Source organism: Lissotriton helveticus, chromosome 5_1, assembly GCF_964261635.1.
Source record: "Lissotriton helveticus chromosome 5_1, aLisHel1.1, whole genome shotgun sequence".
Taxonomy (NCBI): Eukaryota; Metazoa; Chordata; class Amphibia; order Caudata; family Salamandridae; genus Lissotriton; species Lissotriton helveticus.
Genome location: NC_136065.1, coordinates 463,128,695 through 463,200,783, shown reverse-complemented (window position 1 = coordinate 463,200,783; position 72,089 = coordinate 463,128,695). Strand labels below are relative to the sequence as shown.

Here is a 72,089-nt window from a genome sequence, read left to right as displayed (position 1 = left end):
TGACTTGGACTGTCATCTTCCCTCTTACCGGCAGTGGTGTTGTGCTTCCATAGGTGAGGATTCGCGCCCTCGACGGCACCAGCCGAGGTTTTGGTCTCAGTGCATTGTAATGCTGGATGCCCATGACATTAATTGTGGCTCCAGTGTCTATGACCCCTGTCACCGTCGATCCATCGATTTGGATCTGACACTTTGGTTGAGGTCTACGCCGCCTTTTTAGCTCATTCACAAAGGACACATAGTAGCATTCGTCTTCATCGTCAGTTGACGAGTCATCCAGGCGGTTCGGGTGGCGAGATGATGTCCTGTTTCCTTTTACCGAGTACGTATCACGTGTGTCGTCTAGTGCTAGCTGCCGGACCGCTTTAGTTGGTGGCTTCTTTCCTTCGTTTCTCTGCCCTCAAGCTGACCCTCTGCCTCCGCCTCTGCATACACTCGCAAAATGATTGCTTCCTCCACACTTGTCACACGTTTTGCCACGTGCTGGGCAGTTGTCTCGACTGTGCTCTTCATATCCACAGGACCCACATTGTGCCCTCCTCTGGGTCCTGGTCGGCCATCTTCCTCTGCTTCCCCGGTTAGAACTCCGCACCGCATCCACTCTCTCTGTCTTGACTGCTGCTTCGGAGTTTGCTGCCGGGTTGATGGCTGACTCCATTGCCGCTGCCCGTGCATCCGACAGTTCGTGTGACCGTGCCAACATTAGTATTTCGTCTAGTGTTATGCGAGGTTGTCTTAAAATTAATGTCCTTAGGTGTTTGTTCTTGCACCCCTGTATTAATTGCGCAGTTACCTCTTTGTCTTGGTCATCATCCGGGCATGTACTTACTAACTCTCGTAGTCGGGCATAGAACATATCCATGGTTTCTCCTTCCCTTTGCCGGGACTGCCTGAACTTGAACCTTTCGTAATGGGGATTCAACTGCGGATCGAAATGCGCATTCAGCGCTTGTACCGCACCATCCTAGTCTGTCGCTGCTCCAGTGTTAGGTAGGTGTAGGAACAACTTGTACAGCTCATCGCCACCAAAATGCAATAACAGGGACCTTTTTACCTCATTGTCTTTCTCCCTCGTTGCCTTGAAGTAGTTGTTCAGGCGACTTAGCCACACCCCCCAGCGTGGTGCTGCCGTGCCAGGGTCTGCCAGCGCACTAAATGGAGGAATTGGGTTGATTTGGGCATACTGCTGTATCACCGCTCCCACAGGCTGTTGTCCTACTGCTTGTGCTGGGGCTACTGCTTGCTGTGCCCCACCCCCATTGGCTGCATCCTGTTGCACCGACATGCATGTGAATTGCTAGGCCTCTGTCTTTCCTCGTGGTTAGATACCACGTGGCCCTTGATGAGGAAAATGGCGCCTTGTTGCTGACCCCCTTTTATCCTTTCCCAGTGTCACTGCACTGTCCCTTTGTGTGTTCTTGGGATTAATGACAGGCAATCACCTCTCAGACCCCCATCCAGACACGTGTCTAATAAAGCAAATCCTCCGAGATCATCTCACATAAGTGTCTCTTGTTAAATTGCTTCTGTCTCTTTTTATTTTGTTTCTTTTTTTTTTTTTTCGCGTACAAAATGTCCGCCGCCAATGCTTGTTGGCTCACCCTTTCCGCCGACTGGGTAGACACGGCACCCCTCGCCGTCACACAGAGCCGCTCTCCCCTCAGGGCTCCACCCCAGCACCTCGGCGATCACAACGCCGTCTCACTCGCGTCAGGGCCTCCAGCGCCCGCTTCCGCCACAGAGTTAGGCCGCGAGAGCACTGCGCATGCGCACACCTTTCCTTGCAGTCGCCAGGCCTTCTCCCCGACTGCACGGCCTCTCCGAGCACTCCGGTCCTCACGCAGCTCTGGACACGCTGCTTACCGGAAGACCACGTCCGACGATCACCCTCTGACGGCACCACAGCGGACACCATGCGGTGCCGGGAACACCAGGCTGGACGGGATTGATCCGCTCCGCAGACAGGGTCCAGGAACCTTCGGTCCACGCACCACCCTGGTCGCCAGTTGTAAGGGAGCAGGTACACTGTGGGGGCTGATACAATCAATGAACACGTGGTGGAACAAGGTAATGACTGAGACACACACACTTTGCTAGTCAGTCGGACCGGAAGCCACGAGCGACTACCGTCCGTTTATTTATAGCCCTCTGGCCACGCCTGGCCAGAAGGTGATACAATGTGTTGAGGTGTTTCCGGGTCTAAGCCGAGACCCGTGAAACACTAGACAGTTACACCTATCTGTGTGCAGTCGGGGTCAAAGCTCATCGGACACCCAAAGAAAGTAGGAGAACCCTCTGTGTTTCCAACCCCCTCCCGTGTGTAGACTTCCAAGTACCTACAGTAGGAACTTTTTTCTATTTGGTTCTCTTACAAACGTATTTTATTTATATATTAGTGATAACAATACATTTTTGTCGGAACTCGCCTGCTCACAGCATCTCTACGAATCTTGACCTCGGCTGGACCTATAGCGGGTTGCAGGCTCGTAGAAGCTCGACTCCCCATGCCTGGGGGTGCTTGCGGTAATTTGTTCCAGCCAGGCCAGAGCTGCTCTGAGGTCGTGCGTCAGCTAACATCCCATGGGCTGAATTAAAATGGACCCAGTCCACGCTAGATATCGGACATCTAATTTGCCTTCCGGCCGGCTGGAGTTTGGCATGCCATGGTTCTACATGGAATGTAAGCGGCACACGTTCATGTGGCGGTGTTCCAATGAGTACATTGTGTTCATTAACTTCACCATAGGCTTAAGCTTAAGGGGGAGTTATAATATCGGGGTACAGCAGCCTAGTACGTAAATATGGAAAGTTACTCCGGCTTAATTTGGCTATATCAAATTCGGGGGTGGCTAGTTAACGATGTTTGGCGAACATGAGCCCTACAAGTTAGATAAAACGAAGTACTTTAAGATGAGAGAGCGGTACACAGTAAAAATATCGAGTTGAAAATTTCGACCTACCAAAATAACGTGTTTAAAATTTCGAAGGTACAGAATATCGATGTCAAGAATATCGTAGGACAGAATATCGACCCTGAGGTAAGTAATATCGAATTCATTTATATCGATGTAAGTAATATCGAAGTTAGTAATATCGATAGCATATATATCGATGTAACTAATTTCGATGTTAATATTATCGATATTTGTATTATTTTTTAGATTTTTATTATGTATGTGTTGTATGTTTTTGTAAAGTATTTAAATTAATTTATATTATATGTGTATTATTTTTATATATTAATAAATTAATTTTTAAGTAAATTATATGTTTTAGTACTGGAGCGGGTTGTGGGTTTATAGGGGAATAGGGTGGGAAGTAATTTAATTGTAATAATTAATTGGTAATTAATTATTTTAATTGATAAATTAATTATTTAATTGGTAATTAATGTTAATTTTTATTAAATGTTATGTTTTAGTACCAGAGCGGGTTGTGGGTTTATAGGGGAATAGGGTGGGAAGTAAATTAATTGTAATTAATAATTGGCAATTAATTATTTTATTTGATAAATTAATTATTTAATTGGTAATTAATGTTAATTTTTATTAAATGTTATGTTTCCGTACCAGAGCGGGTTGTGGGTTTATAGGGGAATAGGGTGGGAAGTAATTTAATAGTAATTAATTCGTTTTTTTATTTATTTATTAATTGGCAATTAATTATTTTTATTGATAAATTAATTATTTAATTGGTAATTAATGTTAAGTATTATTAAATGTTATGTTTTAGTACAAGAGTGGGTTGTGGGTTTATAGGGGAATAGAGTGGGAAGTAATTTAATAGTAATTAATTTGTTTTTTTATTTAATTATCAATTGGCAATTAATTATTTTAATTGATAAATTAATTATTTAATTGGTAATTAATGTTAAGTATTATTAAATGTTATGTTTTAGTACAAGAGTGGGTTGTGGGTTTATAGGGGAATAGGGTGGGAACTAATTTAATAGTAATTATTAATTGGCAATTATTTATTTTATTTGATAAATTAATTATCTAATTGGTAATTAATGTTAATTTTTATTAAATGTTATGTTTAAGTACCAGAGCGGGTTGTGGGTTTATAGAGGAATAGTGTGGGAAGTAGTTTAATTGTAAATAATTACAAATTTTTATGTGTAATATTTTTTGTAAATATTTATTAATTGGCATTCCCTACTGTTGAACCCTTTTGAGTTGGAATAGTAATTTTTCTCCCTACGCTATCCAACGCTTTCCCTACTGTTGCACCCTCTGGAGTTGGAATAGTAATTTTTACCCATATGCTATCCAACGCTTTCCCTACTGTTCCACTCACTGGAGTTGGAATAGTAATTTTTACCCATAAGCTATCCAACGCTTTCCCTACTGTTCCACTAACTGGAGTGGGAATAGTAATTTTTACCCACCCGTTATCCAACGTTTTCCCTACTGTTGCACTCTCTGGAGTGGGAATAGTAATTGTTACTCTTACGCTATCAAATGTTTTCCCTAATGTTGCACTCATTGGAGTGGGAATAGTCATTTTTACATACCCGCTATCCAACGCTTTCCCTACTGTTCCACTCACTGGAGTTGGAATAGTAATTTTTACCCACCCGCTATCCAACGTTTTCTCTACTGTTGCACTCTCTGGAGTGGGAATAGTAATTTTTACTTTTACGCTATCCAACGCTTTCCTAATGTTGCACTCTCTGGAGTGGAAATAGTAATTTTTCCCCCTATGCTATCCAATGTTTTCCCTACTGTTGCACCCTCTGGAGTTGGAATAGTAATTTTCCCACCTATGCTATCCAACGCTTTCAATACTGTTGCACCCTTTGGAGTTGGAATATTAATTTTTAGCCATACGCTATCCAATGCTTTCCCTACTTTTCCACTCACTGGAGTTGGAATAGTAATTTTTACCCTTACGCTATCCAACGCTTTCCCTAATGTTGCACTCTCTGGAGTGGGAATAGTAATTTTTCCCCCTACGCTATCCAATGTTTTCCCTACTGTTGCACCCTCTGGAGTTGGAATAGTAATTTTCACACCTACGCTATCCAACGCTTTCAATACTGTTGCACCCTTTGAAGTTGGAATATTATTTTTTACCCATACGCTATCCAATGCTTTCCCTACTGTTCCACTCACTGGAGTTGGAATAGTAATTTTTACCCTTACGCTATCCAACACTTTCCCTAATGTTGCACTCATTGGAGTGGGGATAGTAATTTTTCTCCCTACGCTATCCAACACTTTCCCTACTGTTGCACTCTCTGGAGTGGGAATAGTAATTTTTCCCCCTACGCTATTCAAGGTTTTCCCTACTGTTGCACCCTCTGGAGTTGGAATAGTAATAAACCAATCTATGCTATCCAACGCGTTCCATACTGTTGCACCCTTTGGAGTTGGCATAGTAATTTTTACTCTTACGCTATCCAATGTTTTCCCTAATGTTGCACTCATTGGAGTGGGAATAGTCATTTGTAAATACCCGCTATCCAACGCTTTCCCTACTGTTCCACTCACTGGAGTTGGATTAGTAATTTTTACCCACCCGCTATCAAACGTTTTCCCTACTGTTGCACTCTCTGGAGTGGGAATAGTAATTTTTACTCTTACACTATCCAACGCTTTCCCTAATGTTGCACTCATTGGAGTGGAATTAGTCATTTTTACATACCCGCTATCCAATGCTTTCTCTACTGTTCCACTCACTTGAGTTGGAATAGTAATTTTTACCCACCCGCTATCCAATGCTTTCCCTACTGTTGCACTCTCTGGAGTGGGAATAGTAATTTTTACTCTTACGCTATCCAACGCTTTCACTAATGTTGTACTCATTGGAGTGGGAATAGTCATTTTTACATACCCGCGATCCAACGCTTTCCCTACTGTTGCACTCACTGGAGTTGGAATAGTAATTTTTACACTTACGCTATCCAACGCTTTATCTACTGTTGCACCCTCTGGAGTTTGAATAGTAATTTTTACCCTTATGCTATTCAATATTATTTATATTTATTTATGTATTTAAGATGTTACATAATGTTGTATTTAATAAATTTTAAAAATATTGAAAGTATAGTTAATTGTTGTTATTTATTAAATATAATTATTTATTATTATTTATGTTACTATTTTATGAGTGTTGATGTATTTTTAAATTGTAGTATTTGTTAATATTTTATAATTATTTAAGAAACAATGTATATATTATAATTATTTAAGTATATATTATATATTTAATTATTATTTTTAATTAAATGTTTAATAGTAAATATGTATTATTTATTCATTTTAAACATTATAACACATTTTAACATAAGTTTAAAATATATATAAGTACTATTTACTTAATTTTACCTTTGTTTTAAAAAACAATATTTTTAATTACGATATTTTTAACATCGATATTTTTGTTTCGATATTTTTGTACTTACAATGTTGTAGATAGGGTGTCGATATACTTGCCTTCGATATTCCAACGTCGATATTTTGTCTGTCGATATTTTCAGCCTCGATATTCTTTCAGAGATCCGAGAGAGCACCTTTCCAGAGCCGGAGTTAGGGAACAATAGCGACACCTGCGGGCGGGTCAAATGGATGCAATTACTCATACCTGTATGTCTCCCTCATCTTCAGTGTTTGATTTTGCTTGCAAGAAAGTGCCAATCAGTCTAGGTCACTCATAATGCACAGAAATTATAGAAATGTCAGACATGGCAATTGAAACCTGGCAGCTATGTAGGGGGCGGCCAACTCTCGGTGGGCTATGCAACAAAGCGATAATTGTGGTTTAGTTGTCGTATGCAACTAATGAGCATTGACTAAGCCAAGAGATGGGCTTTTCGTAGAGGTAGTGCTCCGTTGGCAGTAAATGTAGGGATGCACGGTCATAGTGGCCAAATACCAGGCTAGGCACTGCATTACCCAACACGCGTGGGGGGCACTGACGCGTTCCAAAACACGTCATCCTGGGGCTTTGATGTCAGGTGTGCAGTTACTTGTAAGCAACAGCATTGCAGCAGTACTAACAGCTGCCCTGGGCCAAATCATTGGGGGCCCTGGTTTGGAACAGCTTTAAGTGACACAGTGCATTTCTTTAACCACTTGGATGCTAAGCCTATTTGTTGTCCTTCATGTAATTTCCATTGAAACCAATGGAAACTCCATGACGAGCTGGGCTCGTCATGAGCGTCGAAGGGGTTAATGCCCACTGTGAAGGTTTCTGACTGCACTTAATTGCACTAAGGCTTTAGACCTCCATCGATCCTACTGGTCCTAGTAGCACTCCTACCAGGTCCGATGCTGGGGAGAAATTGGAAACACAGCGATAACATCCTTTCACTAGATTGCTGCAAAGTCCGCCGTCGGGGGCTGCAAAGTGGGGTTTGTGTATTTCTTGCCAGAAGCCGCATGTTAGAACTGGCTATTTCTGGTAGGCTAAGGCTGATGCCAAAGCCAGGCAAAAACCATCATTCTAGTCAGCGCAAGGGAGTCACACGCCAAGATAACCCCTGCTCATCCCCTTGGTAGCTTGGCACGAGCAGTGAGGCTAAACTCGGAGGCAATGTGTAAAGCATTTGCACCAGCACACAACAGCAACAATCATACTAGGCACACCACAAAAGGAACTCCACACAAGGTTATATAAACATAACTTCTGTATTGTCAAAATCACATCAGATAGAAATCACACATGTACATTGTGCCAACTGGCACGGGCAATATTCACAAGGGAATATTTACAGGACAGGGCCACATGGGACACTGTCAGAATCAACACTTTTAGAAATAGAAATACTGTCAGAAATTAGAATAAAAGGATATAAAATCACTGTAGCACAAATTAGCAAAAATAGCACACAACCAGTAACTATTGGTAACAGGTGAGTACCACCTACGCAACCCTAACCACCTTAGGAGAATGTCACACAGGGGACCAGGACCTCACTAGGACCACCTGTACTGGAAAGAACAACCACCTAAGAATAAAATACATTTAGGGGTGTAAGCAAGAACACATTACACATGATGCATAACAAACATTCAGAGGTGCAACACAGGAAGAACACATGATGCCTAAAAACACATTCAGAGGTGCAAGGAAAGAAAACACATGATGCATAAAAATACATTCAGCGGTGTAAGAACAAGGGAGACACATGATGCATAAAAACATTCAGAGGTGCCAGAACACAACTCAATAGCGCAAAAACACATGATGCCTGAAAACACATTCAGAGGTGAAATAAAACCACACAATTGTGCAAACTCACATTAGGCAATTACCATCACATAGATAATCACATTGCGCCTAAATAAAATCACATACCAGCCCCCATCTAATAAAGGGACTAAAGAGCCCTTTGTCCAGAATGTCAGGGCGCGCTGCCAATGCAGCACCAATCAGGGGTGCGCCACCGGCGCAAAACCTAAACGTTGCAGGTGCCCACTACTTGCTGGGCACCTGGGAACAATCACAAGACCTAAACGGTGCAGCTGCCCACTAATTGCTGGGCAGCTGGTGTAAAAATGGTGGGGACAACATTGGAGCCTTTCAGGCTCTGCACAAAGCACTAGTGTCCCCCAAGAGCCTCTCTAGAACAAAAGAACTGCCCCTCGAGCCTCTCAGGGCTCGTAAATACACAAGATGGGGGCGTGGAGCCTTGTGGGCTCAAGAACAGTGAAATGCCCCTCTGAGCCTCGCAGGCTCGTAAACACAACTGTGGCACTGCGGAGCCACTCTGGACTTTAAACAAACAAAATGGCCCCCTGAGCCTCTCTAGGCTCGAGCACAAGTATGCGGCATCGTTGGAGTCCCTCCTCGGGGGACTCGGCTACTGGGAATGCCCCCGGAGCCTCACTGGCTCATTTTTCCAAAAGGGGGCGCCTCGAGCCCCTCTGGGCCCTCAGTAGATCAGCACGAATGCCCCCGGGACCCTTGTTGGTCACACCAGAATGCGGCCTCGCTGGGGGATGATCTGCGCGACTCCCTCGTGCAGGCTGGCAGTCCCGCGGCTCTTCTCCTCTCCTAGGACGTGCTCCTCCGGCGGCGGCTCCGCTAAGAACGAGACGCCGTGGCTGGTCCAATCGGGGCGCGACTTGCACGGCGAGCCCCTCGTGATGCTGCAGCTCTTCCAGGAGTCAGCCAATCCTAGCGCGGCTCCTGGACGAGCCCCGCTCGACGCCACAGCCTCTTCTGGAGAATCCACCAATCGGAGCGCGGCGCCCTGAGACAAGCCTCCACCAGCTGCCCAATCACTTCGCGGCCTCACAGGGCGAGCCTCCCAGGCCCGCCAATGACAGCGCGGCGCCTCCGGTTCTCCGTCCACGGCCCCGGGCTGAGGACTGCAACCTTTGCGGACAACATCGAGGGGTAGGCTCCCTTTAAATCAACGAAGCGAGGTAGGCACTCGCTAGATAATTCAATAACCGGGGTGGCACCCGTCCACAAGGAAAATCCAATACCCATCAAGACGCAGGGTGGCACCTGCGCACTCGGCACACAAAGGGCAGGAGTGCTTCCCACACGGGATAACCACAGCGCTCTGCCAGAAAATTAAAAGTAAAGCGCTCCCAAGCGCTATAAGCAAAAATAAAGGGCTCTTAAGCGCTAAGGGTCAAGATGCAGCGCTTCCAGACACTGGAAGCCAGCACAATCCAGGCAAAGTCATTCAGGGGATGCAGCAAAGTCCTGGGGGGATAGGAAGAAGGTCCAAAGGATCCCAGGGCAAAGCAAAGTCTCCCAATCAGCCCAGGCAAGGCAGAGGGGTCCCCCCAGAAGTCCTCCAGGCATCCATCAGGTATCCAGGGGCTGGGCAGGGCTCAGGGAGGCACGCCTTCCCCTGAGCCCAAGCTGCAGCACGCCCCTGGCAGGATTCAAGTCAGAAACAAGAACATTTTTAGAGTGTCACAGCACCCTTTTTATACCCAAAAAAGTCTTTGAAGTCTTTGTGCAAGTGGGCCCTGAGCCCGGTCTAAACCAGTTCTTGGGTGTTGCTGGAGCCCTTGGGCTTCCTGGCTTCCTTCTTTCTTTCAGTATCAGGGACAGTGGTAACAGTCGCCCAGCGGGAGGTGGAGCCAGCATTGTGGTCAGGCAGGCACAGCCCTATTCACTCCCAGGTGCTATCTCCTCCCACTTCCCTGGCAGCAGATGCAGCCTTTCATCCACGGGCTGACTCAGACAACCTCCTGGGGGCTCTGCAGCCCCTGTCACCCTCAAACCAGACAGTCAATCCACAAGCAGGCCCGGGCTCACTCCTGGGGCCAGGCTCCAGCCAATCACACGCCATCCACAGACTACACAAATATGTCAACTTCTAAAAGTGGCACTTCTACACTAGACACAATCATGCTGCATATACCATTGCGCAGCATTCAATCTCACGAGTTCGTACATACCAAACTCGACCCTGCACTCCCCACACATCAGGAACTACCATGGGCATACATATTCCCCATTCATTCCTATGGGAGGGCAGGTCACTCACCACACATACACAGAGAGCTCACGCACTTTACACTGTACCACAGTGAAAAAGTGCGCAAAGGCCTAAAATCACCAACAGCAGGATCCAGAAACAGGCTAGGAAAAAGCAAAAAGTTTCGGGGTGAACCTACCAAAAGGGCCAGGTCCAACACAACCCCCTTCCAGCCAAAACGCAGGATAGACCAATCACTCCACTGATGGGCTTCCCTGCTTTGGGCGACAAAACACGGACACGGGCCCGCAAGGCAGGGACACCCTCCGGTTTGACGCCACTCTGAACCCACATAGATTTCTCTCAACAAAAGCTCTCTGGCACAACTAGAATACCCCACTGGTACTCTCTAGTCATCCACGGTCAGGACCAATCCACAGAGTGGGGGGCAGTAACCCCTGGCACACAATAGCCAATCTCCACTCTCCCTCTCAGTGTATCCACAACTACCACTGATCCTTCAACCTAGGGACCACACCCTCAGGCTGACCAGAGGTCACGGGCAAGAATGCCCCACCCTACCTCTACTTCTGGGGTTTCTGCACCCTCACAGGGAAGCACCCACCAGAACACAACTCTCCTACCAGATCAGGACCTCACTCCATCACTGGTCGACCACCTGGAAACTATTTCACTTCTGAGGTACAAAGCACACAGCACAGTCCCTCTTCAAGCAGGTGGGTGGACACAGCACACAGCAAAGCCCCCTTTCCTCTACCTTAGTGGAACCAACAAACTGCACGTGGGCCCCAGAACACACAGCAAGGGCAGCCCCCTCAATCTCTTCAGCTGATCTACTTTGGCAGAGATTCCTTCTTGACCTGGAAGTTTCCTAATCTCCCAACCTAGGATCTAAACCCTCAGGTTGCACCGGGGTCAGAAGTACACCGTCCCTCTGCACCTCCTTCCAGAGTTCTGCACTCTCCCACCTTGGAGCGGTACCCCTCAACACTAGGACTGCCGGAGTCCTGGTTACAGACACTCCCCGTCCTCTAGACACAGGAAGATCCTCCTCAAATGACCTGTAGGTAAAGCCTAGGCCACTGACCTGGCGCTCCCTTAGGGAACCCTCCAGGCCCTGAGACAGGGTTTCGGGCCAACGTGGTACACACTGTCCCACACTCACTCTGCCTCCACTGAGACAGGATGTGAGCCCCTACACCCCTACCATCCTACTGGGACCTAGCTGGGCTACACATGAACCTCTTCACCTACACAGGATCATCAGATACACAAGCCACTACTTTTAGAATCACTCCCTAATGCCTCTGCAAGACATCTAGGACACCACCAGACATCCACCTTCTTGTCCAGTGCCTCTGCAGGACCTCCTGCACACCACCAGAGGTACACCTCCTATGCAAGCTCCTTTAAAAAAAACTCACACCAACTCCTCCAGTTCAACACAACCACTCAGCCACACACTCCCCCTCCAGACTAGTGAGACAGTTCCTCACTGCCCCTGACTCTCAACCTGTACCCCTCTTACTGAGCACCAGGCACCATACTCTTGGAACTGGGAATGGGACTTCACGCACTGGACATATTTTAACTGCCACCACTGGACCCTACCATACTGGGGAATCCAGACACACACACACTACACTCAAGGGATAACCACCCTCCCAAGCAAGCCATTTCTCCTCCACACTCCCTCTCTTCCATCTACCAACACAGGGACAGGAACAGGGATTGGGCACTGGACCCAGCAAGGGATTCCTAATCTATGGGAACCTCCCCCTCTACTGGCGTCCCGCCCTGTCATTTCTCTCATCTGCCACTAAACATAAAAGCGCAGGAAACACCATTTGAAAATGACACTCTTGAGGGAAAACAAAATCATAAACAATAATCCCAAACATGTGACTATCTAAAAAAATGCAGAGTTTTGTATTGTAGCCAGCTGTCGCTGTGGTACTGCGCAAACACAAGTCCTAATCCGCACCGCTGACCAACAATGTTAGAACTGGCTATTTCTGGTAGGCTAAGGCTGACGCCAAAGCCAGGCAGAAACCACCATTCTAGTCAGGGCAAGGGAGTCACACGCCAAGATAACCCCTGCTCACCCCCTTGGTAGCTTGGCACGAGCAGTGAGGCTAAACTCGGAGGCAATGTGTAAAGCATTTGCGCCAGCACACAACAGCAACAATCATACTAGGCACACCACAAAAGGAACTCCACACAAGGTTATATAAAAATAACTTCTGTATTGTCAAAATCACATCAGATAGAAATCACACATGTACATTGTGCCAACTGGCACGGGCAATATTCACAAGGGATTATTTACAGGACAGGGCCACACGGGCCACTGTCCGAATCAACACTTTTAGAAATAGAAATACTGTCAGAAATTAGAATAAAAGGATATAAAATCACTCTAGCACAAATTAGCAAGAATAGCACACAACCAGTAACTACTGGTAACAGGTAAGTACCACCTACGCAACCCTAACCACCTTAGGAGAATGTCACGCAGGGGACCAGGACCTCACTAGGACCACCTGTACTGGAAAGAACAACCACCTAAGAATAAAATACATTTAGGGGTGTAAGCAAGAACACATTACACATGATGCATAAAAAACATTCAGAGGTGCAACACAGGAAGAACACATGATGCCTAAAAACACATTCAGAGGTGCAAGGAAAGAAAACACATGATGCATAAAAATACATTCAGCGGTGTAAGAACAAGGGAGACACATGATGCATAAAAACATTCAGAGGTGCCAGAACACAACTCAATAGCGCAAAAACACATGATGCCTGAAAACACATTCAGAGGTGAAATAAAACCACACAATTGTGCAAACTCACATTAGGCAATTACCATCACATAGATAATCACATTGCGCCTAAATAAAATCACATACCAGCCCCCATCTAATAAAGGGACTAAAGAGCCCTGTGTCCAGAATGTCAGGGCGCGCTGCCAATGCAGCGGGAGTCAGGGGTGCGCCACCGGCGCAAAACCTAAACGTTGCAGGTGCCCACTACTTGCTGGGCACCTGGGTACAATCACAAGACCTAAACGGTGCAGCTGCCCACTAATTGCTGGGCAGCTGGTGTAAAAATGGTGGGGACAACGTTGGAGACTTCCAGGCACTGCACAAAGCACTAGTGTCCCCCAAGAGCCTCTCTAGAACAAACGAACTGGCCCTCGAGCCTCTCAGGGCTCGTAAATACACAAGATGGGGGCGTGGAGCCTCGTGGGCTCAAGAACAGTGAAATGCCCCTCTGAGCCTCGCAGGCTCGTAAACACAACTGTGGCACTGGCTCATTTTTCCAAAAGGGGGCGCTTCGAGCCCCTCTGGGCCCTCAGTAGATCAGCACGAATGCCCCCGGGACCCTTGTTGGTCACACCAGAATGCGGCCTCGCACGGGGATGATCTGCGCGACTCCCTCGTGCAGTCTGGCAGTCCCGCGGCTCTTCTCCTCACCTCGGACGTGCTCCTCCGGCGGCGGCTCCGCTAAGAACGAGACGCCGTGGCTGGTCCAATCGGGGCGCGACTTGCACGGCGAGCCCCTCGTGACGCTGCAGCTCTTCCAGGAGTCAGCCAATCCTAGCGCGGCTCCTGGACAAGCCCCTTTCGACGCCACAGCCTCTTCAAGAGAATCCACCAATCGGAGCGCAGCGCGCCGAGACAAGCCTCCACCAGCAGACCAATCACTTGGCGGCCTCACAGGGTGAGCCTCCCAGGCCCGCCAATGACAGCGCGGCGCCTCCGGTTCCCCGTCCACGGCCCTGGGCTGAGGACTGCAACCTTTGCGGACAACATCGAGGGGTAGGCTCCCTTTAAATCAACAAAGCGAGGTAGGCACTCGCTAGATAATTCAATAACCGGGGTGGCACTCGTCCACAAGGAAAATCCAATACCGATCAAGACGCAGGGTGGCACCTGCGCACTCGGCACACAAAGGGCAGGAGCGCTTCCCACACGGGATAACCACGGCGCTCTGCCAGAAAATTAAAAGATATGCGCTCCCAAGCGCTATAAGCAAAAATAAAGCACTCTTAAGCGCTAAGGGTCAAGATGCAGCGCTTCCAGGCACTGGAAGCCAGCACAATCCAGGCAAAGTCATTCAGGGGATGCAGCAAAGTCCTGGGGGGATAGAAAGAAGGTCCAAAGGATCCCAGGGCAAAGCAAAGTCCCCCAATCAGCCCAGGGAAGGCAGAGGGGTCCCCCAGAAGTCCTCCAGGCATCCATCAGGTAATCAGGGGCTGGGCAGGGCTCAGGGAGGCAAGCCTTCCCCTGAGCCCAAGCAGCAGCACGCCCCTGGCAGGATTCAAGTCAGAAATAAGAACATTTTTAGAGTGTCACAGCACCCTTTTTATACCCAAAAAAGTCTTTGAAGTCTTTGTGCAAGTGGGCCCTGAGCCCGGTCTAAACCAGTTCTTGGGTGTTCCTGGAGCCCTTGGGTTTCCTGGCTTCCTTCTGTCTTTCAGTATCAGGGACAGAGGTGACAGTAGCCCAGCGGGAGGTGGAGCCAGCATTGTGGTCAGGCAGGCACAGCCCTATTCACTCCCAGGTGCTATCTCCTCCCACTTCCCTGGCAGCAGATGCAGCCTTTCATCCACGGGCTGACTCAGACAACCTCCTGGGGGCTCTGCAGCCCCTGTCACCCTCAAACCAGACAGTCAATCCACAAGCAGGCCCAGGCTCACTCCTGGGGCCAGGCTCCAGCCAATCACACGCCAGCCACAGACTACACAAATATGCCAACTTCTAAAAGTGGCACTTCTACACTAGACACAATCATGCCGCATATACCGTTGCGCAGCATTCAATCTCACGAGTTTGTACATACCAAACTCGACCCTGCACTCCCCACACATCAGGAACTACCATGGGCATACATATTCCCCATTCATTCCTATGGGAGGGCAGGTCACTCACCACACATACACAGAGAGCTCACGAACTTTACACTGTACCACAGTGAAAAAGTGCGCAAAGACCTAAAATCACCAACACCAGGTTCCAGAAACAGGCTAGGAAAAAGCAAAAAGTTTCAGGGTGAACCTGCCAAAAGGGCCAGGTCCAACACCGAACCTGTGGAGAGCCCTCCTCTGGGTAATTGAGTGAAGGTTAGGTGCCTGGTTTTACCACGTTGGGCCTTGGAGCTCCAGGGTTGTAACTTCTGCATCACGGGTACTGAGCTGTGTGGTGCCGGGGAGAATTGCCAGGTTAAGGATAGTGGCAGCTTCCTCCATGACTTTCCAGTTTACTGGAAGAGGGCAGTTCACCGAAGCACCTTGGTTAAATAAAATATATAGCCCAGTGTGGGGCGGAGGCCGGCACAAGCTAATTTTGTCTCCGATGCGAGGATTGTGCACGGCCATTACATTTTCAAAACGGCTGCCGCAGTTTGGTTTCAGCACCTGGCGTTATGGGAGTCACCTTGCGAATTTCAACAAAGCAGTTGAGGAAATGGGCCTGTCAGCATTGACTCTTGAGGACAGAGTGCAGGCTTTTGTTGTTTGGGCGAAGAAGCAGGGAAAATCACACTCCTGGGCCTGTGGCCACCTGGCTGCTATCAGCCATGATGCCAGATTGAGAGGGGCACGGGATCCGGCTAAGTCCTTTGTAATCAGGGCGGCTCTGAAGGGCTGGGCAAGGGACGATCCGAGAGTCCCCGACAAAAGGTCACCCATTGATTTCCCCACCTTACAATCCATGCTAGATGTCCTTCAAGCAGTGGCACACTCGCAGTTCGAGGCTTCCCTGTTTGCGGCGGCCTTTTGCCTAGCCTTCTTTGGAGCTTTCCGGAGCAGCGAGATAGTGGCGCGCTCCTGGAGCGACAGCTCAGGGGACGCCCTGGGGGTGGCGGACATTAGCGTAGACAGGAACCTGACCATCACCCTCAGGAGGTCTAAGACAGACCAAGTAGGAAAAGGGGTAGTTATTGTGCTGGCCCCTCTCGGGGACCGTAGATACTGTCCAGCTTCAGTTATACAGGCCTATCTCGCCCAGCGTCCAGCAGCGCAAGGATACCTCGTGATACATGCAGACCTAAGCCCACTAACTAAGTACCAAATGGACAAAATCATGTTGGCATGCCTCGCCAGAGCAGGACTGTTGGGTCAGGAGAAGAAGTTTTCTAGCCACTCTTTTAGAATAGGGGCGGCTACTGCGGCCTTCAAAGCTGGCATGCAGCCAGCAAGTGTTCAAAAAGTGGGACGCTGGGAGTCCCTTTGCTACAAGCGGTACATCCGCCCATGAGGGGCTAGCGGTTGCCGCAATTTGCTGTGTCATTTTCAGTTTTAAATATTGGTGTGCAGTGTCTAGTGTGTTGTGCAAACTTTTAGTCAATAAGGGAAAGAAAGTGAATTGTGTCTTTTCTTTTGACAGGGTCAAGAGTGTGGGTCTTGGGGCATTCGACCGTCACCAGGTTGGGTCGGTGGGCAGCGATCAGGAACTGGACGCAGGGTTTCTCGAACACGGAATGTGTGTGGTTGGGTTTCCCTGGCATGCGCTGGAACAGCCTATTGTATAGATTAAAGGAAGCGCTAACAGCAGTGGGGTCCCCTCCTCATATCTTGGTCATACACCTAGGGGGTAATGACCTCACGAACCTGGGAAGGTCTACACTATTGCAGAAGATGAAAATTGACCTGGGGGAAATCTGCAGACTAGTGGGGGAGTGTGAAGTCTGGTGGTCAGAAATTGTGCAACGCAGGGTGTGGCAGGGCGCTAATTCATGTGAAGCAATAGACAGGTCTAGGAGAAGAATCAACAGCGCTATGAGAAAATTCACCCAACAGAGGGGTATTGGTTTCATCAGGCATGAAATGATTCAGGACAGGTTCAAGGGTTACTTTGAGGTTGATGGGGTTCACCTTTCACCAGTCGGTTTGGACTTGTTCCTCTTGGACGTACGAGAAGCTCTGCAGAGCAAGGGTTGCAGGTAATCTAGGTAGCGAAGTGGTGGGGGGCCCGGACGTCGACGGTGGCCGCCGGCCGGGCTGTGGCGGAGTTACAGCACAGAGAGGTGCAGCACTGTACTTCAGCAGGCACATAGGGGTGCCAGAGCCTAAAACCTGGAACCTCAAGGGAGGTCCGGGAACCCGTGTCGTCGCCCCAGAAGTCCTTCGGGTGGTTGTGGGCCTGTGCAACCGGGGGCTTGCCTAGATACGCCCCGCAAGGGGCGTGGGTATATTTATTACCATAATGGTGCAGCATATGGGTGGTTCGCCACGGTGCTGCTTGGCTCATCAGGCGGGCAGGTGGTGAGAATGCGGCCTGCCCTTGGATCGCCCGTAAGATAACCCACCATGATTACATAACTTTGTATGTAATAAACCTGCAGCAACTTTCCCCAATCTAACACTGGTGTCTTGTGTGTTATTTGCGGGATGTTTGGGTATGTTGCGGGGCGGGGGGTCCTGGTGCCATGATGTGACTATGCGGCTGCCCGAGGTCACCTGGTGGCCATCAGGAGGGCGGCCCCGTAGTCACATAGGGCCTCCCCCCGCCCCCCTGCCTTTCGGTCATCCACTCCTCCCCGGGCAGGTGGAGTCCCGGCGGGAGGGTGGGCGGGCCAGTGACGCACGTCCGGGGCGGCAGGCAGGGCGAGGGGTATTTAACTTCCCCTCGCCATCTTAGAAGCCTCTTTGCCGCTCCGGACGCCGCGCGACGTGCACCAGGGACACTCTTTTCCCTCCCTACCTCTTACCCTGTGTGTCAGCTAGGGGGGACAACTGTTGGAACTTTTAATGTGTACTTTTTCCGTTGCAGGCGGAGTTACAGGGCGATCCAGAAGCAGAGAGGTGCAGCACTGTAGTTCAGCGGGCACATAGGGGTGCCAGAGCCTAAAACCTGGAACCTCAAGGGAGGTCCGGGAACCCGTGTCGGCGCCCCAGTAGTCCTTCGGGCGGTTGTGGGTAAGCATGGGCGGATTTTGAGAATTGGCAATCCGCGAAATTGCGTATTTACGGATTCGCAATCCGCAAAATCCGTGAACTCTCGCGAATTTTGCGGATTCCTTTTTTTTTGTGTTCGCAAGAGTTTCTGCCATTTCTCAAGGGTTTTTTACCAGTTCGCAAACGCGAACTTAATTGTCGGGTAGGAACGGTCGCGACTACGTCTTTTTCATCACAGCACCCTCTGTTTCACCACTGCCACCCTCTGTTTCACCACTGCCACCCTCTGGCTCACCCATGCCACCCTCTGGCTCACCCATGCCACCCTCTAGTTCATCACTGTAGATTATGGGGGGAAAAGCACACCTGCCCTGCCTCAACTGACATGAATGAATTAGGGGCTGATTAATGTGTCACTGAATTTGAACTTCCAGGCTGGCACCTGCTTCCTTATCTGTAATAGCTTTTTGTTGCAGTGTAATTTTAACAGGACCTTTGTTGTATACTTGTAGCTATTCTCTGAGCCTGCTGTGAGGGTCAGAGCAGGGTCATAGAATAGTTGCAAGTAGGCAACTGAACTCTGAAGGGGCCCCTCAGGAAGCACTACAGGGAATGGTTACTAATGATAAGATTGAACTTTTGCACCTGCTGAGTGCTTTCAGTTTTGCAAAAATCCAAATATCCAGCAGCATCCACAAAAAGTAATCCTTCCAGGCACCACAGGGAATGGTTACTAATGATAAGATTGAACTTTTGCACCTGCTGAGTGCTTTCAGTTTTGCAAAAATCCAAATATCCAGCAGCATCCACAAAAAGTAATCCTTCCAGGTCAAGATCCAAATCAAAGTGACCAGCACATGAAGAAAGCACTGGGAGGAGCCTGCTGGACAGGAACAGGAAGTTGGAGACTGTGGGGCACTTCCTTCCTCCCCCCCCCCCAAAATGGACTCCTTGCAAAAAAAAAGTGCAGGCAAATGTCAACCTGAGGAGTTATTCTGATAAAAATCATAATTTTCAAGGTTTATGCTGCCTGCTGGTGGATTTCTTGTGCGAAATTGTAAATTTTGCAATCTCGCAATTGCGAGATTGTCGCTGCCCGCCACATCTACGTGTTCGCAAGTGTTTACTCCCGCAAAATTGTATAGTATTCTAGTTGGCAAGTGCGACCAAGCAAAAAATCCGCTTCGCACAGATTTACGAATTTTCGGCAAGTTCGCAGATTGCGAATTTGCCGAAAATCCGCAAAATCCGCGAGCGGAACGGATTTTACGCCCATGCTTAGTTGTGGGCCTGTGCAACCGGGGGTTTGCCTAGATACGCCCCGCACGGGGCGTGAGTATATTTATTACCATAATGGTGCAGCATATGGGTGGTTCGCCACGGTGCTGCTTGGCTCATCAGGCGGGCAGGTGGCAAGAATGCGGCCTGCCCTTGGATCGCCCGTAAGATAACCCACCATGATTACATACCGTTGTATGTAATAAACCTGCAGCAACTTTCCCCAATCTAACACTGATGTCTTGTGTGTTTTTTGCGGGATGTTTGGGTATGTTGCGGGGCGGGGGGTCCTGTTGCCATGATGTGACTAAGCTTGGTGCATGCCGGGGTGCCTATCTGTGTGCAGTCGGGGTCAAAGCTCACTGGACACCCAAAGAAAGTAGGAGAACCCTCTGTGTTTACAAACCCCCTCCCGTGTGCAGGCTTCCAATGTACCTACAGTAGGAACTTTTTTTCTATTTGGTTCTCTTACAAACGTATTTTATTTATATATTAGTGATAACAATACATTTTAGTGTATGATTTAAAACAGTGTACAATACGTGCAATTATAAACACGCGTCTTTTAGAAATACCCTGCACCGAATATTCTTACACAAGAGTGTTTAACAATACCTCCGCCCTGTATCAGTGATGCTCCAGCCCTTGTGGTGAGCAGAATTGTCCAGGAAGGGAAAGGGGACTTTAACAAAAAGAAGGGTGTTGCATTTGACAACAGTTGTCCGATTATACGATGGATGTTTTCACTGGGTACATCTTACAAACCCACATTCTTTATTTCTAGGCACTATTTTTCATTAATTATTCACCTCTTCGCCCCATTATGCAGCTCTTTGCATTAGAATGAACACATTTCTTTGTATATCTTAGTTATCATCACATTGGTAGTTGTATTACACAACTAACTGGTGCTCATTATAAAAACCTCATGTGGATGAAATGATAACTTATACTAGCTTAACAGAATCAGCTATCAGTCTTCAAACCTGAGGCCTACAAGATGCGAATCTCTGCAGTAAATGCGTCAACCATCTGCACTATCTTTTTTAAACTCTTTTTCTGTGAACAATACGTGCAGAAGAGGAACACAACTCCCAATAGAGTAATGGTTGCAATCAATCAATCAATCAGTCAATTTGTAAAGCGCGCTACTCACCCGTGAGGGTCTGGGGGGAGGAGGGGGCGCTACTGCTCGAATAGCCAGGTCTTGAGGTGTTTCCTGAAGGTGAGATGGTCCTGGGTTAGTCGTAGGTGTGCGGGGAGGGAGTTCCATGTCTTGGCTGCCAGGTAGGAGAACGATCTTCCTCCGGTGGTTGTTCTGCGAATCCGAGGGACGGTGGCGAGGGTGAGGCTGGTGGAGTGGAGCTGGCAGGTGGGACTGTAGAACGAGAGGCGGTTGTTGAGGTATTCGGGGCCCGTGTTGTGGAGCGCTTTGTGTGCGTGGGTGAGCATCCTGAACTGAGAGGTCTTATAATTCCAGTAGTTGGGACTGAGTTAAGATCGCAAACGGTGCTTATACGGCCTAGTGTTCAACAGAGGACAATCCTTACTTTCAATACAACAGCAATACAACACTCTGCCCAGTTTCCCCCTACCCCGGTCATGGATCAGTGCCCCTAAATTCTAACCTGGCCCCCCATACCTTCCCCCTTCTGTTGGGACAGCCACAGCTCCAACAGATGAGCTCCTCTGCCCTTTGGCACCAGTCAAGGTCTGAATCCCATCATGCAATACTGGATGGGGGATGGGGGAGAGTTGCACCCCAGTCCTAGCTATGTATTGCTCAGCCACTCCAGCCACCATCGTCATCCATATTTTATGATATCTGTGCCAGTTATACTCCCCTACCCCTGCACCATCAGTATCAACCATTTTGTATCTAGGGGCACCCTCAGGGAGACAACCCGGGACATCACCTCTGTTAACTTGTGCTAGAACACTTGCATCCCTGGGCAAGCCCAGAGTATATGAAAGATTGTGCCCTCTTGGCTACATCTTTACAAAGATTGCCGTGCTGTTCCTAGAGAAGGAGGTGGGAATGGTACAGACCGTGATGCGGATGATTAAGGCAGGGTGACGGAAAGGTAACCCTGGGAATCCATTTTGTTGGATTTAATGCCCTCACACACCCTTTCAGGTGTCATGCTTCATCATTTGGGCCTGCTCCTCGTTGGGTCGGCGGTGCAATACCCAACAGGCAACACCTCAAATAGGGGCTCTTTGGCGGAGATCTTTTTCCAACAGCCGTATGGATGAAGTGCGGGTATGGGGCAGAAATAGAGGGTAGACGTGGGGTAGTGAGTTAAAATAAAGCTAGTGGTACCGGGAATTGTTTATTCAGAAGGGCCACTGCTCTAGTTAAAAACCATTTTCTAGAGGAGAGTGATGGAAAATAATGTTTCCAGCTAACATCTAGAATTTATTATAGTCTGGTCAACATGTTTCTCCCTACTGTAAGGTTAACTAGCGATTCTTCAGGACCCAGGTGACTATTTAGCAAGTATCTAACGGTGCAAAGAACTGTCTACACTAATACCCTAGAGTGTGGTGTATGTATGCTCATGTGGCTACCACACTAATGGGTGAAGGGAGAACAACACTATATTACCCTTCTTCTAGTTGTGACTGTCAATACCTGTTAAAGAAAGAGGGAGAGCATATCACAAAAAAATTGAAAACAAATGCATCAGTGACTGTAATCCTTGTGCGGTTTGCATGCCAGTGGGAATCAGGCGTGTCACAACACCATTGCACAAGTGTAACATGCACTCTCAAATGTGAAAACTCAGTGAGAGTGGCACGCGAATATCTAAAAATTGAGGGATTAAAATTACCAAATTGGTACAGGTAGCTCACAGATCTTCAAAACTCACCTAAAGTTAAAAACAGTCAAACAACGACAGTGTCCAGCGGGTAAAGCTTCAGGTAGATCTTCCACCGCAAGGCTATGTATAGGGAAAGATCTTAGTGCCTGGCGAACAATATATACAGTGACTGGGTGATACTAAACGTCTCATTTCCACGGTGTTTACTTCAATAGTAATATATATCAATTGTATGGATATAGTACTACTGGTTACCAAGATTTTATAATATACTGAGGACCCCACGTGGTAGGGTGTGTAGAGGTGTATGCGAACTTTATGGCCCAGACCACACATTTTGATCTATCTAGTTATTGGAATAGCATAACAAGGCTAGGTGAGCATATTATGAGTTCAGTGTCAACCTAGGGTGGTCACCGTAATATAGACAATCCCTGTTACTCATGTGTCAGTGTACTGCATCGGTCCATATCGGGTTAGGGACTGGAAGGCTTGGTGAATGCAAAAGATAGACCCTGCTAGGGTATATAGGTCTGTATATGATCGATATGTGGTACCATGTTATGCGCGCTTTTAAGACGCCTTGAATGGCTTTCTGTCTGCGGAGATACAATTTAACTATTGTTAACGCTAATGTGTATAGCCCGGAAATGTCAGACTAGTAGTAGTCTGGAGGTGCCAGGTAAGCACAGCTGATCATGCTGAGGCTGTCAATAGGGGAACCACGTATCACAGTGAGGCCCAATCGGTATGTGTTTTGCGAGCTCCCAGAATGCCAAAATTACCAAAATGTGATGCCAAATTAAATTCATGCGTGGGAACATTGGGACTTGGTCTCACATCGTGTCATTCATTGCTGTGAGGTATCGTACCTTGTGCGCTGATTTGCCGTCAGGGCTAACGACAGATTTAGTATCATGCTGGGGAACAGGTCAGCTCGTATCTGTTACCGCTAATGTATTATAGCGCGGTTAGGTGAACTCCTAACCGACAGGAGGGTAAACTGTTACCAGTAGAGCCGCTAATCTGCATAACATCAAACACAAACAATCCGGGACCTCAGACTCTCCTCGTGTAGGGGATCATACACTGCCGCGATAACTAAAGCGGAATTGTTAGTAGTAATGCCAGAATTAGAAACCCGTATTGGAAAAGGCCAAATCATTACTGTTACCGCTAATGTATTTTGGCGCGGTTAGGTGGAACTCGTACCCGACTGGAGGGTAACATGTTAACATCAGAGCCGCTAATCTGTATAACATAAATTAGAACAATACGGGACCTCAGTCTCTCCTCGTATGCGGGATCATGTACTGCCGCCATAACTAAAGCGGAATTGATTCACTTACTTGGTAATTCCTGAGCTTCGCTGCACGCACCTACCCTTCGCCGCTGGAACCGGGTGGAGGGGGAGGGCAGGGTCAGTTCCGGTTATAAGAAGTGTGAGCCTAAGCCTGATTGGCTCACTAACGTGGGGGCCATTTTGTAGTGTTGCGTAAAAAGTAAACAAAGAGTCTCGATCGAGCCAAGAGATAACCTATACGTTTCGTAAGTGGGTATTGTTAGTATGGCTCAACTCCCTCTATATCATATTTGAAGGAGTGGAGAGAAAATTGCTAGTGTATTTATACCTAAAATAAGTCAAACAATAGGTAATTGCATGTTGATCAGTGATAGACGCCAGGACGGAGAATGCGTCGGCCATATTGGAGTTGTAGGTTCATTGGGTTCTTAATGTTCTAGGAGGAGGAATGTTAGAATCTCAATTTCTCGTAAGGACCCTCATAAGAAGTGTTGTATTACGCTTATTAAGGGAGAGGTACTCCGGTGAGCGTGAGGAGGGGGGAGGAGGGGGAGGAGGGGGAGGAGGAGAAACTAGTTAGCAGAGTTTCTGTAAATTATTTAAAGGCTGGTCCAAGGGATATCTTCATTTAAACCATTACTGTCAGTAGATAATCTGTGGATCCAGCGTTGTTCTTTGTAGAATAGGCCTTCTTTGGATATCTTCTGGCTTGCCTCCAGGACAAGCCATTGAAGAGAGTCAGGGGTGTGATTCATTTCTAGGAAGTGCCTGCACATTTTGGTATTGCTTTTCTTGCACCTGAAATTGCTGCGGTGCTCAGATATTCTAGTTTTCATATTACGTGTCGTCATGCCAATGTAATAAAAATTACAGGGGCATATGATCAAGTAGATACAATTCGTGCTATTAGTTAGTGTGGCCTCTCATTTCCCACTTGAAAGATTCTGTCAGGGTAATACTTTTGTTCTTCTTAGTGAATGGGCATGCCACACAAGTACCACACGGGTAATGGCCTGTAACTGGTGGCAGATTCCATAATGTGATTTGGCGATTGGATTCGCTTGTGTTCTTGGGTCTGGTATGTATCAAGATATTTTTGATATTTTTTGACCTCTTAAAGGCAAACCTTGGTTGGTCTATATTCAGAGATCCAGTATTGAGTATGGACCAATGGCGTCTCACAATTCTTCTCAGTTGGTTAGACGTTGGTGTGAAGGTTGTCACACAGGTCATGGGTTGGACAGCTAGGGGGTTCTTTTCTTTGGGTTCTAACAGACCCTCCCTGTTATTATTCTGTGCTCTTTTCTTCCATTTTTTGATTTCTCTGGTAGGGTACCCTCTCTCTCTTAGATTCCTAGACAGGATAGCGGACTCAGTCTTGTAATTGGCCATTGTGCTACAATTACGTCGTATCCTGAGGAATTGCCCAAACGGTAGATTGGATCGCAGGGCCTTAGGATGGTGGCTGGTATAGTGTAGCAGACTATTCCGGTCTGTGCTCTTTTTAAACAAGGTGGTACCAAGGGATCCCCCTTCGATACTTATTTTCAGGTCAAGGAATGCTATGTGACTTTTGGAGGCCGTGATTGTGAAATTCAGGTATGGATTGATGTTATTAATCCACCCGAAAAATTCTGTGTAAGAGTCTTCATTACCTGCCCAAAAAATCAAGATGTCGTCTATGTAACGCTTCTAATGGCTACAGCCTCTGAGGCACAGTGATGTGTCAGCCACTCCTATTTTATGTAAGAGTTTCCTTGTGTAATATGTCCTGTGCAAAATCTTGAGTTGTACTTACCTGAATCTGTCTCAAACGGCTATTTTCCGTTGGCTCTGTAGAGTCTCTGGGTCAGTCGTCATCGTCCATGTTACCCAGGTCCTCCGTCCAAACATTTGGTAGGGCTTCCAACAGGTATGGGGAATTATTTACCAGTTTTCTATATGCCGTGGACGTCCCTTTGTCAAGTATTGGCTCAGTGAGTACTAGTAGGCGATCCACCCGAGGCAACGCCTATGTCAATTACTCACCCTCAAGGATATGTTTTTGCAGCGCATGCCCTAGTTGGAGATATCGGTAGTGTTCGGTCTCCTCCATCTCATATTCTTGGTGAGTACTTTGAACTTTATCAAGGATTGTTCCCTCCATACATATCACAGATGTTCTATGCCACTTATTGCCCAGTGGAGAAACTCGCCAGAGTGCCGACTTTACGGAGCAAGTCACTATGCCACAAAGGGGTCAGAGCTGTGGGCTTGTCCCTCCATCCCAAGTAACCTTGGGCTTCCCTCCATATCTTGGCAACTGTCCCAGTGTGCAGTGGCAGTACTTTGGTAATTTTCCTACAATTCATGATCACCTCATACGTGTCACGACACATCGCATCGCTGTTGACACGCAACACTGCCTCCTGCCTGTCAGAGAATACCTATTCGTTGTTAACCAGCAGTTGGGATACCCAGTATTATTTATTGTTATCAGGGATTGAGCGCCCCCCTGTAATATACTCCTTTTTGCAGTTTACCCAGTGCTATGATTGGCATACCTCCATTCCGTAGAAATAAACAGAGCTCCTTGTCTATTTTACTAAAGTACTCCGAAGGAACCGGGAATGGCATGTTTTGAAGCACATATAGGAGACATGGAAGGGCCATAATTTTGTTGAGAGCAGCTCTTCCCATTAGCGACAGTGGTAAGGTACGCTACTGTGCCACGTCGTTGCGGACGCTATCAAGTTGGGGGAGTATGTTCCTGCTCATACACGCTTGAGGGTCGCGAGTGACATAAATCTCCAGATATTTAAATCCCTCCATCACCACTGGTGCGGTGCACTAGGCAGGGAACCGCTGCGTTGGTTGCAACAATGGAAAAATGATGGCCTTAGACCAGTTCATTTGGTAGCCTGACAAGCTACCGAAGAGATCATAAATTGTCAGTGTTCTGGCCACCAAGAAATATGGTTGTCTAACGTATTGGAGGACTTTGTCAGCTTAGAGGGAGACATGCCCCTCCCAGCCTCCTTTTGCCCTGATTCCCAATATCAGTGGGTCCTGCTGAATCCAGGTCGCAAGCAGTTCGAATGCCAGGGCAAAAAACATGGGCAAAATGGGAGAACCAGGCTGAGTTCCATTTTATAGGACAAAGGCGAAGTATTTTGTCCCATTGACATGCACCCGGGCCAAGGGGGCCTGATAGAGGACTCTAACCCACCTGGAGAATTTCGGACCGAATCCCAGTCTGACTAATGTGGTGAAGATGTAGTGCCACTCTTTACTATCAAACGCCATTTTGGTGTCCAGGGCCATCAGCACTTCCTTTTCCACGTGGGGCCGGCCAGTGGCTCCGTAAAGACGTCTCAGGTTAAAGAAGGTGCTCCTCTGTGGCATGAAGCTGATCTGGATGCACAATGCTAGGGATGAATTTGCATAGCCGAGTCACCAGGGCCTTTGCCAGCACCTTAGCTTCAACATTTAGCAGGGATATAGGCCAATAGGACCCGTAGTCTGTCGGAGATTTCCATTTAGGTGCATAACCACAATTGTGGCTGTTTATTGGTCTTCTGGCAGGCAACCGTTTTCCTGTGCCCCCTGAAAGATATCAAGCAAGGCTTGGGCTACCTTGTACATTAACCCTTGAACAATTCTATAAGCAGGCCATTGGGCCCTACAGCCTTCCCAGACTGAAGGTCGCTGATGGCCACTGTCAATTCCTCTTCTGTCAGATCTGCCTCTAGGGCCTTCCTTGTATCACCAGAAAAGTGTCTAAAGTGTAAGGTCTTTTAGGAACTCTTCACAGTCATCGTCAGTCCTGACGCTTGTGTGGGTGTATAGTTCCACGTATTATGTTGCAAAGATGTCAGCTATGGCTGCATTGGTCTTTTGCCCCTTCCTGTCTTGGATACCCAACACCTAGGACTGGTCTCGGTCTCTTTTCTCTAGCCAGGCCAGGAGTTTGTTGGCAAAGTCTTCCACGTCGTATAACTGCAGCTGCGACACTAGTGTATGGCTGCAAGCTGCATTTTTGGCTAAGGACCTAAATCCTGCTGGCGCACGTGTAGCTGGTTGTGCAGGACGACCACTCCTTCCACCAAGGCCCTTCTCTCTACGGCTGCTATATCTTTCTCTATTGTCTCATATTCAATCTGGGTTTCTTTCTCCCCATCCCCCCACATCACACTATAAAAACCTGGGCTTGCCCCTGGATAACCTTCTTGAATCTTTTCCATAGCACACAGGCAGATGATATAGTCCCCTGATTCTCTTGGAAGTAGAAATCCATACTGATTCTAAATTTCTCCTTGTTATCCCTATCCTGGAGAAATCATGGGTCAGGCCTTGGGATTGAGTTGAGGTCATGTGCAGGCCCACTCAGCAGGAACCCAGCCGGGAACTTAGAGATCCTGCATGCATAATTTGGGAATGCCCGGAGAGCGCCCATTTGGGCACGGTGGGTACAAATGTGATTGAGTCGGGAGAAGCTTCTGTATGTAGCGGAGAAATGCTTGTATTTTAGTTTGTGTGGGTTGTGCTCTCTCCACAAGTCTGCCAGGCCCAATGCCGACATGAAGACCGGTAGGGGTCCTGCATCACCTGCGTGGAAGCATCGTTACTTCTGTCTATCCCAGGCTCCATGACGGCATTCATATCTCCCCCAGTATTGGGTTACCTTTGGGCATTTCTAGGAGTAGGACACTTACTCTCTGTAGAGTTGCAGAGGCCAGCCTGGGCGGAACATAGAGAGAGCAAACATTTAGTGCGATGCCCTCCCATGTTCCAGACAAGGCTACATAGTAAACTTGAGGACCGTGCCAAGTGTGTAGAGGGATGAACGGCAGAGTCTTTCTGACCAGTATACCTGCTCCTCTTGAGTCTGAAGTGTCACAGTAATTTATAACTAAAGAGGTCCAGAGCTTTATAGTGGTTACCTCGGAGGTGTGTTTCCTGCAAAAGTATTTGGTCAGGAGCGTGCCACCGCAAATATTGAAAAACTAGTGTACATTTAACTTTGTTGCCTAAGTCGTTGACTTTCCATGTCCAGGCATTCAATTCCCGCTTTGGGTTCCCTGCCATTGGTATGTCTATATTGTGTGAGTGAGGTTGTATTTTCTAAAGGCAGTGGTACCCTGGTCCAATCCAGCACCTAGCCTACGTTGTAGCACCACTCTTCTGAGCCCTCTATCAGATGTAGGCCAGTGTAGATAAGCCAATAAACTAAATAACTAAACAAAACATTTCAAGCCCCTGAACTTCCCACTCCCTGCGTCCCTGCATCATCCGTTTCGAAGCATCCACAGCCCCAACTTGCAGAGTGTCTGTCCTCCTAATAAGTGCATCTAACAGCGAGGGTGCACTGCTTTCACCAACGTGAACAGGATCAGGATTGGTGTACCCAGCATTGCATCCCCCTGCATCCTGTACATAAAACAGCTAACAATATCTAAGTGTCCTGTGCCCTCTATCGTACTCACAGAGTGTTGTCATCCGAGCCTGGGCATATATGTCTCTGTCAATGTTCAGTGTCAGGTATTTGTACACCTCCTCCTCCCATGTCATGCCACTATTTTTCAGTATCAGATGACCATGCAGATATTCACTCATGGGTCCATGCGAGGGCCTCGAGGTTCTGGACCCCCAAAGTGGTCCAATCGTGGCACTTTGAGATCACTGTCCAAGGGTGGAATCTAGTACTCCCTGCCCCCTCTCCGACCAGTCACTCTCCAACCTTTTATCCTGTTCCACACTTCATCCGGTGAAGTGCCGTGCTTTGCCATCTGCCACTACTTGGCGCTTGGATGGATACAACATAATGTACTTGATCTCCTTATCTCAAAGCGATTTCTTGACAGATTCAAAGCTTTGCCTCTGACGCTGCACCTGGAGGGTGAAGCCAGAAAAGAATCGCATTATCAAGTTCTCAAAATGGAGGTCACCATTGTTGCAAGCTGCCCAGAGGATTGTGTCCCGATCCCTATAGTTGAACGCTTTGTCTAGGATTGTGTGCCGGTGGGTGGACCCAGGCACGGTGGGGGCCAAGCTCCCTATGTTCCCTCTCAATCAAAAAGTATTTAGGCAGTTGCTTGGAGCGGAGTGTCTTTAAGATGAAGTCGTCCAAGAAGAGATCAGCACTTGGCCCCTCCGTGTTCTCAGGGACTCCCACAACATGGATGGCATTGCGCCAGGATTGCCCCTCTTGTCCTTCCAGGCAGGCCATGGTAATGGCATTCTGTTTCGAGAGCATTTCATTCTGGGAAGCAGACCATTAATGTGCATTTCGGCCACCTTTTTCAGTAATATTTCAGACACCTGCTCGCAGTAGATTAGCCTCCACGGTGACGGTGTATAACTTAGGGTCCAGCGTGCCTCGAAGTTCCTTTATGGTGGCCATGATTTCATGCAATGAAGGTTCGGATAAAGGGTGGGACTCCTGGGCGGTGTTAGCCCTCACCTGGCCCCCCTCTGTGCCACCAGCCATCCCCATGACACCTGTATATTTGTTGACGTTGTTGATCTGTGTGAGCCTCAGAACCCAATTCCTAACCATGTCCGCAGAAGTTCCGGGGGGCACGACGCCAAGCGGGGACCAACATTCCCACAGTTCCCCCTTTGCTGCGGCCGTATGTGGAGTCCTCTCACCAGTCAAAGGTGCAAGGGCTCAGTGGCTCCCCCAACTGAGGGTCTTCAGCTGTGCCTCGTCCCTGCTCTTGCGCCCTAGTCTTTATCGTTGGGACCCCTTTTCCCGGTCTCACCAGGACTTGCAGACAGGAGAGTGGGTGAGATGCAGGGCAATGCCGGCTACTCCCAGCTGTGGGCTCCTCTGAATGAAGCAGGTGCCCCAATCAATCGCCTCCTGGGTGGGCTGACAAGCAGTGTAGGGAGGACACTGAGCCCGTCCCTGGGGTCGCTCCCAGTCACAGCTAGTGGATGTCACAGCTCTGGGCAGTGGCTACGTGGGGCCGCCCCTGCTTTTCCAAAGCCCTTAGGATAGTTGCAGTCTGACAAGTAGGTCTGGGTAGATCAAAGCTAGGGAGAGGGGCCCTAGCAGCCAAGCCACCAGTCACAGCCCCCCCCCCCCTCGAGGACCCCCTCACTTCAGTGGGCCAAGGACTCAGGCTTGTGTAAGAGCTCCAGGCCGCTGCTGTGTCCCCATCTCAGTGGTTCTTCGGCAGGGCATGGGAGGCCTGGTAGCCGGTTACAGTGCTGGTCTCTGTGTTCAGGCCAGTGGGCCCAGTTGGAACTTGTTAGATCTGGGGGTCTCTAGTTGGCAATGGTATTCACCTTTGTCCAAATAGGAACCCTTACTTCTAAGTCAGGATAAGAGGATTACACTCCTTAATAACCCCTGCTCACCCTCTTGGTAGCTTTGCACGAGCAGACAGGCTTATCTCAGAGGCAGTTTGTTAAGCATTTGTGAATATACACAGTAATACAGTGAAAACACTACAGATGGACGAAACAAAGGTTATTATAAAAATAAGTATTCTTTATATAGACTTAACACAAGACCACAAATGACAAAAATCCACAATACTACACTTAAGATTGCTTAAAGATGATAAAATGTTGCTTAGTTCAAGCTGATGATCAATGCGACAAAGATCTGGTTGCGATGTGAGAAGATGGCGCCCTAGATGCGACGATGCGATGTCGATGCTTAGACGCCCTGGCAGCCTTGTGACGACTCTGTACTTTGGAGCCGCGACAGGCCCAGCAACACGCTTCTCCGGTGATGCGACAGCAGGCACCTTCGATGAACACAGGCTTCCAGGGTGATGTGGCGAAGGCTCACTTCTTTGGCGATGCGACGATCTCGGTTGCGGCGGCGACACGGTTCTCGACGCGTCGCGCTTCCAGCTCCCAGCGACACGCAAATGCCTAGAGTCAGAATTCCCAGCAAAGAAATTCAGAGGGGAGCTGGAGATGAAGTCTTTTGTCCCTGAGACTTCAGCAGGAGGCAAGCACAGTTCAAGCCCTTGGAGAACATTCTGTAAATGATGAAAGTCCTTAAAAAGTTCCTTCTCCTTTCCCTGGCAATGAAGCAACCACTGCAGGCCAACCCAGCAAACAGCACACTGGCAGAGGGGCAGTAAAACTCCTGCAGCTTCCTTGGTTCTTCTCCTTGGCAAACGGTTTCTTGTTCCAGAAGTGATTTAATTTCTTGGGATCAGGGTCCCAATATTCATACCCCAAAATCCTTTGTTCTCTGAGGGCAGAGAGGCCTCTGCCTAGTCCAAACCAGTTCCTGAGCACTTCGTTTACGTGACTCCTTCCTTCTTTTCACTGGGCAGGGCAGAGACATCAGACACCTCACAGGAGGTGGAGCCAGCACAGGGGAGGGAAGGCACTGCTCTGGAGCACTTTGGTGACAAGATTCCTTCTCTCCTTTCACAGTGCAGGGCAGAGACATCAGACAAGCAACAGGAGGTGGAGCCAGCAGTAGAGGGAAGGCCCAGCCCTATTCAGGTCCCAGGTGCAACTCCTCCCTCCCATCTAGATGCAGATCTCTCTATTCACCACTGGGTTGCCCCAGCCTGTCTCCTGGAATCCCCAGCCCTGTCACTCACAAACCCAGACAAGAAATACACAACCTAGCAAAGGCAGGCCTGGACTATTAGGCAAGAAAATACCTACTTTCTAAAAGTGGTATTTTCAAACACAGAATATTAAAACCAATTTTACTAAAAGATGTATTTTATTATTCTGAGTTCAGGCATATTAAATTCGAATAATATAACTGCCCATTCTAGCCTATGGAGAACAGGTAGCCTTGCAATAGTGAAAAACGAAAATGGCTGTAGTTCACTATTAGGACATGCTACACACACCAGAGCATGTCCTACCTTATACTTACAATGCACCATGCCCTTGGGCCTACCATAGGGGTGTCTAATATGAAGCAAAAGGAAGGTTTAGGGACTGGCAAGTGGGTGCACTTGGCCAAGTCGACATGGCAGTACTAGACTGCTCAGAGGCCTTGCAATGGCAGGCCTGAGACACACTTTACAAGCTGCTTCTGTGGGTGGCACACCCAGTGCTGCAAGCCCACTAGCAGCATTTGATTTACAAGCCCTGGGCACACATGGCGCACTGTACTAGGTGCTAACAGGTAAATCAAATAACCCAATCATGGAATCACCAATTAGTACATCAAATTAACATAGGGAGCACTTGCACTGTGGCACTGAATAGCAGTGTCACAGTGCTCAAAGCATATAACCAGCAAAAAGATATCACAACAGAGGAGGCAATCCGTCAAAATGGAAGTAAGACTCACGCCAATGATGCCAGGTCTATCAGAACTAATCTGGGGGAGGGGGCAGAGGCTGCTGCACCCTCAGTCAGGCCCCTCACAGGGCCCACTCACTTTGATGGTGCTGATGGAATCTAAGGGCCGCCTCCGAGTCCAGCAGCAATGGCCTACTGGTAGGGCGCAGCAGGCCCAGCAGCCAGCATCAGTCAGTCTCGGCCCGCTTCACAGGGTCCACAGTCTCTCATATCCGCGGCCTCCGTGCTGCTCTTTCCTGGCACGCTAGGGTGTAGGTCTAACAACGGAGAGGGGGATCAGTCAAGCTCTGGTCCACAGTGGGTCCGCAGCAGGCCTCTGCTGTGGTAGACAAGCCACGGGCTCAAGGACCACAATCGTGTTCTCCGCTCCCACGGCTTCCCCAAGAGTCAGGTAGCCTGCAGCTGCGAGCCAGTGTCACCACAGCAGTAGGCAGGCAGTTCGTTTGTAGGCACAGGTCAGACGGGAGTCGGACTTCGGGGGATTAATCACTGGCGGCTGCGGTGCTCACTCAATGATCAGCCATCTTGGTTGGTGAAGTGAAGTTATATTTAGTTTTGGTTATAACACTTTACAATATGTCTTTTTTTAACTCATGAATTCACTTTAAAAACACAGTTAACATGCAATTACGTTTACAAATTAAAATGGAAAAACCACTACAATTCAAAAGTTATGGTTCGGACCGTAATCCATAACTCCCACTATAGCCATTGGTTTGTATTGTGTTAATACCCATAAATGCTTCAGATTATTTATTTTCTTGAATTAAGCACTGCAACTCAGAAGATAGTGGATGAGGTTATGTCCTGACAAGAAAGAGATTTCAAGCCAGCATCATGGCATTGACTCACACTAGCCTCTTTTAGGCAACAGTTATTATCAACTATCTACTCAAATCTCCTCTTTTTCTATGTCTTACGCGGTGCGCTTCATATAAATGAGACAGTGCATGCTCTGTGTGCTCTGTTTATTCCGTGGGATGGTAGCTTAGTTGAAGTTATGGTTCTGGACTGGAGTCTCCTGCCCGGTCCTGGGCCAGCTTCATGTCCAGTTCCCGGAGCTGGCTCAGAAAGCCCTTATTAGGGTAGATGGGACGCTTTGCCAACACAGTCTCCAGGGCCTCGACAAGGTTCATGTCTGCATAGATCATCAGGAAGGCGAGAACCAGGGAGGGTGCACGGCTGATTCCCATGGCACAGTGCACCAACACCTTACCTGCAGAAAGACCAGAAAGACTGATCAGATCAGAGAGAGGTGCAAGAAGGGGAATGGAGCAATGAGAAACTAGGCACAGTAAAAGACAGAGTGGGGCAAGGAATATAGATACTGGGACATTGTGACTGCCAAGAGAAGGAAGAAGTGATATAAAGAAGGAAAGAGAAGGGTAGAGCAAGAACATGGGAACTAGAGGCTGATAGACAACCAAGACTAAACCTAGGAGGGATGGAGAGGGCAACAAGGCAGGGAAAGAATTTAAACCACAGTGAGATGGAGAGCAATAATGCAGCAAAATGAGCAGGGAGAGAACTGACACCGTACTAAAGAGAAGTTAAGATCAAGTGGAGAGAAGGAATAGGAGCCAAGGAGTAGAGAGGCAATCTTGACCTCAACCAGGAGTGCTAGACAGAGAAAAACAAGAAGGGTGCAAAAGGGAGGAAGGACATAAACTGAACGAGGGGAGAAGCATGGGGAAAGCTGAAAATGGATAATGAGGGTGGAGATAAATGGAAGCGAAAGCATGAATGGGAGAGAAAGGAGCATGGAGATTTGGAGGAGCAGACGGAATATGGAAAAAAGTATAGAAGAGCAAAAATAATGGATTTGCTATGCATATATAAGAAGAGAAGGCCGATGTGCAAGTAAAAAGTAAAGGAAAGGGTAAGGTGCTCGTGGGAGGATCAAGGAGAAAAGGGGATAGGATGGATGAATATGGGCAGGAGGAGATTGAAAATGAAGGGAAACTGTGGGAACAGAGTGAAGATGGGGATAATGGTCAAGGACAGAACACAGACTAGTGAGAAACAGTGGGGAGAGCAAGAGCAGAAGGGAAAAGAGTGGGGTAAGGAGGAATATCTCATAATGGTCTGGGACAAAGGCAAGCCATTGTAGGAAAACCAGAAGCAGATGGAATTCTGGAAGAACAGGAATAAGTGGAATCACAGGAGAGAGTAAGAATAAGGACACTTGGGTGGGGGTAAGTAAAAGAGAGCTTGCCTGGGCCAGTAAGGCTAAATGGGTGGTGGGGATCAAGAATAATAGAAAAGGTGTCAAGGAAGAGAATCAAAAAATGCTTTAATCAAAGGAAACGAGTAAGAGAGATGGAGTCTCTCAGAAGTCACACTTTTTGAACCAACATTCATCCAATCCTTGATCATTCTCTTTGGGAGGAAGATTACTCAGACCAGGAGGTTGCTGGTACACCACCTCTTGTGGCAGAGATCACTCACTCCACATACGTGGTACTAAGATTAAAGAGTTCCTGACATCTCTCTTTTTATTGGAACAGATCACAGATTTGATATTCTCAGTGTTTTTGGAGAGAGAATAGCAAAATGTCAAAAATAGTAGACAGCCTAAACATAAACTTGCTAAGTAGCCAGGATGATCAGGTATGCTCAATGTTCCCACTAAATGTCATATCTACCTGTTAACTGGTTACCCCTACTGCATGATATCAAACCCCACTTAGAAAACTAGGCCTGCTGAGATTCAATTAGCCCTCTCGCCTAACAGTCAATTCCTCCAATGCACATCCATCCCTCAAACCAAACAATCAACCATCCAGCTGAAAGTTCAGTTAATCAGCAAAATATTCAGCACTCCTGCTCAGTGTGCACCGATTTGGAGAATTGCTCAGCACCCCTACCGAAGGTCTAGCCCTCACACCGGAAATTTCAGTGCTTAAAGAGATGCTGCTGCCATGGCTACCCCTCTGAATCCTCTCAAAGCATTGTAGCATCAGCAAAAATATTTATTTTTTAAAACAAACTCCCAAAGCCAGAGTGTGTCTTTGAAACTCAGAAAGCTAATAGCCCTGACAACCTGGGGGTTTCCCCAAAGAGAAGGGGGGACATTATTTTGTATCATCTTCTGTTCAGGAACAGAAAAAAAGTATGTCAGAGCAAGTATGTCCTAGGTGGAGCTGTCAGTCAAAGGTTTCTGCCAGGGGAGAGATTGTTGTTTGCTAGTTGGAACCTTCAGCCAGTCAGCACAAATGGGCAGTTTTAATGATATTGGTGTGGCCTGTCTCCTTTACTTATCGTTGCCAGCAGTGGGCGCTTCACTTTGGTTCAAGTCAGTGGTCTAGTCTGAAAAGGATGCCCAAACAACGAAGAATCTTTCTGAGTCAAATGGCTGCTTCCTCAGCTATGGGCAGCTTACTTTCATATAGGCTGAGACGCGAGATCTCTAGAACTGAATCATGTTTTCTGTGCCCATCTTGAACATCCCATCCTCCTGAGCTCAATAGTTTGAACTAAAATTCTCAAAACTTATTTTAAAAGAGAAGTAAAAGGCTGTCAGAAGTTCAAGCCAACCCTTGGCAGCAAGCCTGGTATAGAGGTAATGACCCATGCTCTCCTTAGGACAGGTCCCTCAATGATGGAAACACCCTACGTCCCTTGACACTGCATCATCTGCACCAGAGTCAGAGGCCTCGCCTGTAGAAGCAGGTTTCTTAACTCCCAAATGACCCAAAGTTTTATTTGACATCTTGAGCCAAGTCTACCCTTTTAATCAACTGCACATTTCATGCTGTAAAGTATAGGCCAATATATGTAATAGGAAAAGCAAAACTACATGTACCAGAATGCAAAATGCTGGCGGTTTAAAGGTGAGGCTTGGTAGAAAGTCTTGAAGATGGCCTGCAGTTGGCAGCTATGGGATTACATAGAGAACACATGGAAATCTCTGATTATTCCAGGGGACCTTATTGGTTGTTTCTTCCTCTCAGGCTTCTGATTGGTTCTGTGGTAGTTTATCTAATGAGGGGGATTTGCTCATGGTCTTTTCTGAACACTGGTGGAAAGGACTGATTCCTAGGAATTCTATGAATAATCTTATTTCATCCATTACTTGCATGACTTGTTCAGTTGTGAAACACATTGTTAACCGAGGGTACCAACTGGTTGTGGCTGTTTCTAAACAATCTTGTGTAATGAAGGAACATGCCAAATGTAGTGGTCCGCAGCAAGAGTTTGTGAATTCAAGTGTTTAACTGAGGAGGAAACGCGGATGTCACACGGACCCGTGAATAAATTGGCGAAGTGTACTGTAACAATCAACAAGTTCATGACAAAAGTTCGGGTTTTGAGTGACTTCACTTGGAGATTAAATAAAAAGGGCTTCCAACAGATCTCTCTTCCTCTTGTCTGCAGTTAGGGATATTCGGCCTACATTAATGACTTTTTATCACAATGTACACTAAGAGAGAGAGAGACACCCTTTTAATGGAGGGAGCAGAGAGCATCATGTCAGCTTCCACGGAGTGTAACCACTGACTTGAACACCTGCCCAGGTACATTAGCACATGCCCTTGTCTCAGTGGGATGACAGTTCAGGAAATTGGAAAGTAGTACACTTCTTAGAACAGGTGGCATCCCGAAAATCTCCCATTGCTACTATGGTGTGGATTGAATATCCACCAATCACCTCATGCCACTTGACAATACATTGTTCCAAAGGTCAGGTCAAATCTGATTTCTTGGCACTCTTTGCCAACAACCTTTGTTGGACTCCCAGGCATAAATCTGTCGATCAGAGCCTTATTCTCCATCTCAGGTGCCCTGGGACTTTGGCCCCTTGAAGCACCTATGCCTAAGAAGCTCTCTATCTGTGATACTGACGTCACAGTCATTGAGTCTATGTTTGATATCACCTTAGTCCTCACAATCATTAGCCATCCAGGGACTGCCACTCTCATTCTTCCTGGGAACTAAAGCAGTTCATTTACTGATGCGAAGTTCCCGACAATTGTGTTCAGATCCCCTGCAACTGTCTACAACAAACATGCTGCCAGAATAGCGCTGAGAAGTTGAAATAGTACCATAACTGACACAGGGCTTTGGGATGTACTCACAGCTATTCCTGGCTATTGGAACAATAATCCAAGTACATAATATTTACCCCTATGTGTAGTGATCTCTGAAAAACTTCCATCTCTATATTTCAGTCTTCCTGAAATATGCCCTGGGGATCCCTATTTCTGATACCTTTAGACTCCTAAGATATCACAGAACTATCATTCTGTAAATTTAGTCTTCCTGCTGTGAAGAGTGCCCTAGGGTTCTTGCCTTGTATACATTTAGGGGTCGATTGCGATTCGGGAAAAATCGCTCCGAATAGCCGTTCGGAGCGTTTTCCCCGTACGACTCGTACCCTGCAACGTCCCCCGTACGTACGATGTAGTACGATTCCCCCAATGCAGCTCCCCGTACGAATCGTACCAGGAACCGTACGACTCGTATTCCCGTACGAATCGCCGCCGGAACACGCAGCAAGCGACGTTTGTGTGTTTCGACGCAGGTTTTCCCGACCCAGCCAGTACGATCCGTGCCGGGTACGCACCGTACGGCCCTTTTTCTACGGGAGCTGAAAACTGCCGTAAAAGCAGAGTTCGCCTCAAAATAGGTACGGAACGGTCCTCCCAGGTACGGTGCGTACACCCCATGATCGCAGGGGTACGGTGCATACCCCTGCAATCATGGGCGGTACGCAACGTACCCTCGGATCATGGGGTGTACGCACCGTACCCCATGTTCGCTGGGTGTACGGCGCGTACACCCTGCGATCGCAGGGGTAAGGGCGTACACCCCATGATTGCGGGGGTACGCACCATACCCCTGCGATCATGGGGTGTACGCACCGTACGGTGTATATGTGATTGTGTGCTTTTCCGTACAAATCGTCCTTACCTGACGTGGACTGTACGAATCGTGTCCTCATCCCCCGGCCCGGATCGTACTCGTCGGGTCGTACGGCATGTTTACGGTTCGTACGGTTCACTGTGCGGATCCGTGTCGTACGGTTTCAGCCTTGCAATTCGTACGGTTCGCGACGATTCGGACGGATTGACGGGAAACGTATAGTACTATGCAATTCGGACGGACGTGTAAAATTCGTACAGCGAGCGCTCCGGATACGATTCGGACAGATGCTTTTTTTCCCGAATCGTAATCGACCCCTTAGTCTCAGTCCCTTTTGCCTATGTTAATCAATCTTCTAGGCATACAGTGTATCCAAGGGTTTTTCTTTATGTATTTTCTTTTGCTGCCATGCAGTGGGTCTGGGGCCACTTTTTTCCATACACTCGGATCTCCCAAACGTGTCAACCAAATGTTACCAAGGACCCCACTTCACTTACCGCCAGGAGTGCTTAGACCGTGCTTAATAAACTTAGCCGCTGGGTAGAAGTAGGCATACATGTTAAATCTGCTTTCATCGAGAGCTTGCACCCCATAGTAGGCTATTTGCATGTCCTTGTAGAAGTAGGCTCCGGTGTTGACGCCGTTGAGACCATCGGCTGCATTCAGGATGTGAGTGACGCCTAGGCGCTCCAGGTTTTCCTTGTCTGTTGCTGCATGTCTGTCAAAATAACACACCACACAAGATCAAGTCAACTGCCAGCATCAACGTCCCACCTTTATTGATTCATCTGACGTTATTAAGGGTAAGGAGCTCTAGAAAAACGTTCAGGTCCGCCAAGAGATGCGACCCTCCAAGAGAATTATTGCATGCTATGATGCCTTGCATTCCAAAATTCCAATTAGTAAGTGTGGGGGCACAAAGACAATCCTTGCATGCATTTTACTATCACCACAAAACTTCATAACCATCCTCCCCATTACTTGCCAGCATATAGTCAGAGAGCAGATAGTCCCAGACTACCTCACCCTATTAGGGACGTGTCACACACTTGCTCATTCCCAACAATCAACCAATTTGTATATCTCACCAGCCATAGACCTCAGGTTACAGTTCAACTAGTTGCATAGGCAATTAAAATGGAGTACCTTCCATTAATGAGTGTAAAATAACTCTCAAAGTAAACCTCCTCAGTCGTGAGAGACCCTACTGCTATTTTACCAGGGCATCAGGAATGAGGAGCCCATTTTTTATTAGCGATGCACCTGAAGGACACATATCCAAATCATCAGGGGCCGAAGGGTTTCCTAAGCCCATCCTCATAAGATTAATGGAGCACCACACTCTAAATGTAGAAGCTTATTTGAAGGATTTCAAATATAGTGTGCAACATTTCAAAATTCTAAGCTTGCCATTTTTTTGATGCAATGAACTGGTCAAGTACAAGCATTAAGCTCAATATTGTTTTTTAAGAATTGGTAAAGTCTCTCAATAGCATAGCCATGGAAGCATGGTCGGACTGGGAACTGAAAGCAGCCCTGTCAACTGGCTTGACGAGACCCCAAGGGGCAGAGGGGTGTGTGAGTGGGAAGCACCACTCCTGCTGCCTCTTTAGTTACAGCCCCATGTTCGATCCCCGGTACCAGCGGCAGGTTAGCCCAGCACCATGTGACTCTGGGCAATAGCTCGCTTAATCTTCCCAACGGCTCCCAGCGCCGGGACACCTCTCCGGAGGTAGCTGTGTGCTTTACAAATGCTGGTATTTCCTTTCATTACATTTCATGCTGCTGATATTGCAGCACTGCTGCAAAACCAGCTACCTGTAACCCGGCCCCCATGAGTCCAAAGCCGGCCCCCACCGGCGAAATGCCCAGTGCGCTATGGACAGTCCGGCCCTGCATGGAAGCAGAATACTTGTCTCAAGGGGTGAAGGTCATTTAACAAGAGGTCTTGAGCTTGAGACAAAATGTTAAATCACAGCCCACGTGTAATGCCAATCAAAACTTTGCGTTACAAACCATCCATGTTAGAGTACACATACAATGACAGAAGAAGTTATGTGGCAATGATTTTTGATACCCTACTTTTTGAGTCCTAAATAAAAGGTGTTTTCCCATTTTTTGTGTACCACAAAAACTCATGTATTTAGCCCCCTTGGATCAAAAGTGGCCCATCTGCTGGGAAATATATTGACAGAACTAAGACCTATGAAATGCAGGTAGTGCTGGGCCAGAGCCAGTTAAATGTCAGGAGTAAGAGGTATGTTTGGTTGTTGACTATTTTTGTTGGCCTTATTATATTATATTATATTATATATATATTATATTATATATATATATATATTATACAAGTTGGCCATCCCCGAGGGCCCGGCAATTTCCTGGTTTCTGGGTGAGCCTGTCTCAAACCTTATATGTGGAGAGAAAAACACAATATGTCTAAGGCAGGACCACACATTTACAGCTGCTAGAACTGGAGCACAGGGTAAGGGCCCAATGCACACATTTTCTTTTTTCTGAGAGTAGGTGTGTCCTACTGCTACCTTAGATCTAAATAACACTTTAAAATCCAGGTAGGATTCACAAAGCATCTGTCATTAATATCTGTGTTTAGTTCCTTGCTTAGGTGTGAGTTACTCATATATTTACAGAAGAGAATCATGCTTGCTCGCTCTAAAACTATGCGTAAATTACAAAACTCGTAAGAATGTCTAAATATCTAGAATATGTCACATCTTCGCCAGAAACAGGACACAACTACTCACAGAACATGTTAATCATGATTTTTGTGGCAACAGTCAGCGGGCCCGATTCACAGAACTAACTTAAGACAAAATCCTAAACTTACTACTTTTGGTATTCACAGAAGTTAGAATTTTGTCTTAAGTTTGTCTTAAGACAGACTTAAGACAGACTTACGACAAAATCCTAACTTAAGTCTGTCTTAAGTCTGTCTTAAGACAAACTTAAGACAAAATCCTAACTTCTGTGAATACCAAAAGTAGTAAGTTTAGGATTTTGTTTTAAGTTAGTTCTGTGAATCGGGCCCAGCATGTTTTGTTGCATTGGTGACCCTTTTTTAAGGCTAATAATTGAGTTAGTACAAAAACAATAGCCACTATTCTATAGACACAATATTTTACACAATAGCAAATGTGCCGATAAACAATGACATTCCCGGTTTCAATTTCTACAAACTAAAACAAGACTGTGATTCTCCAGACTTTAGTTGGAATTCATCATTTTGAAAAAAGATCTAAATTATCATAATCAATAATTATTACCTCCATTGACGTGTAATAAGCCTTGACATATTTATCATTTTAATCATGGTGAAAACCTAAATTTACACTTGAGACATGATGTAAGAAGTCATTTAGCAGTTGCATAGCCTGCGTTTTGCTAAATCACAAGGTTTGTGATCACTAAATGGTTTTTACAAATGTACTAAACCCATTTTACGATTCGGTAACTGGCACCGAATGACAAAATGGGTTTTCAAATGTATTACGAATCCCAATTTGGAAGGGGGACGTTTAGTCTGTCCCTTCCAAGTTCCGATTTCTAATGCTATGCACAACTGGAACCCACCCGCAATTCAGCCGCAAACCCTTGATGGATTACCTACTTCTCAAGGGTGGTAGTAACCCTTTCACAAAGGGGGAGGAGTCCCCGTTGGACCCTTCCCCTTTCTGAATGGCATAAAACGTTTGTATGTGAGTGGACAAAGGTTACGGGCACCATTGCAAACTCTCTGACCTTTTTTTTCTTAAATGTAGTCATGCTTCCTTTGAGGAAAACGGGCTGTGTTAAAAACTATTTCATTTACATCCCAGATATGGTTGTACGCTGACCCCTGCAGGCCACCATCCCCGTGATGCCACCTAAATGGAGCAATATGTGACCTACCTCATCAAGCATTCCAAAAGGGCATTTTGCAAACCGACCTATTGATACATAGGTAAGTCCGCAAATTCTGATTTAATTTCCAGAAAAGTTGGTGTATAGTTTCTAAACAGTTTTCGCATATGAAAGGTTAGTACATCTAGCCCACTATTCATAATAATTTCTGGCTAAGAGTTACATTCCTAAGGGTAACATTTGTTCATTTAGTATTGGCAGTATTTGATCATCTAAGAACATTTCATTACACTCTAATTGTCCAAGTATGATAACGCAGAAAGTTCTATTGTATTATTTACAAAATAATGAACATGATTATTCATACCTCATTTTTAATGCTAATCATTCTTTTATATCATATTCAATAATTCAATTGATTGCATATTGTTATCACCGTTTGCTTTAGGTGGATTGCAGGCTACTGAATAATAAAGAATCCTAAGACCTATTATGTTAAAAAAACGTTACTTTTTAGAGTTGTCATTTGATTCCATAGATCCGTTGGTTTAACTCCAGGTGCATATTACTCACCTTGCATATTCAAAACATGTAAATATCACGTTTGTATGCTGGAGTGTTACATATACGTTCTAAATTGTGATGCATATGTACTTTTTGTATTGTTTTTACAGCCTCAATGAAGCACAGTTTTAGTGCAGCAAAACACACATTGGTTGTTTCAGTTTGAACAATTATTAAGAGAGAGGGAAGCGATCAGCTCTTCCTACTTAATGGAGAATGTTAATGACTTTTTGAGGAATTTTTGTAAACATTTTTATTATTGTTGAATTAGATTGAAAGATTTTTATATAAAATATTTGCAAAATTGTTGGTCAATAAAGAAAATTATGTAATTTGCTGCTCTCACAAAAAACTCCCTACCTACACTTAGGGTCTGATTACGATGCCGGTCGGACTTTCGTCCGACAGGCACCGTGGCGGTAACAGGACCGTCTGACTACCTTTCGGCAGGCCCTCTACCCGTATTAGGATGCAATCGCCTTCAAGGTGGTCACCATCTTTATATTTTGTATTGCGGCATGTGCACACGCATCAGTCCAAAATATACACCTTTTAAACATCCCTGCACTCTGGGGCAGGCACCATGGGGTGCCTGCCACATGGTGCAGTGATGTTTTGGAGGGACACCATAAGTTCCCCCTGAACCTATAGTGGAGGACCAGGGGGGAAGGGAGGCCAGCTAAGGGCCCCTAAAGTCACTTTCCGCCTGCCGATTCATGGCGGGCGGGCGGACAGCCGTGAAATGGCAGGTGGAAAGTGATATTGTAATCCCTGCGGCGGTGCCTGAGCAGGCACCGCCCATATTGTAGGGCTTACAGTCCCTTCGACGATCCGACGGGCTCCCCGCCGCTAGCCCCCCCTCAGCCTGCCATCGTAATGCGGCAGGCAGACCTGCAGGGGCAGGTGCCGGTGGGACCGCCACCAATGAAAGGCCTGACAGTGGCGGTCCCACCGTCATTGTAATCAGGCCCTTAGTATCCTGGGGTACTATTATTATTAAATGTTGAATATTTGTTGGTTCATGGTCTTGGCTTTGTTGATTTTAGTTACGACACAGGCAACTTTTGAACACTTTAGTATTCTCTTCAAATACCCTGAATAGGAAAAACATAGTTACAAATGATTAAAAGCTTTTAAATCTGTGTTTTCAGGGGCCCTATCAGAGACAAGACTGTTTAAAGGTTATGGTTGGAAATACTTGGTGCAAACAGTTTAAAATGTGTTTGGATTTTACTTCAGTTTATTTTTTAGTAAATTTAAATCATGTAGTAAAAACTCAGAAAATAATTGTGGAACGATCTGTTTACTTATGTAACTTATTTTGCACGCAAAAGGTAAGCAACGTGACTTGAAAGTGAACCATTGATCTATTGGGTCAAATAGCACCTTCAATTTTTAACACCTTGGACATTAAAGATTATATTGCTTTTTATTTTCAGAATACTATGAGTAGGCTGAAATCCTCTTTAAACTAATGTTGATGATAACTGAACATTACCTCGATAATTGAATAAGTGATAATGAAATGATTAACATGGAAAATCAGGTAAGGATAACAATGTTGTTGATCATTTTGTAAACAAAAAAAATACAAAATGCATTTCTGGATAACATTTAGAGAATTAGGGTGTAGTGAATGTGCTTCGCTGACAGCACATTGCAGATATTAAATGTCCAATATACTAATGTCACTCTCAACAACATATTTCAGAACCAAAAACTATTAGGCATTGAAAGTGAAAAATATTTAATGTACTGTGGTGTTTATTTGATTAAAGCAAGGAATGTATCGCCATTTTTTACATGTCAGGAGAGTTAGAAAATATTGATTCAGACTTAGTTCCTATTTTCAAAATTATGGATTTCTTACCTGAGATGTCTGGAAAATAGCAGTTTTGTTTTGTTTCGTAAGAAATAAAACTAGGAATTTTGAAACTTTTTACTGGCCGCAAAGACAAGTCGCAAAGCCCTAACCCATCATTTTGCATCGCCCACTGATCCACCAACACCCATCACTTCAGAGATTGTCTGCCAAAGCATGGCGCTTATCTTACTCATCTCCCAGGTAGAGGTTTTGCCAGATCTGGTCCTCCTGGTTGGGGTAGCCTCCTTTCGACTGGAGGATCCTCAGGAGTTCGTAGATCGGGGGAGTCACGTAAGAGTCCGAGCGCCTCATGTGGAATGCTGGGCGGGTCACATAGGAATTCAAAGAGTTTCTTTTGAGAAACTGATGTTTCAGAGATTCAGAAGAAGGCTCGTAGGGGAGAGATTTCCGGTGGGTTCGTGGAGCAGTTTGGTAGAAACTACTGTGGGGTTTGTGGTGCTTCCAGTTGCCGGGCGGTGATTGTGGCGGGTACTTTCTTGCGCTCTGTTGTGGGCTCGTATCTGAACCATCCCTGGAGCCTATCTGGCGTCTGCTCTCCTTCATGAACGTCAGTTCTTCCACACTAGGGCTTCTAGCGTGGGGGAAGCTCATTGCCTGAAGAGTAATAGTTGCAGATTGTTATTGTGAACTCAGACCTTGTCTCAGCAATTATAGCAGGATTTTTAAGATTACTTTTTCTAGGCCGAACCCAAAGCTACTACTGAACCCCATCTCTAACGTCACTGTCCTCCATTCAAGGCAAAGATTGTTACCTTTCTAACTATTCTACCTCTCCAATGCCTGCATTTTGTTCCTGTTTGCTGCATCTACTTCTCCTCCGTGCCCCTAAGAATACAGTATCTCTAAGGTTCTCTCTTGGCCACTTGACCTTTTTCATACACATTTGCTGTACTACAATATCTTCTTCCTCCCTCTGTGGGTGTGATAGCTTTCATCTGTGTTCGCCCACCTAAAATGCATAATCGCTCATCATTACTTTCTACTTAAAACATTAGATAGCTCATGTCATCAGGGAAACTCTGTTCTTTAACAACCCAACACATTCTGTGAAAATTGCAGCCCTAGTTTATCAGTGAACCAGTTTGTCTAAGCCGCTAGAGCACAATAACATGGTACAATCAAAAAGAGGAATAGAATAAAATTTCACTGAAAATATGGAGTGCTCTGGTACCCTTAACCATGAGATAGAGAAATGGTAACTAATTTGTGGCTCCTCTTAATGTAGAATTTCCCATCATCTTGGAGAAATATTGAGGTTTTGCTACAGGGACCCACATGAGAAGAATACAAACAATCTTACCCAACCCTGTTTAGTAGTACTTGTCTTAACAATTGCATGCACTTATAGACTCTATTTGGGAACTTGTGGTGGGTGAGGAAGTGTCCTTGAATCATACATTTCTTTATAGCAGAAGGATGGTCAGTTTTTTCAAGGTTCTGTCAGATCTTTCTCTTAGTGTGGGGAAACCTGGAGCCTGGAAACCAATCTAGGTTCTCAATGTCAAGAAAAGCAGGACATCATCAGGATAGGTGGGCCTGGTGAACCTCGTCAGACATCACGCTCTATGATTCTGTGTACAGGTTCGAGTACTGAGGAGGTACAGATGAAGAGCTTCGTGGTGTGGGGGTAGGTGGGGTTGCAGAGGAGGGCAAATGTAAATAAGTTACACATGGTGTGTGAAAGGGTGAATGAAGATTTGAGGAAGACTAAGGACCTCCTAACTAATAGGGAGAAGGTATCTGAGATATGGGTACAGTGAATCGAGGCTTGTCGGATCTTCAAGGAATACAATATGCCCCTCACTTCCTCATTTGCATTTGGATCTGAATATGCAGTACCAGGTGTGGAATTATTTCCTACTGTGAAACCACGAAATCTATCAGAATATCACCACATTGTGCGTCTATAGTGGCTCAGAGTAAACAAGAGGAACAACGAGTCATATATGGCCCAGAACAGCCCACCCATTCAGAAGAACTCTGTTTTTAATAATATTTAAGACTTTCTATCATCCTCCTTTCTCAAAATTTCCAAACTCCAATATAAGTCAATTGAAGGGTGAGAAAATGTATTTGATAATTTCCACCAGAGCTTTCAATCCATTTTAAAATATAGATTTGACCGGTCAGCTGGCATGGGCAACACCACAGCACTCATGCACCACATGGAGGTGCATAATGTCTATTCTGGGTCTCAAAAGAGCCACTGCTAAGACAGCCAGTCGCCCCTCCGTAAACCAGAGCTATCCCTCTTTCCCTCTACCTCCGTCTACCTAAGGCTGCTTCTCTACCTTAGGTCTCACACCACCACATTGAAGCTTCACCTTTTCCAGAATTGCCAACTTAAAATTTGGAGGTGCTGGAAATGCTGCTTACAGTCTTCTCAGGTTTCTGTATCACTCCCAGAGCGTAAGTGCATCCCTGAGCTCATAGGCTCAACAGCTCAACAAGGAGTCAATAACAAAAGGAGGGAGGGAGCACGCTGCCGACATACCAGCACGCAATTCGCCCCAGTTGTTGTTGCTCTCTACTGAAGATAAACACATATCCTGAAATATACATCTAGAAATACTCAGCACTGGCTGAAATAACAATGGTGAACACTAAAGACTTTCATGCACTCCATTTACCACAATGCATCTGGGTAAATTGTGTTTTGGTATGCCAGACAGTATTCTCCCTCCAACAGATAGACTTTCACGCTTTGCTATTAGACCACTACAAGCACATATGCTTCAGCTTCAGTGGTTCTAATCTTGACCAACATTCCTTATCAAGCCCATCAAGCCCCCCCTTACTATGCGAGGCATGTTTTCCATTCAGCTAGTAGGAAGAGAAATAACAGTCATACTCACCAAACTATGACCTGGAGTCATACCATTAACTTGTGCTCTTTTCATTTGGATACATTGAAAGGCTTCTCTTTTAAACAAGTTCTTCAAAATTGCCAACCAGAAACCCATTTCTCAAAGCTAAACTTGTTAATCCCTCTCCCGGTCACAAAGGCCTCTTTCTACCATTCCACTCAAAGGCTGCCCTGAAACGCACAACAAAAGATGTAATCCTAGTGCTCTTCTGAAGTATCCTGCTACCAGGCTAGAAGTACAACAAGAGTCAGAAGGACTTGAGTGATACAAGATCTACGCTTCTCCAGTCTCTCATCTGACATTTGAAATGCACTAGTGATTCCGCCTCCTATGAGATTCTGATAACCAAAGGTTATATGGTGATGGTGAAGACAACATCCTTTGCACGTTTGACATGCTGATCAAAACACATCTTATTATTCATACATTTTAGAATGAAGGATAAAATCATGATACAGATGACAATGTGTCTAGTGCATTGGCCTGTGGCTGAGATCTAAAAGTAGTTGATAATGTGGTAGTTAACAGGTAGTTTTTAAAAAGACCTCCCTTTTCTGCTCCAGAATGCAACAAATGCATGTTTATATTGTAAAAGAAGAGAATACATGGTGGTTTATTTAAGCTAGCTCTTATCAAATCAATTTAGAATAGCTTTTGTTGTTGATCATACACAGTATAACTAATTTGGGTTAGGCATACAGGCAAGGCATTAGCTTGACAGATAAATTAGCTGTAAACACAGGGTACCGTCATAGGTTTGTGACCCTTAAATTAATAAGGCTGACAAAGGAAACTGTCACAGTTAAATCAGTGTTCTCAAAAGTGGCAATTATTGTTTTAGATTTGGTAGGCCTGAAACATCTTTTTAAACTTCCTGCTTCATACCCGTTATAAAAAGGGGCTTTCACAACTCATATAAAACGTATGTGCTTTATCAGACTCATTTGTCTAAACAGCTATCTGAATCTTCCCTTTTCCACTTGTGTGTCCACACATCTTTTACCATCACCCGCTCATATACACCATTGACCCAGAAATTCTTACCCAGAGAAACCCTTAAGAATATTTTGCATGATAGTCTCTGGAAAAATGCACAGCTCTTGAAATACTAGAGTGGAGCTCAGGAATAACAATAAAACCTTAAAACAAAGGAAGAGTCTTAGGCTTTATAGAAAAACATAAAATGTGAGCAAGAAATTAAATGTCTGTTCGGTAATGAATCACACAACAAAATACATTAAAACACCCGTCCTTCTAAAACAAAAGCTTCGGAAGAAACTCTAATTGAGAATTAGATCAGAAGAAGGAAAGCATAAATTCTCAAGAAACAGAACTCTTATGATAACAACAAAGTGTGTTCTCTCTAAAAGAGATCAAGATTCTCAATGTCAGCTTTCTTGAATGATACTATGAGTACCCATCAACCTGCCAGAGGGGTTCCACTTGAAAACCAAAAGAGAGGCTAGTCACGCTCAATGTGCCACCCCTATTTACAATTACCCTTCAAAACCACATGTGCTGGAACGATATGTGGATGCCAGATCTCATCCACATTCAGTATTAGTGTCTATAACTACAGCAGGTGCAGGCTCCCAATTAGTAAACACTGTTTTTCATAAAAGTAATGAAAACACTACAACATCAAAGGTATCACAAGAGGAGCCACAGCTACTCACAATATTTCTTCAAACAATCAAACTAGTAGGCTATTCATGAAATGGGGAAAAGCACTACTCACGATGCCTTGTCATAACGTCTGGTTCTCATTGATGTAATGGACCTCTGGGAGCATGTTGAGCTGCCAGACTCTGTTAACTGGGCCCACAGAATCCCATGGTTGGGAAAAGAATCTGCTCTCTTTACCCACTATTGGCTCCACTCCCACAATCTCCTGAAGATTCAGTCCTTGGGATGTCGGTGAGGTCACAGCTTCTTTGTGAGGTCAGCAGACATCACTGCTGGCCCGGCACCTGAATGATGGCACAATCAGGGAGACATGTCAAGAGGGTAGATAGCTATGGACCAATTAAACTGTTTGAGAGCTCTCTGGTTTGTGGGTAGAGGTTCAATGAGCTACAGGGAATTATGGGTAACTGTTGGAAGGCTGGGGCCCTCAACATGTGACTGACTGCCTCAGACCTACTTGCCATATTAAGGCACCAGGATGTCAGGAGGCCTCTTCATATTTCTGCAGACCAGTCTACCTCTAGTTGTGGGTGAGAGGAAAAGAAGCCATACCATTACGATTCTGTTTGTAGAACAGGGTGTTTGTCTGTGATTGACTGTAACTCTATCTGTAGGCGGGAACAACTGTTCAGACCAGACATTTCAAATTAGTGGCACGGGATAAGAACTCGAATCCTTTGAATTATTTATTGACAAATGTTGCTTAAAGGCTGCCTACACTGAGAGGTCTGGCTGAGTAAAAAAGAAATAGTCCTCTGAAAAGTATCTCCAGGCCATGGAACATGCAGTACTAGGATTTACCCCACATAGCTTTGTTTTCTGATTGTTTTAGTTTGTGGAAGCCTAAAATTGATTGAACTCAGGAAGAGGCCTGACAAGTTTTGTGGTCTGATTTTTAACCCTTTCGCTGCGGCGGCAATTCCGCCGCAGCGCTAAGGGGCGGGGGGGGCGAGCGGCGCTCCGACGCTTATGGCGGAACCGATCCGTCACGCCCCTCGAGTGGGCTGTGCTTGTGACGGAGCGGTTCCGTCACGGCCCCGCCCGCTCAGTAGAACGCACCGCGCAGGCCCGGCGAGCCGGTCATGACGGAACCGCTCCGTCACCAGCGCAGTCCACCCGAGGGGCGTGACGGAGCTGTTCCGTCATAAGCGTGGGAGGGGTTAATTCATTTTGTAAAGGCACCTCTGCAGGAAGGCCCATGCTAAAGACCTAGGGGCATATGTACAAGCCCATATCTTCACCACAACGTCACTTATACGGATGTTGTGGTGGCGATAGGGGCTGCGCCCTATGTACAAGACATCGCTAAGCCGCTTAACGTGGCTTAACACTGCCTTGTCAATAAGGCCTCCTTTCACGCTATGGTTAGCGTGAAAGGGGCCTGCAGTGGGTGTTGTGGTGGGCGTTCCACTGCAACACCCATTGTATTTGACGCTGCCCCCTATGTACAAGGGTGGCACTCATAGGAGGCAGCGCCAAAATTAAGACCAGAAAAATCCAGTATTATTTCTCCTTTGTTTTTGCTTTTTCAATGCATGCTGCCTTGTGCAGCACACATGGAAAAAGCAAAATGCCATGGTTTGTTTATGTACAGGTTTGTTTATGTCCCTTCCTGTACATAAATAAGCCTTTTAAAAAAATTGCCATTATGTAATTTTCATGTGTGCTGCATGAAGCAGCACACATGAAAGTTACAAAATGACATTTTAGGATTGTTTATGTGCAGGAAGGGATACCTTCCTACACATAATCAATCCTCCCCTGCACACAGACACCCTTGCACTCTAGTGCAAGGGTGCCTGTGTTGGCGCTAAGTTGTTAAACTTAACGCCATCGCAGGGGGAAAGGCATGCTGCACCACATTCTTGTAAATATGGTGCAGCCTTGCGTTTCCGAAGTGGCGTAGCGTGTCATTAAGCCAAGGAGGCTAACAACACACTCTGCTACTTCATTGTACATTTCCCCCCTAGTGCCATAAACTAAACATTTTATGGGTAGGCAAACAATTTTGAAGAGAGTGTGCTAACTATGGATGCTTGGACTAAAAAGTATGCATAACAGGAACCCTGCCTGGACAAAATGACGGCCTTGTTTACAAAATATAGACACAATATTTTATTACCTCTTCTGCAACTCCATTTTGGGCAAGCCAGTGGGACTGCTATTCAGAATATTTATCAACGAGACAAAACGATACTTTACCGCCATCTTCAGGCCCAAGCCACACTTGCTGATCTTTGGGCAATATTTGGATGTAGCTAGTAAGGCCCTAGCATCACTTGCATAGATCTCAACAATGCTAGTTTTTGTCTTGTAGGTCACAAGCCACTTGTCATATTGGGCCCACATTTCATTCAAAACTCTGACCTATGCAGATGACTAGTACTCTTATCCACAAGGCATATTTGCATTCAGAGATTACTGACTGACAGAAACCTTTGAACCGGATAAATCTTTAAAAAAATAAAATGATGGTGTTCTGGAAATCCAAAGTCACCTTGAAATGGACAATCAATTAACCCCTAGTCATTTTAAATAAATAATATAGGGCCAGATGTATCAACATTGAATTTCCATAGTAACAAATTTTACCGATTCGCTGTTATGGAATCGCAAAATGCAATGTATGTAGGTTTCGCAAACAAAATTGCGATTCCTACATATTCCTTAATAGCGATTCGCTATTAAGGAATGCCTTTCCATTCATTCCTATGGTCCTAGAGGCCCATAGGAATGAATGGGAAGACATTTGTAGTTTGCAATTACCAAATAGGTCATCACAAATTGCGAATGCAATTGCAAGGGTGATAGGGGGCCACAATGCCACCCTGATGCACCCCCAAAAAAGGTAAGTGTGGACTTGTGGCGCAAATACATGCCCTAAGGGCACGTGTGTGCACCAAATGGCACTCAGAAAAATGCAAAAATTTGCATTTTTCCAGGAATTTGAAAATTACCACCTTGAGATTCCTTAAAGCAAGTTCACAATTTTTAACCACTTCCTGCATGGTATTTAGGGAATCGCAAATTGCGATTCCCTAAATGCATTTGCAAAATAGGTAATCGCAAAAATTGCGATTCCCTATTTTGCGAATGCATCTTGGGATGATACATCCCAAAAGGCTTTTTACCGTTCACAAACGTGACCGGTAAAAGGCTTGATACATCTGGCCCATAACCACTTAAGCCTGGCGACTGAGAATAGAGTAGCGGGTACAGCTCACTTAAATGCATTGTCACCTAGATGTCTGTGTGTAAATGGTGGGCTGAAATAATTTATTTTCTCACATGCATTTGCAGAGACACATATAGCTTTCTCATTCAAAATTGATCCAATAATGCCCCATGGAATGCCGTATTTGCTGGATGCATAAATATTAGGGTAGATACACTTCAAATGAATTGTGTACGGCAACTACTAAGCCGACGAGAAGCCACTCCACACCTTAGAATTTCCTGAGAAGTTGATTTCAGAGCCATGTTGAGAAAGGTATTTAACTTCTTTATGGTCATTTGCCTGATTTGAACCAGACTCTGAAAGCTCTTCTACATAGTAGCTGGATGTAACCTGGCACTAATATTTTTTTTCCATCCACCAAACCCAGATTGCTTCACTGCTGAAGAAGTGCAAGCTAAGTGCCTGGGAATCAATATTAAATCTGTCCACAGATGAATGCCAACAGCTCCTCAGGTAGTCAACCCCAATGGTCATTGCAGTCTGATTTAATAAAAGCATTACAGAAAAGCTTTTGGATTTCATTTAGCCTAAGGAAAAATCCAGTAAACGTCTGGTGCCTTGCTGGGGCACAAAACCGGGAGTCTGTGCCCCAGAAATGTGGCAAATGCTGTTTGTATTTCTGCTTGGATGAAGAAAAATTCCAACTAGTGCCTTGCTCTTTTGAGGGCATAATTATTGTTGCAGCATTTTGACACTTTTCTATACTTTCGTTATCAACCACTCTCTTGGTCCTCCGATGGACTTGCTTCATGCCGAGAGGGGTCGGATAAGAGGGATTCATTCAGCAATCCAACGAGGACCAGGAATTGGATAGCTGTTCTACAAACTGGTAATCAAATTCATATATATGACTTTCAAAACTACATTATACACATATAATATTAGGAAAGGTAGACCAAATCTCCTAAAGAAATGTAGCCAGGCTAATATCATGCAAATCAGTACCTCAGTGAAAGCTATACAGAACATCCATATTCGATATCCAAAAATCTCTCTTGTATGATCCCTTCCAGTCATCAATAAATCAATTGAAATGCACAATCAAATGGAAATAAACCATAGTGAGACAGAGGCAGGTTTATTCCGTTCCACTGTTTATCAGATTTAGGAGTAAGTACTGTACTTAAGCTTCACTCACAAGTAGGATAATCAGGTAAAATCAGGTTTGCCATAAAATGACCAAAGCTCAGGAAATTTCAGGAAGGGATATGAGTTAAGCCAGTTCAAAGCAGTCTTGCATGAGGAAGAGACCCGCAAGGTTCACACAGCGTATGCGCCAGTACCGAGTCCACAAAACAAGTTTGGATCCAAGATAGGATAAGCAAGGAAGTCTGCAAAAAGTAGATGAGAGCTTCTCTCCACTTCTCTCTGTATGCTCTCCCCCGTTTCCATCAAATCAATGTATAATATATTCCACAAGTTTCAGGGTGACACCTCCTTAGTCACATCATTTTGGTCAGACCACTGGTCAGTTCGTATAGGGTAATTGTCAGAGGCATAAAGAAGACATATATTGTAGGAATAGAGGCAGTGCAGAATACGTAACTGTCAGGCCATCCGCTAGGAATATACTCCTAAACAAAGATCCTTTAGCAAAGGCACATGAGCAAGTTCAAAAGGACAGTTTCTCAGGCAGATGTTCCCAAAGTAACAGAACTTGTGTCAAATAGTCCTTGTATACAAGTGGGAACTCTCAAAACAAAACATAATTTCAATTCACTTTGCAATTTCAAGACACTTTCCAATGAGAACAAGTCGAGCAACCAAGAAATAAATGCATGCAAGCAGTCAGGCCAGCTTTGAATTTAGGCTAATATAAGCAACAATATAAAATACTGGAATATACATTTTCATTGAGAAATATAACATTCAGATATTGTTTTCGTCTTATTAGCACCTAGAAAGGAAGTTAATTTCATAGTAAATAGCACATGTAACTATAACATATTACTGCATTTTGAAAGTACCAACATATAAAATAATTCCAATTTCAAAATATCTAATATCGTTTTACATGAATTACATTAGTACATATATGAAGATCATTCTATGAGAATTTCAAATCAGTCGAGTTAATTTGGAGTGGTCAGCACCATTTTCTTTTTTCTCACTTGATGCACATTTTCTGATTTGCAAAAGATTGGGTTTAGATCGAAACTCTCCAATAAAAATTCATAGTGTCATCTAGTTCGAATTTAGTTTCATTATTTTTTCTCATATATTATTAATTACTAAGAATGGTTAATAAAATCTAAATTACATGTGAATCATAATATTCACATTTTCTATTACAGTGTTAAAAGTATCCACCAGTGCAACTTAGTAAAACATGAACTTATCTTATTCAAACAACTAATTTCTTCTAGTCTACATTCTTCTGCATGCTTTTATGAAGCAGTAACTAATTTTTGTCGAGATTTCCCTCATATTTTCTCTAACATGTAAATTGTAACGTTTAATCTAAATTTCTTTAAAAGGTGTGAAAATCGATTTACGTGTCATTTATATGTTTAGCAGTTTTTTCAGCCGTATCAGTCCCCCTTTTAATGGTGAATCAAGCCATCACACCATCATCTTATCTGATGTCACATCTTTCAGCATTGTCATGTTCATGATCTTTAATCTAGACTGCTCTAGAGCCTTCATTTCATCATAGTACCTACTTTGTCTTTCTTCCGATTCTAGCTCAGCTCTTTTCCTCTTCACCCCCTTGTTTTTTTCTTTGTTTTCATTTGTCTATAGATCTTGAACAAAATAATCAGAATCAGTTTGAAGGCAGCAGTTGTAAAGATGGGCTTCAAGATTCTCCCCAACAACCCACTTCTCAACTTTGCAAACCATCTACCTATCGAGGTAAATCCCTTCTCAATTGATTCCCAAGCACCACCAGCTTTTAACTCATTCAGGTTCTTTTCCAGGTAGGTAATGTTCTTAATGTACCTCTTCTAATCCTTGCTCTTGTCTGAGATGGAAGTACAACAATGTTGGGCCATTATCATCCGTCAGACTCTGCCTTCTTTTGTAAGAAGAACATCAAAAGCTAGTTGGTTCTAAAGAACCATACCTCTCACAACAATCATTTTGGTGTCTATTGCCAAGAATGTGCCAGCAGTGTTGGTAGACAGCTTGTCTACTACAGTGGAAAGTTTTCATATTTTATGAAAGTTCAGTATCACTCCTACAGATGGTATTAGGGCTCTAAAACTACCCCTCACTATCTCTCCTGCACTTGCATTTCTTTTAAGTCTTTTATGAGAGACTGCTTTGGTTTCATAAGACTGACCCACATGAAAGATCTTTGGAAAAACCATTCCCATGTAACAGGATCCATATCATTTTTAGGCATCCTGTAATAGGCATTCTTCCCACAGATGTAATAGATTCCAGGATATACAGGATCTACACCTCCCAAAACAGTCCCTAATTTCACTTGGAATGTATGGTCACATGCACTGGAACCAATACATTTTACATTAACTTCAGTTCTATGCCATAATATATATAGCTTTTCTCCATGTTGCCAGTATAAAGCTATAGCCACTTGATTTACTGTCATTTTGAAATCAGGTTCTTTTATTGCCTAAGGTGGTATTTTTGTATGATTTGCAGCTTAAGTCATAATGCCTCTACATCTATCTGCTATTGATTCTACAAATTCCTTTTCTGCTTTATGTAAATTGCATGTTATATTGTGTTGATGTGCATAAGCAGTATCCAAGCTTTAAGTAGGTGTAAAGAATCAGCTGTGTTAGAATCTGGCACAGGATTTAAGTATTTCCTCCCAGTCACTTCAGAAAATATTAGGTCATAGTTAGAATACTAATCCTGGAATTGTCCTTTGCCATAAAACAAGCTTGTTAGAGCACTGCAGTAAATTCCATAGGTTACAGGCAGGAGAGAGTAGGTCACCCTCTCAGAGACTGAAGAAGGTAACTGCAAGCACACATAGCAATCTCAAGCGTCCATTGTTTCTACACATTCATACATTAATTTGGTAAACACATTCATGGAGAAATCACCAGTAGACAGGTCTCCATGCAGGACCTTGTCAGCTAACATGCTGAGTCCATTATGATAACATGCTTAGTTCATTGGGATTCATTAAAGGAGTTTTAGGCACCACCTTTTGCCATATACACATGATGAGGCAAATTCAGAAATATGAGAAATATTACAAGGGTTATAGAACAAATAGCTAGTATACAGGCACATATATGTTTGCGTTTCAGTGATACCACATTTGGATCCAATATTTCTTTAAAATCAGACCTCACGACCGTTGATAAATTTAGATAGGATGTTAGAAGCATTTGCTGCACAAGTAGACTTCAAAGTTAATTTTCTGGTAAGGCTTTGTTATGTTCCTTATAACACAGTTCACATTTACTCTCAGCCTTGTAAATTCAGGCTCTGTGTAGATGCGCAGTTCTTTTCTTCTGTAAATGATCCAACGGAAAATTGATTCAATCTTTCAGTTTGAAAAATATTTCAAAGTTCAACTGGAACACAACACTCTTACAAGGTGGCTCTTACAAACTCAGATTGTTGTAGCAAAAGGTGTGATACGCTTTTCCCCAATCATTTAATGCCAAATAAATCCAGTCAGGTGCAGCGTATTTTCGACTTGGTAGCTTTGCTCTTTTGGACTTTCTTACTGACGGTCCTTCACCATCACTGTTGCTTTGCTCAGACTGGCTAGAGACTTCTGTGATGGTTCCTGGTACTTTTCTGTCAGTTAGAATGCGTCTTAATTTCTCTTGTCTTTTGGGCCAACGGTCTTCGATTAACACTCGTGTTTCAGGATCACTGTTCTCTTTGGTGGGGTCAAAATCACACCTAGTCAGCCCTTCCTCTTGGGACCCTTCGGTACCTACAAGAGCTGACTCTCTCAGACCCACCCCTTTGAAGCAGTGCACAGAGTCCCAGCAGTGTGAGTGTTCTCAACAGCTCGGCTAACCTGAGATGGCTGTCTTACTGTATCCAGGCGCTGTATCTTCTAGAGGACATGGGACGCTGCGGGTGTGTGATACATGCACCCAATTCAGAAGATCACCACATTTAACAGCAGTTGTGGTTACCAGAACCACTTGAAATGGCCCACGCCAACAAGACTCCAAACACTATTTGCGCACGTGTTTCTTCACCTAGACCCAGTCGCCAGGACGGAAGTCATGGCACTGCTTCTTTTAAGGCAAAGTTGCAGCTTCCCCAACCTGCTGAGACATAGAACGTACCACGTCAGCCAATCCTTTACAGTAATCAAGCACCAAATCATCTGTAATATTCACCAATTGATTGGCAGGAACTGCAGGCTGTCTCATAGCCCTGCCCATAATAACCTCATTAGAAGATAGTCTTGTTCTTCTGCCTGGGGTACTTCTCAAACTCATAAACACAAGAGGCAATGCATCAGGCCATTTCAGAGAAGTCGAAGCACACACCTTTGCCAACCTACACTTCAGTGTTCCATTTATCTGCTCCACTATTCCAGAGGCATTTGGACGATTGGCACAATTGAGCTTCTGATTAATTTGTAACGCTGCACATAACATCTTTAGGACCTCATTGTTTTTTTTTTTGTTTTTTTTTAAAAACCTTTATTGAAAGACACGTAGAAGTACAAGCGCAGGCCTACAACCACAGGGGCCGGCCGCAAAAGCAGGAGAGTCAAAAAAGGGGCAACATCAATGCGTACAATAGAATGAATACAGGATAGACGTGAAATAAAGATGTTAAACAGTCAGCGCCAGGATAAGAAAGGTTTCATTTTACATTTTATAGAGGAGGCAGCAACCATATCTACCGGGCGTCACGCAACATATACAGAAAAAGAGGGGGGGGGCGGGAGGGAGACAGCCCCCCACGCAATCAAATGACCCTAGTAGGGCGAAGCCCAAAGACATCCCACGCCCAGCAAAGGTTCAAAAATAAAGGACAAATGTCAGCAAACAAATAACGTGGACGCCACATGTACAGCCCTCCCGCCCCGGAAAAGGAAAAAGTGCGGACACGTACGAAACAAAGGAGTGAAAACAAAGGGACATAGCCCACCCCCTGAAAAAGGAAAAAGGGACCATAGAACAAAACAAACTAAAATAACAAACACCCCCCCCACCCTACATCACTGTAATGGCTATGGCCTACCCCACTAAACAGCGTGCCTGTCGCCCAGAGTCACCCGAAATATAGAAGAAAGAGAAAGGGAATAATAACAAAGAAAGAGAAAGAAGAAAGAGAGAGAAGGAGAGGAAAAAGAAGGACAGGAGAGGAGAGGAGCCAGCGACCGAAACATGGAATACTACCCCGCCCGCAACAACGGATCACCAATCGAGGTCGAAAAAGGACATTGAAAAAAGCCCACACAAGGATGAAAAACAAGAACTAACCAAAATAATGAGGCCTGGAGATGCCATTTAAAAGGGTCCCATAGGTACTCCGGCACAATCACCCCTGTCCACTTTTATGAAGAGTCGAGCTTCCAGACTCCGCCACGGCCGAAAAGCAGAATGATACAGTGGGTCCATACCAGTCCAGGAAGGCCAGTGGGATCTCCGCAAAACACCGTCCCGGCCAACAAGAAGCAACCAGGAGAACTCGGCAGCAGTCAGAATGCAAAAGTACCTCAACGATCCACGTGGCCAAGCACAATATCTGGGCTGTCCAGCACGAAGCAGAGAAATCAGGATGTAGGAAACACTGCAGCATCGGCACCGGGTCCACATGATCCCATAGAATCAAACACCCAGCTGGAGATCCCAGCACAGCAGCCGGAGAAGTTTCAACCATCACAATTCGGGAAGACGACACCGCATCACAAAATGGCGGAGCAGCCATGGCGGAGATCCGCGACTCCAAGTCTCGGCATTTCAAGGACAGGTCGATCCCCAGAGCAGCCAGGGCAGACAAGACAGCACTCCGAGTAGGGGCCGCCCGAATCAAACGAGGGCTGGAGAGGACAAATGCAGCAACTTCCCTGTCTCCAGGAGAAAGACTCTCCGAGGGGCCATCCGCCATCTTAAGCACAGCGCCCGCCGCCATCATCGTGGGCGCCTCCAAGTCCACCAGGAGCACCGGCGGCCCCAGGGCACACAACCGATCCGCGGCGGATGGCGCTCGGCGGAGAAAGGAGAGTCACCAGAAGAACGGGTGTGCTCCCCACAACACTCGGGGGGAGCCCAGCACCGGACCCCGGGCGGGACAAGCAACAGGAGTGGGCTACCCACTTGAGGGGTGCCGGACAGCGCGGCTTCTCTTCTTCGGGCCGGCAGGCAATCGGACATACGGGGTGGCCCACCCGCGGGGGTGGGTTCGCTCCAGGGCTTCCGGCCCGCGGCTCTCAGGCTCCCAGCATCGGGTCTCTCCACCGGTTCCGGACCGCCGGTACTCCGAACATCTCCGGGCAAGCACAGCACTCGAGGCCCCGGCGTCAGGGCCGGGAAGGCCAGCAAGGCAACAAGGGCAGAACGCCGAAATGACTGCACGCCAGAGCCCCGGACAAGGATGGTAAGTGAAGGCTTTTCCTTGGTGACCAAATTCGGAACACCCCGAACAGGATGAAATACAGGATAGGTGGCGGGGAGGAAGAAATCACGGAGCGAGGCGGTTATGCGACTGTTCCGATCGCCATCTTGGCTCCTCCCTCTAGGACCTCATTGTTAAAATGCGTCCCTTGGTCTGACTCCAAAGAAGTTGGAAATCTGAAACGCAGTATGAGCTCCCTCAATATTAGTTTGGCTACAGTTAGACTGTCATTTAGTCTTGTGGTATAGGGTTCTACTCACTGAAAAATATACAGACAGTTACAAGCACATATCTCAAACCATTACATGCAGGCATCTCAATAAAACCAAACTGCATTCTGTTAAAAGGACCTCCTAACCTTACAATATGACTCGTGATTTATGTTGTTCTTTCTCGGTTTTGTTGCTGACACACCACAAAGCGATGGCACAAAGTTTCAGCTACTGCCCTGAACCTAGGGTTAAACCATGTCTGATGAAAGAGACACATCATAGTATCCCTCCTGACATGTGCAGGACCGTGATAGTACCACACTATGAGAGGCAGCAAACTATCCACTAACAAAGGCCTCCTATCAGTGTGTACCAACATCTCATCTTCCGGTCTCCTAGTGTAACCTACTCTGACCCATTCTTGTTTCTCAATTTCTGACAATTCATCATGTAAAGCCTTTACTTCCTCACAAGTGACAACAACAGTTTGCAATCTGTGACATCAGTGTTCTCTCCCAAAGGATCTCCATTGAAGGTATAAGAATTTTGAGCTCAATAGTGAGCAGTCTCATCCGCAAAGCAGTTGCCAACTGTGACATAATCATTGCCCTGCCGAAGGGCAGCACCCTTCACCACGGCACTTTGAGCAGGCAGTTGTAATGACAGCAAAAGGTCCCTCGTGCTTTCCCCATTTCGAAGGGAAGATCCAGATGAAGTCATAAACCCTAGCTGTGACCACAACTGCCCGAAGTCCTGTACAGTGCTAAATCCGTAGTGACTGTCAGTGAAGATGGTGACTCTCACTTGGTCAGAAATATTGCAAGCACGCAAAATGGCAACTAACTCAGCCACTTAAGCCAAAAACACACCTTGCAACTATGAGGCTTCAACAACACCTGCAACTGTAAAAACAGCATACACAGCTTTCAAATTTCATTCTGCATCACATAAACAAAACTCATCAACAAACAGCACACGATCTGATTCAGGCAACGGAGTATCAAGGATATCCGGTCTAGGTTTTTGTACACAACTTAGTCACATCCAAACAATTATGATCAGATTTATCAACCACAGTCTCGTTGCCAGGCAAAGGCACCAAAGTCACAGGATTTAAACCTGTGCATCTCATCAGTGTCATATTCTCAGCTCCTCAGATAATCTGTTCATACTTGGTGAGGCGGCTGCTAGTGAAGTGTTGCGTTTGAGTACAAGTAAGCAATAACTCAGCTCAGTGTGGTACATGTACTTTCAACAGATGTCCCATCACAGTGCACTCACTCTACTCCAAACTCACACACGTAGCAGCAACAGCTGTTAGGCATTCAGGCAATGCGGCGGCTTCAGGGTCAAGAGTGGACGAAAAATATGCAACAGGTCTGCATGCAGTGCCATGAATTTGAGCTAGCACCGACTATGCGCAGCCTTCGCGCTCAGTCAAGAACAGAGTAAAGCTCTTGTTATAATCAGGCATTCTCAATGCTGGAGCTCGACAAAGACTCTCTCGCAGTTCGGTAAAAGAGCATATGCAATCATCATCTCAGGGTACCAGCTCTGTCACATCTTTGTGTATTAGCCTCTGAAGAGGCTTAGCTGTCAAAGAAGAAATTGGGGATCAATTTTCTACAGTAGTCAATCATCCCCAAAAACATACGGACTTCCTTTTGAGTACTAGGAGGACTTGTGTTAAGAATGGAAGTGTTCCTGTTCTGGAACACCTTCCTTGCTCTTTTGTCAATGTGATGTCCAAGATACAGAATGTCTCTCTTGCCAAACAGCAATTTAGATGCTGAAACTTTATGTCCATTCTCAGCCAAATAATTCAGTAGAGTGATAGTATTGCGAGTGCAAGCCTCCTGAGGCCTTGACGCCACCAGTAGGTCATCAACGTATTGGACAAGGACAGAGTGACTTGACATCATCAAGGAATCCAGATTTTCTTTAGAATAATTAAATATTGAGCGACTCTCCGTATACCCTTGTGGGACTCGGAACAATGCCAAGACATGACTGAAGACCGGAAAGCGAACAATACTGTCTGCAAGGAATGGAAAAGAAGGCTTGGCACAAATCAATGACTGAAAATCATTCAGCTTCAATGGAATTTGAAACAATATCACATCTCGATTTGGTACCACAGGACAACATGGGTCTACAATTTGGTTAATCTGGCACAAATCCTGAACAATTCAGTATTTACCATTGGGTTTTGGTAAACCCATTATAGGAAAGTTACATGGACTTCCCATTATTTGTTTCCCGATTCCTTGCTCAGATTCAATCACAGGATTAATCCCTGCAATGGTTTCAGGACTCAGATGGTATTGTGGGATGTTTGGAAATTCAGCCTTGAGCTTCACAGTGATTTTCACTGGAGCCACACCCTTCGTCAGACTAATGTATTTTCCTGTGAAATCCAAAACCTCTGGGGATATAGTGTATCTTAATTCCAAAGGCAAATCTTCTGTAGTCAGGAAAGGAAACAGTCCTTCAGTCCCTGAATCTTGTTTTGCCAATTTAAAACAACATCCTCATCATTTGTATGGAATTCTATTCTCTTTGAGGTACAGTAAATTGAGCATGCAAAGCAAGTCTTGTCCCAGTAGATTAACTGAACTCGAATGTCACACAACAAATATATGTAAGTCCTCGAAGAACCCTATTTGTACTGGTATGGGTTTAGTTACTGGGTTTGACATAGAGGAAGATGGAGGATTGTGCCCTCACAGTCTCTCAAAGGTTGGTCCAAAAAGAAATTTCAGGCGTTCTTTAGTGGTTTTGCATATGTGAAAGAAGAACAGCCGACACGTGTTCCGTCCTGGTGGCCTAATGGCCATGGGCTTTTTCAAATCAGGGATCAAGTCTGTAGTCAGGTTAGTTTTTTGTAATTCTCTATCAGGCCGGTATTTAGATTTCTGCGGTCCTCAAGCTCCTGGACCAACCTTTGAGAGACTGTGAGGGCACAATCCTCCATCTTCCTCTATACTTACTTCTACAATGGCTCTTGGGTGAAGCCTTTTTTGAGGAATGTGCCACAACACAATTGGGCCCTGACAATTGTAGCACCTAAGCCCAGAGACTTACACCCATACAGCAAACCACTGGGTTTGATATATGTTGGTGTTCAACTCCTACAACCTGAATTCTTTCTCCCGATATGGATAGGTTTGGAACAATGGAACAATGGAACAATGTAGCACCAGTGTCAACAAGGAATGAAATAGAAGTTACATTTACCTTGCCATCCACAGAAGGACAATTCTGGTCTACCTCTACGGTTGCGCCAAGCATGCATTCCTCCTCCCCTCTCAGGCACAGTTATTGTGACTGGTCTGAGTCTGTGTCATCAATTTGATTAAAATATTGTTGGAACACATTTTGTCTTGCGTTTGAGTCTGTATTTGTATAAAATCCTTTAATCGTATTGTATATTTGTACCTGACCATTTATTTGCGGCATCAGGGCTCGGGGGATATTCTGATTTTGGTTTCTCTGTCTGTGAGCCTGTTGGTTCTGTACCATGCCACCTCCCTGCGACTTTGCATTTCCAACATTTTGAACCTGTCCTCCATTTCCCTGATTAACTGGATTAAATCAAGATTTGCGCTTCCAATGTCTGAACTTGCCTCACATGTGACACTGGTTTGTTTTCTTTAACATGTCAATTGAAACACAGCGACCTCCACCTTGTGACTGCATACCCTGCTGTTGTACTGCACCTACCCCTTACATCATAGGGGTAGGGTATGGAGGAGCTATAAGGTACAGTTATAGAAGATTAGTACATACCTCTGCTCTGTTCAGGCCAGTATGTAAGCTGCTAATTCACAGTATCCACTTCAGTTCTTCTTTATTCAGAAATGAATTTAGGGGATTTGATCACCGTGATCACTTGCCACCGTAAGTTATTTTCAGTGTGGTCTTTGAGTTCGAAGTGGTCCACTAGTGGTGCATTGCTCACTTTGCAACGTATTCGGCTCCTGTGTTGACAGATTCGAATGCGCACTTTTTGTGTTGTTTGCCCTATATAGATCAGTTCACAAGGGCAGATATTGGCATACATTCCATTCATGGTATTGCAAGTAGAAAATTGATTCAATACAATGTTAACATTATTGTGCAAAACGTTTTTTGTCTCAATGGTGAACGCCAAATGCTGCAATTACCACATTTGAAATGACCCACCCGGGAAGGGGGTAGGGGGGCACATTTCTGGTTAAGTTTGGGTAAGTTTAGTAGTAGGGAGATTTGTCCTGACCAAGTGATCTTTTATACTTCTATTCTCACAGAATGCAAACAATGGTCTGTCCAAGTTTAATTCACCCGGCATTCAACACTGGCCAGTATTTTGTGGTTAGGCCAAGAAATCCTGTTTATAGGAACAATTTTGTCAAAGTCAGATTTATTGTGAAAAGGGTAAAGAATCCCTGAGGGCCCGGGGGTGTTGACTTGTGTAAGCAAGAAGGGTGTTTCTTTCTGTGTGTTTGCAGAACAGATATGTAAAAAGACCCTCTGGGGATGATCTGATCAGTAGGTCAAGAAAAGCAATGTCTGACCTACTGTGAAAGAGTGGGAATTTAAATCCACAACAATGCGTATTGAGCCAATTGACAAAATCTGTGGTCCATAATAAGTATAGCAAAGTTGGGAGAAAAAACAGCTCCCATGGAAGTACCTTTGATCTGTTGGGAAAAGTCCCCATGAAATTGAATAAAGCTCCAACAGTATAAGAATAAACATTGCCGGAACTGCATGTGGGCGTGTCCTTGATTTGGGGATTCTCTCAATGATCCTTAAGCCCCAACGTACAATCTACATAAGATACTCAAATGGGGGTCAAAGGGAGAGTGTTCCACCTTGTTAATCATGTGCATAGTGTCTTTGATATAGTAGAGTGTTTCGGGTACAAAGTCCTTAATAAAGAAATCAACATATTGGCCAAGGGGCTCTTGTATTGAGCCATACTCTGACAGAATAGGGTGTCCTGGGGGTGCATTCAAATCTTAATGTATTCTGGGAAGCGTATAAATGACTGGTGTTCTCGGTATTAGTTTTGTTAAATATGTGAACTAGTCGTTATGAGCTGGAACGTTAGAGGGGTACTTGATAAAGTGAAACAAGGTGTTATCCTTCGATACGCAAAGCGCTCCAAGGCAGATGTGGTAATGCTACAAGAGATACAACAATGGTGGAGAGATGCACTCCTCTGTACTCCCTTGTTTGTGCTCGCATTGCTTATTTCCACATTAAACTTTGTCGGCGTGCTCGCTCTTCGCGCTCCGCCCATTTGCGCTGCAAATCAGTAAGAACACAAAGGGAACCGCGTTCTGGTCTCCATCAGGCTGCACAGCCTATTATAAATGAATTTAATGAATTAAATTTGTATTCAACCATTAATTTTTTCCACAATTTTAACCATTATTATTCTTCTTATTCGCTGTTTTTTCAATTCATTACACTCATTTACGTTTGTTTCTTTACTTTTCCAAAAAACACAGGAGAATTGCTGATTCCACATGCCACGTTTTATTGCAAGTCACCCAATGCATTTCGGGAAACAAATCACTTCTTCGGGGGTTTCTAAAGTACAAAGAAAATTAATCCTGATCAGTTCCATAGTCCTCAATATACAATGAACAAACTCACATAAACCATTATACTCAGTTTTGCAATTTAAACTAGAAAAGTTGCTTGCATTATCTGTAATTATTTCATGGCTTTGCGCACTGCCCATACTGGATATCTGAACTCCCAGTCCCTTTACATGTCTGAGATCCGAGCATCTGTGAAAGCTAATCTGTTACTAAACAATTCTGTTCACCCTTGGAGCCCCTCGATAATCTAAGTGAAAAAAACTCCATGCTGCGCTTACCATGACATGTGGTATTTAAACCTCGTATTCAGCCACTGATCATAGCTGTCTGCCAAACTTCACTTTCATTACGAACACAACTGCATTCTACTTCCACTCTTCTTGTCCAAAAAGCATTCACTGAATCCGCGTTAGCAGATAGTCAACTTTATTGACCCCAAATACCTGCAGCTGCGCTGTCACATGACGAATGACTCCTACTGCGTTCAACAACGGACTACTAGAACTACGCAGTCACTTACTCTAAGGCAACTCTTCTGATGAACTCCATTACCCAGAATGCCTGGGTTTACTGTGTCACAGCAACACTAGAATCAGCGCTCCCCACCCAAACAGATACCCAATAAACAAAAAATATGTGAGCACTGAAGTAATTAAAATACAATTTGCAGAATTAAAATTGTCCACAAAATATTTCATGTACTAGATTCTCTAATAACAGAGCTGGAACGTTAGAGGGGTACTTGAGTGGAGAGGTGTGGCTCACTGGTTAGAGGCGGCAGACCTGTAAGCAGAGAACGGCCCGGGACCAGGGTTCAATTCCCGACGCGGTAGGGTCTTGGAGCAGGGTCAACGGACTCGATAATTCTCGCCTCAGTGCCTACTCTAACCAGAGAACACACTCGGTAACTCTGGGCATTAAGCTTGCCTCATCTCTACAACGGCCCCCCACAGACGCCAGGGATGCCTGGTTTCACCCTGGAGATACCCAGAAAGGGAGCATCTCACAGGGAAAACCAGGACGGGTTCCCCAGCGGTCTACAGCGCCAGGACACACGGGTAGAGTAACAGTGCGCTTTACAAGTATCCCACATTTACATTTATTTATAAAGTGAAACGAGGTGTTATCCTTCGATATGCAAAGCGCTCCAAGGCAGATGTGGTAATGCTACAAGAGACCCATCTTCTGGGCACCAAAGAGCTATGCCTGGCCCAACATGGTCATATCCAGAGAATCACCGAAACCACAATCCTTCCTATCCGGTCATTCCCCCATTACACTAATGCTTGCAACTGGTCTACATCGACGTCCATTTCGGTGGCGGCAATCCGCATGGCACTTATACAACATAAATATAGGGACCATATAAAGGTCGCAATCTCAGAGTACTTTATCCATAATGAGCATACTGTCACCTCGTCAGAGATATTGTGGGAAGCCATGAAGCCTACATTACAGGGGGTGGACATGAGCTACACGGAAGCGGAGCTTAGGAGCCATCGGCAGGGGCTTTTGCAACTAGAAGCACAAATTACAACATTAGAAAGTCGTTGCCATTAGCGGGAATCTCCTATAGTGTCTAGGAATTTGCGTTTGGCCGAGCAACAATATCATATTGCGCTAATGGAGGAAGCCAAGCAGGCTTGGCTGGCCTCCCAAAGCCGAATATATCAGTGGGGAGACAAATCCAGTAAACTATTGTTTAGACTATGCAAACAGATGGTGGCATCTGTTCCTCTTCCCCCTGTCCGGGATGCTCAAGGTATGACCATCAAAGACCCGGTGGCGATCACCGCTTGCTTTGCACATTTCTACGGTGACACATATCGACCAAGAGAAGTGATACTGGCATCGCTAATTGAGAGCTTTCTGGATGATATCCCACCACACACTGTCTCGGGAGATGCACAGGACTCCCTGGACACACTGATCACATTAGAAGAGATCACAGAGCAGGCAAGGCCCCTGGCCCTAATGAATTACCCTAGCAAATTTTACAATGCATTTATACTCCAACTTGGCCCCACCTCCTTAACACTATCCAGGAATTGGTTGAGAAGGCATGTCTTCCACCGGACTGGCGACATGGGGATATCGTGGTTTTTCCTAAACCAGGTCGACCACCCGAACATCACTCCTCCTATCGCCCAAAATCTCTTCTAAACATTGAGGCCAAAATCCTAGCTTAAATTCTCGCAAATAGACTGTTGCCATACATGTCGGAGATTGTATATCTTGATCAAGCAGCTTTATGACCAATCGCTCCATGCGCCATAACATTCAGCGAGCACATAATTCAATCGCCGCTGTAGATCGGGTAAATAGACCAACATCTTTATTATTGGCCGATATGGATAAAGCTTTTGATTCCATTAGCTGGGCATATCTGTTTACACTCTTGCCCAGGTACAATCTTGGTCCACGATTTATTAATTATATCAGACTCCTGTACACAGTTTTAACCGCCACAATACGAGTTGCTACCTGCACCTCACTGCCCTTCCCGGTGGGACGGGAAACACAACAGGGATGTCCCCTTTCCCCCCTCCTCTTTGCATTGGCTATCGAGCCACTGGCCATATGGGTCAGGAAAGATGCACGAGTCCGAGGATTTGAATGGACAATAGATATATCTGATTGCATAGCATTATATGCAGATGTGCTCTTTTTTCTCACGGACCCATATAAATCCGGGTCCAGAATATTACAGATTATGCGGATCTTCGGTGAGACTTCGGGCTTATACCTCAGTCCTCGAGAGTCCACAATATGGTCACTCAGAGGCACCCTGGGACAGGGCAAGTGGGCGGAGAGCTTGCAATTGGCTAACGATGGATTACTTTATCTGGGCGTGTTCCTATATGAGTCCCCCCAGCTTTCGTGGGATAGAAACCATGGCATTGTTGAGGGAAGAGTGCGATCCAGTATCAAGCTCTGAGCGGGGTTGCCCATATCTTTATGTGAAGATCCGCAATCTTTAAAATGGTCTCCTTGCCGCAATTGCTCTATCACCTACAGAATTATCCATTTCCGATCCAACCTGCCTGGCTCAGACGTATTAATGCCTTATTGGTGTAGTTCCAATGGGGGGGGGGGTGCGTCCCATGTAGCGCTTTGTACATGCTTCCAATCCATGTACTGTGGGGGCAATGCGGCCACGGATATACAGGCCTACTATATCACGTCACATTTACAAGTGATTAATGACTAGCGCTACGGCCCTGGCGATGACCCAGCGTACACGTTTGCTCCTAAATGACCCTGCTCTAACATCCCATCTATATAGCAACTCAAGCCATCCCAGGTTGCTACCCCCTACCAAGGTGGTTATTCTTTTGTGGTGTAAATCCCTTCAACAAATGGGGTTGTGGGGTCCAATTACTCGTGAAACACCTCTTTGGCACAGCAAGCTCCTGTCTCACCTGCTAGGGCTTCAGGGGTTTCGTGAATAGGACTATATTTGTATATTGACTATTGGTGATGTCTTCCAGGGTACAGTACTCAAATTGCTTCAGACTCTTAAAGACAAATTCTCCCTTCACAATTCTCAGTTCTACAAATATTTACAGTTTAGACATGCTATTTCCCAACACACTGACAAAATCGTATCAGTCCCAGAATTTACTTAATTGGAGGAGAAGCTTCTTTTGGGGGATCTGGCGGAACACAAAATATCCAAAATATATTAATATCTCATCACTTATAGCACCACTACCCTCCAGAAATTTGAAAGATGCCCGGTAAACAGAATTGGCCCCCTAAACTCCGACGATTGGACCGAAGCCCTTGAGTCCCCCAGAGAAGCAGCCATATCCTCTCGACTAAGATTCATTCAATTCAAATACCTACATAGGGCCTATTACACATGTTATAGGTTGTGGCGAGCATGCCTCATAGCATCTTCCACATGCCTACGCTGCCAGCGTAACAAGGGGTCTGTCATACATACAGTATGGGAATGTTTAGCATTGGATAGGTTTTGGACCGAGGTACTGGCATGCTTAGCTGAGGTCCTGGGTTGGGAGTTACCTAGGTCCCCCAAACTGATATTATCACATATAACAGACACTATCAGCGGCAATAAATACAAACAACACCTTCTCTGGTTGGGTCTTACCATCGCCAAATGAAATATCGCAAGGGCACAGAAACTGGATACACCCCCCTCCATCAGGGCCTGGCGAAATGGTATGGAATATTGCATGGGCCTAGAGATTCCTGTCTTCCCGGCTCGTGGATATCCGCAGAAGCTCCCAAAAATATGGCAGAGATGGGCAGATTATTGAGGATTGGTCCTACCGAGGGTAGAGATGCGACAGACGTAATTGAATCTGAAATCAGTTCGTATGGGGCACAAGAAAGACACTTACATTGAAAAAACAATTGATCTAATTGTGACACATATCTATCTTCTATGTATACAAAGTATTCACGTGATGGGATTGGATTTGCTTTATTTAAAAGTTCTGCTAGTCATTGTTGTTTGTACCCAAAACATATGTATACATCCACAAAATACTGATGTAAACATGATTAAGATCACAGTCATGGAAAGTATGCTACTAAAATTTGTTATAAAAAGAAAAGTGAATTCGTTCTGAGACAAGAAACCTTCTGACTTCCTCTTTTGTGTGATGTCGAGAATGAGTCTTTGTATGTCCTTAGTAGGAACCATGTTAAGTCTGAGATAGTGGTCGGTGTTTGACAGTTGTCTACCAATCTCTGCTTTGCATGAGTCCATGCCCTGTATTACCACTCCTCCACCTTTGTCAGCAGGTTTAATGACTAATGTGTTATCCACTGGTTAATACATTATTTTCCGTAAACGGGGTGGGGGGGGCTTTGTTGAATGGAATGAAATTGTGTTTCCTCTCTAAACTAGAAATCTCATTAAGATCAGGAACTAATCTTTCGAAGGTGTTATTTCCAGAGGAAAACAGCTATGTGGTGGGTTGAAAGTAGACAGTGGTCAGAAGTGGGTATTAGCTGAGCTAGATAGGATAGGATTCTCAAGAAAGAAGGCATGAAGTTGAATCTCCATGAATGATTTAAACATCTCAGTTGGTAGTTCAAGGTAGATAGGACGTGTTGTAGGGACGAAAGAGAGTCCTTTACTGAGTAATTATGTTTCTTCTCTCAAGAGTAAATGGGTGGACAAATTGAAGATTGGAACAGTTTGGGTACAGCCCATTGTGGCATTGGTACTGTCTGCAATTGTCACCATCTGTAATATTTTTGCTGTATTTGGTGCTCCCCCAGTGTACCAATTAGGTGCATCTGTGTAAATTGTCTTGGTCTCAAGTTTGCAGGAGTAGAGGTTGAGCCATTCATCCCAGTAGGAACGGCCAATGTATTCAAGTCCTTTCCTCTGTTTCCAGGCTGATGTAGAGGAACTACAAGATCTATGGCCACTGGAACGGTCAAACTCTCAAGAGCATTCAAAAGAGTCTGAATATGTGCATCAGGTATCCGTATAGTGCCAATCATGGGTTTGAAATGAGTTTGGGATACTGGGTCTATAGGCATAGCAGGTGTATTAGGAATTTTTCCTCCATATGGATCTGTTATAATCTGGGGCAGGTCCTCATTATAAGGTGGTGGATGATTCAATAATAATTCATTAAAAAATGTATCATCAAATTCACCATCACTAAGCTGAAGGTAGGCTCAGTGCATCTTTAAGATGCCTTTTCTTTTCCCTATGCTTCCCGTCACCTTCTTTCCCTGTAACTATTACAGGATACATTTGAGTTCCTTCTGCTATATCTGTCCTCCAAGTTTTCTGTTATGCCTC

The 72,089-nt window shown here is 45.5% G+C and overlaps 1 protein-coding gene across 2 annotated transcripts; it reads right to left on the bottom strand.

Annotated features, from left to right (window-relative positions):
* Nucleotides 1–33,962: 33,962 nt before the first annotated feature.
* On the bottom strand, nucleotides 33,963–66,711 carry LOC144753220 (dual specificity protein phosphatase 13B-like). Of its 2 annotated transcripts, XM_078640982.1 has the most exons (5): nucleotides 66,574–66,670; nucleotides 49,783–50,014; nucleotides 45,347–45,771; nucleotides 39,368–39,588; nucleotides 33,963–34,221 (listed from the first exon to the last, which is right to left on the bottom strand). In XM_078640982.1, exons 3-5 carry the CDS (start codon nucleotides 45,766–45,768, stop codon nucleotides 34,004–34,006), a joined length of 861 nt encoding a protein of 286 aa, XP_078497108.1. In that variant the 5' UTR covers nucleotides 45,769–45,771; nucleotides 49,783–50,014; nucleotides 66,574–66,670; the 3' UTR covers nucleotides 33,963–34,003. The 2 variants fall into 2 exon arrangements, with proteins under 2 accessions (XP_078497108.1, XP_078497107.1); XM_078640981.1 differs by lacking the exon at nucleotides 49,783–50,014 and having other exon boundaries at nucleotides 66,574–66,711.
* Between the last annotated feature and the right edge of the window lie 5,378 nt (nucleotides 66,712–72,089).

Coding starts and splice junctions, on each gene's coding strand:
- LOC144753220 (XM_078640981.1), bottom strand. Junction 39,589..45,346: donor AACCTCTACCTGGGAGATGA/GTAAGATAAGCG, acceptor TTATTTTGACAG/ACATGCAGCAACAGACAAGG. Junction 34,222..39,367: donor CGGTCTAAGCACTCCTGGCG/GTAAGTGAAGTG, acceptor GTCTTTCTGCAG/GTAAGGTGTTGGTGCACTGT.